Here is a 71,801-nt window from a genome sequence, read left to right on the forward strand (position 1 = left end):
AAGGGGTCCCGGGGGTGGGGCCTTAGCTGGGGGTCGGGCTGGTCTCTGCTGTTCGCTCGTTGCACTGGATCGAAGTCGGGGAGGCGGTGCTGGTCCCTCCTCCACACCCCGGCCACCTGAAGCCAGCACAGGGCCGGCTGGGGCAGGGCTGACGGGTTCACATGCAGGGTGGGATTTTCGTCCTGGTTGTTAAGAGCCTCCTCTGCAGTGGCTGCCCTCTGCTGGGCACCCTTCACAGTCTGTGCCCTTTGAGAGGTTCCACCCACATGTCTCTTTCCCAGGCTTCCTGGTCACTAACCCTCCAGTTCTGTTCCTCCAAGTCCCTGACCACCCAGCCAATGTGGTAGCAGCTGCCCGTGACTCAGTGTGGACCTGGACCTTTGGACGCCTCTCACTTGTACACAGACCAAACATACTGCTCGAAGTTCTGCCACCTGGAGAAGGTTCCGGAGTTCTGCCACCTGGAGAAGGTTCCTCGGCTGTGTCCGGGGCCACCTGAGTGGGGCTGCAGCTCTGTCTGCTTGTGGACGGTACCAGCAAATCATGCAGACACGTCTGTAAACCGGGTTCAGCTTTTGTCCCCCTCCATCAGCGGGTTGTAAGGAACGCCCCAGGGTGCCATTGGCAGAACCAAAGCGGCCATGCGGCCGAAGTCTGTGCGGAAGGGGGTCTGATCCCCTAACGCACCCCCTCGCCCACAAACCCCAGACCTGCCGGAGCGCGGCTCTGACGCAGCGTTCCTAGCCGGCGCCGGCTGCCTGTCCAGGATCTGCCCTATGGCCGGGTGGGTCAGGCAACACCTGACGTCTCATGGTGAGGTCTCCCCAGCAGGATCAGAAGCTATTTCTCAAAAGGAGACTAGTTACCTGCAGGAGAGGGGATGGACCTGCTCCCACATCCTACAGTGCTGCGCTGTGGTTCCCGGCTGGTGTTTGCCAGAGACCGCATGCAGCACCCCTACGGCTACGAACGCTCAGGGATGCTGGCTTATCCGCATCGTAGGATCATGACACAGCGCAGCCACTGCTGCGTCCTGGACCCGCTGCGCCCTTGTCTCTCGCTTCTGGTCCCGACACTGCAGCCTTGTAGGCAACTCTCTTGGCGGAGGAAAGCGGTGTCTTCAAACTGACGCTGTGAGGCGCGGCGGCAGCGTCTTCAAACTGACGCTGTGAGGCGCGGCGTCCCGTGTTCCACCTCGGAGGGAGCGTCCTGGAGCCTCCAGAGCCTCCACTGACATGGCCCTGAGGTTCTGTGGGGTTTACTGCCTATCTTCCTAAGGCATTTAGGGCTCTTCCCACTTCCCGGTCGGATCCAGTCAGCGTGACGCCGTCTGTGTGGTGGGCCAGTGTGATGCTCTGTGCGGGGGAACATCTCTGGTCCTGTCACGGCAGAGAGCAGAGAATGGATGCGGTCCTGGGGCAAGGCTGTGAATGGGCACCACCGGCCCTGCCAGGTAAAACGGCGCTCTGGTCATCCTTTCAAATTGTTGGGGAGAAAAAGACCTTACCAGGTCAACAGTGGCGTCCCAGGTGTGAGGGGCTGTCTGTCTGCTCCAGTAAAGGCACAGTGAAGACTGACGGGGCAGCAGGTGCGATGGACGGACCATCTGAGTGAGTTTCCAGAGGTGCACCGTCCTTCTTCAAGATCGGTCCAGCGTCTGCATGGGCTGTGCACGTGAATTAAGCGTGCTGGGGGGTGTCAGGCATCGTTGCTGCTGCTGCTTTCAAGCCTTCGATGAGGCACTAATTTCTGCAGCTCCTCCAGGGACATGGCGTTTCTTCTGGTTTCTGTCTGGATGGGAGAGGAAGTCCCAGGGTTTCCGTTCAGTCCCTCCCGCCATATTGAGGAAGGAGTAATGGAATCACTGTAATGACCCCCTGTCCACGGGTCGGAGAACTAATTTGGGGATTCTGCCTGTTGCCAAGTACATCTATCCCAACAGGCTGTGCCGGACCCGGGAAATAACCAAAGTGCGGCTCCATGGACAGCTCACCGCCGAGAGTCAGCCCTGAGCTGCTTCTCCACCAATCACCTGACCACTGGCAGTTCTCTCCTTGACTGACGGGCTGAGGTCATGTCCTGGGCTCCCAGAATTACTGTCAGTTCAGAGCCGGTGTTCAGAAGGCTGAGTGTTTAGTTCCTGTAGTTCAGTTACTCCAGCAAATGGTTGCAGGCCCCTTGGGAAAGGTTTGGGGCGTGTGTGCAGTGGGTTCTCGCAGGAGCTGCCTCAGGGACCTTGGGGCTGTGACCTGACCTCGGCCTAGGAACGGGTTCAAGACTAGTAAGGATGGTCCAGTGTCAGGTGATCTCAGAGTGACCCAGGGGTCCTCATGACAAGCTTCTGGGTCCCAATCTTTTCTAATCACTGCTGGACACTTAACAATAAACTTGGCAAGGCTGTGGACTCAACTGACGTCGCAATTCAGCCAGCTGCATAGGAGATTTTATGATTTAGGTTTACAGAAAAATTGTGAAGACACTACAGAGGGTTCCCATGGACCCCACACTCACTTTCCCTTACATCACATCTTACAGCAATGGGGTGCCTTTATTATAATTAATAAGCCAGTATGGATACACTGTTAGTAACCCAAGTCCACACTTTATTCAGACTCCCGAGTTTCCCTCGTGTTTCTCTCCTGCTCCGGGATCCCACCCAGGACACCTCATCACAGTTACACTGTCTCCTTAGGCTCCTCTTGGCTGTGACACTTTCTTAGGTTTTCCTTGTTTCGGTGACTTGCCAGTGTCGAGAACAGCTCAGGCGTTCTGTGGGATGCTCCTCAGGTGGGGTTTGTCTGATGTTCTTCTCATGATTAGACTGGGATCGAGTGCCTTTTTGGGAGGAGGAGCCCAGAAGTGAAGCGCCTTCTCGTGACATCACATTGGTCAACACGACGTGTCACAGCATGTGACACGTGGTGAGGGGTGTGGTCAGGTGGCTCAGTGGGCAGTGACTCCCCTACCTCCTGTCCACACTGTCCTCTGGGAGGGGTCCCTGGGCTGCCCACATCTCAGGACGGGGAGCTGGGCTCTACCTCAGGAGGGTATTTAGTCTTTTCCTTGTCCCAATTTATGTACGTGATCATTTTTGTATCAGTAGGACTTTATGGACATTTTATACTTCGCGTTAAAATCCAACACTGTATTCAGTCACTCATGTTTTTCCAGCTTTGCCCACTGGGAGCTCTTCGATGGCTCCTGTGTCCCTCTGCCGTGCCCCACCTGTGTGTGTGTGGTATGTGTGTGATGTGTGTGTGTGTGTGCCGTGAGCATCTCCTTACTCTCAGGCGCTACAAGACATTCTGTTTCAATTCCCAGCAGTATCAGCCCAATGGTCGCGAGGATGAAGAATTCTTCTCAGGCTGTTTTTCACACCAGGGCGCCTGAACTGAGGGTTAAGAAACCCTTGCCCGGGGTTTGCCCTCGGGGAGGAGGAAGCCCGTCCACCGTGCACGCGCGCAGGTGGCGGCGCAACGACGCGGCTGCGTCTGGATGAAGTCCCGCGAGCGGGGCGTGTTTACTGCGCGGTTACGCCCCGCCCTCCCGCCGAACCGCTTCTTGAAACCAACAGACGAGAAAGACGAAGGCGCCCCCCTGGGTGCATTTAAGGCGCGGGAAGGAGAAAGAGTGGCGGGAGGCGCGCGCATTACCCCATGGTGGGCAGGGGAGGGCGCGGGGCGGGAGGCTGCATTTTCCTCTTCACCTCGTTTGTTCCCATTGTTGCAGGAGCACGTGTTCTGCCACGTGGAGAATTGGACTCTACCCTCAACCCCAACCGCGAAGGCTGCCCTCACATGCACACCCTGGGCTCCATCCTCCCCCAGCCTGCGGGGCGGATCCGACACGCACACCTCACAGCCCGCCCTCTGCTCCCGGCTTCGCTTGGTACGGTGACGGTGACGGCCCCCAAGTGAGGAAACGCTGGGCTCTGGTTCCAGGACCCACAGTCTCTGGGTTTCCCACCCGTCTCTGTTTCTTCGTGGGGTGTCACCTTTTCCATCTCGACATCCAGGAAGGTCCTCAGTGCTTCTCTTCTCCTTCCTGCCTTGCCCCGAGGGCCCTGCTCCCTGGCCCTCTAGGACCACCCATTCCCGCCGCCTCCGCCTCTCTCCCCTCATGGTCTCCCCCTTCCTGCTCCTCCAGCGGCGTTTGGTACATTCGCAGTGTTGTACAACGACCACCACCATCCAGCTCCAAACCAGTGCTGGCATCCTGCAAAGAGGCGCCCTACCCGGTAAGCAGTCCTTCCCCTCCCCCAGCCCCTGGGGACCCCCGGTCCCTTTTCTGTCTGTGGATTTCTCATGTAAATGGACAATATGCGGACTGTTGTGTCTGGCTTCTTTCAGCATGATGCCCTCGAGGTTCATCCCCAATACAGCATGTGCCAGAATTCCCTCCCTTTTCACGGCTGAATAATATTCCCTTGTATGGATAGACCACAGTCTCTTGATTAATCTGTCCAATGATGGATACTTGGGCCAGAGGGAGCGTCTTAAAGCACAGCATTCGGCAAAGCCTCTCCTGGTTACAACCTTCCAGGGCAGGGCAAGACCCACAGGATCCTGTGTAGCCCCCCTTGGGGACCCCTGGGGACCCTCCTACACCCCGGGCCCAGTCCTCTTGGGCTCCACGCCCGCTGCCATCTTCCCGTCCCTGCAGCTCACATGCTCTGTGTCGCCTTGGTTTCCCACACGCTCCTCTGCCCTTCCCCCGACAGGGCTGTCCTCATCCTCTGAGTCCCCATCTGACTGTCACTTCAGGCGATGGCGCCCCCCTGCCCCAGCCACACTGTGCCCGCCACACGCACCGACTGTGGACCCTGTCGAAGCCCAGCCTCGTGGCCGACTTCCCCGCTCCCCTGCCTCCGCAGCCCTGAGCCCATCAGGGGGAGCGACAGCCCGGCGGGTCTTGGCATCCGCCCAGCGCGCTCTGCCAGGGTGCGTGGCACAGGGCGGGCGTCCACCGCGGGTTGTGTGTGTTCCTGGAGGGGGGTGTCCGGGAGCGCACGAGAGGCGTCAGGTAGCAGAGCTTCGTCACGGCCGCGCTGCGCCTACTTGGCGTCCGATCTAAGCTGGCATCTGGTATCAACCACTAAGCTTCTATCCAGTTGGCCTGTGCACACAATTGGTCTATACCCACCCCAGAGAATATGACATATTTTTATTTTAAAAAAATCAATAAATCATTTCTGGGGCTGTCAGCAGCAATTATGCGACTGCATTAACCCCCTGACTACCAAGAGGGTGATATCTTCATCCCTTAATCTGAAGTCCCTGGAGCGCAGGGCTGGGTAGCCCCTTTGGGTGGGAGCTGATTTACTCTCTGGATGACCCTCGAGGGCTGAGGCCCTTCTGCTCGGCGGGGTCCACCAGCCACTGTCTGTGTGAACCTGGTCCAGGCTGGACAGCCACCAGGGGCTGGTGGTCCCAAGACTCATCTGAAACCCCCAGATTCTTGCACCTGGGGATGAAGAGATGCTGCACAACCGAAGTCCACCAAAGCCTTGCTGCTGTGAGGGGCTGTGGTGGACCACAGGGGGTAGTTCAGCCTCCGTCAGCCCGGCCCCGCACCATCGCCACCTTCTCCAAAACATCTGGCTTCTTGGGGCCTGCTGAGTCCCCAGTCCTCCCATCCTGTGAGACTCTGCACAAGCCCCTCCTCCCTGGAGGCCTTCCAGAACAGCTCAGCCCCGGATTCCTTCTTGGCCCCAGCACCCTTGTGCTCTGGCGAGCGTGCTGCAGCTCAGGGCCCTTGCTCCTGGACGCTCGCTCTCAGCAGCAGCGAGGGTTTGGAGGGTTTTCTTTCAGCCACGCCTCCTCCCCAGGCCTGGCGGGGTGTCAGGGCCCCCGAGCCGACTAATGCCTGGGGGACGGTCTGAACATGTGGCCACCGCACCGTTAGCCGCCCTGGAGGGCAGAGTTATCACAGGAGCAGACCGTCCCCCTACCATGCGTCTTTGGCTTTGAAACACGGTAGATGTTTTGGCAACAGGTTTGCCTTCTTAATTATGTCTCTCAGGCTGGTATTTCAATCAGTTTGCGATCCCTGAGCATATGCCAGCTTCCAGAATACATCCATCTCTGAGGGTGGCTGGAGACTGCCCCTCCCACGGCTTAGCCCTTGTCCCTGTGGGCCTGGAGGAGGCCGGAGCCACGCCAGCCGGGTCCCCTGTCCCCGTCCTCCATCCCCCCGTGGTGCCTGGCCCTGCACAGAGCGCAGGGGGTGCCCCGCCCCTTGGTCTGGCGTTCAAGGCCCCACCGTCTGGCTCAGGTGGTCTCCGAGCTCCACACGTGACCGGCCTCCCCGCCGTCATGATGCCCCTGCAGTGCTCTTCTCAGCCACCCAACACCTGTCCGGTTCCCGTGCTTTGATTTCTTTTGATCTTTTTCCCCCGACATCCTCGGCCCCCCGAGGGCCCCTGAGAGCCCCTGGTGCCTGGAGCTGACCTGCGGTCCCCCTGGCAGACCTCCTGCTGGCCTGGACCGGGGGGCGGGCGATTGATCCATACACCACAGTCCCGGGGGAGGAAGCTGGGCTGAGTCTTCCCGGACCTTGCACGGAGTCCACTGTCCCACGTTCTGGGCAAGAACAGTTGACGAGAGTCTGAGTGGGGCCTGACCTGCTCCAGCCCGGGCGCCCGGCTCAGACATGGACGCTCCACCACGGTGGGGACGTCAGGAAATACTGTCCCCTGAGTTAGAAAAGCCTCTGCTCATTTAAATACATGGAACACAAATGCCAGTCAGGGGAGCACAGGATAAATGTGGGCGCATCCAGTCACCGCCCGAATTGACATGGGTCTGTTTTCACACGCACCTTTCAGGAAAATGCCTGGAGAGACCTGGAAGGTGTTCATCAAACCCAGAGCAGAAATACCTCTGGGGAAGACCTGAGGCTGGGAGACTCTCACGTTAAAATATTAAGCCTGTTTCACGTGTTATTTGTATATTTCAAAATAAGTACTCTTGAAACAAATACAACTTTAAAAGCAACACCTTAAAATAAAGTCCCGTTAGTTAACGCTGCTGTTTCCCTTTGCGCCCAGGGACCTGCACACCTGCACAGCGTGGAGGCCGGATGGGAGGGTGGCCCGGCCTCTCTGGCTGCTGGATTCCGTGCCCACCGACCCCAGCTGCACAGGTGCATTTATTCCTCTGTCCACTGCATACGGGGTGCCCGCCCCCTGTGTGCCAGGCTGTGGACTGCACGTTCGGCAGGCGTAGGGGGTGTAGGGGGGCGGGTCTGAGTGCCACATGGTGACACGCACCGGGCTGGGGTGCTGGAGCTGAGCGACGGGGCCGGGAGCATGCAGAGCTGGGGGAGGGGGAGGGTCTGGCGGCCTCGCCAGTTGCGGGCCAGGGCACCAGCTGCCTCTGCTGGCTGGGCCCAGCTCCTTCTCACCGCGCAGCGGAATCGTCTGCACAGGCACCAGCCGAGGTCTTGGCTGGGCGCAGAGCTGGTGGTGCCAGACCCAGCTCGGAGCCAGGAGCCCCTGGCAAGCCCCGCAGGACATATTGAGCCCCAAACACGCAGACGGCAGCCTGCGCAGATGGGCCTCTGCTTGCCAGAGGAAACGGTGGTGGAATGTGAGGCGCGGGGCGTCCAGCCCCCCGGCCGCCCTGCCCCTCCCCTGCCTCCTGGGGGGCTCTGGAGCAGCCTCAGAGACGCCCTGCAATGTCCTCTCCCCAGGGCGGCACTTTTGGGGGACCCTCTGCCTTCTCCCCACCCTCCCGTGCCTGTCATTTGTCCCTACATTTGAGCCCCTGAATCAAATCTCTTTTGCAATTTGTCAAATGCAGAGGAGCCGGCAGAAGGGAAAGGAAGTCATCTGATTCTATTATGTGGAAATTAGCCTGAAACAGAGGCTGTTCGCCTGTTAGAGCAATTTCTCTGCATTTGTTTCGGGAGAAAATTGCCTGTGCGTCCTCAGCTGGCCTGAGCCGGCTCCCCGCTCCCCAGGCTGGGTGGGGGGGACAGAGGCTGCAGCCATCAGCAGAGGTGGGAGCTCGGGAGGCTTCCCGCTGCTGCCCACGGAAGGGCCCGGGCCGGTGGGAAGGGACAGGCCCACCCAGCCCCCGTCTGCCACGGAGACTGTGCCACGGCTCTTGGATGGCCAGGAGCCGGGTTCCCTGCAGGATGGGCCCTGCCAGGCTCCCGTGTGGAGAGGTCTCAGGTGGGCGGAGGGAAGCTGTGCCCGAGAGGACCCTGGGGGGGACAGGAGTGCTGGAGGTGGGGCTGGAGGGGCAGGGACTCCAGAGGGAGGGTCCAGCTAGAGGCGCAGAGAGACTGTGTGTTTGGAAAAGGTCAGAAGTTGGGGTAAGGCCAGGATGTGGAGGCCCACGCGCATTCTATATCCTTCTGGCGGGGCAGGGGGGACAGCCCCCCACCCTGGGGCCCAGCAAGCCCGACGCTGCTGCAGGGGGCACGGGGTCTGGGGGAGACGGGCGAGGAGTGACGTGCTGCAGGCCGCCGCCCTGCCCTGGCCTCCTGCGGCCAGCCTCCAGGCAGGTGCTCTGCGTGTGCGCTGCCCGGGGCTCCTGCCCCAGGGCTGGGGAGGTGCTCCTCGGTCCCCGGTCACGGAGGGGACCGAGCTTCGGCCACGGGCCACCGAGTGGGTGCACTAACTCACGCTCAGGTCCCGCTGACCCCCAAGCCCACCACCCAAGGGATCTGAGCAAAGGCACGGGGTGCAGCTGGGCCATGGGGGGCACTGTCGAGAGTCGGGGCGGAGACTCAGGGCCAGAAGACCCAGGTGGAGTCAGAGACCACCGCCTGTACTTGGCCCTGTCCAAGGGGAGGGGTAGCCCTTCCACGCCACGGCCATATCCTTTTTGGTTTTGCCTGTACTGGACCTCAAGGAAACGGAATTATACGGCGTGGATCCTGTTTCTGGCTTCTTTCATTTAACGTAACATTTCTGAGATCCGCTCGTGTAGTCTCTTCTATTTTATTACTGAGTAGTGTTCCATTTGATTCCAGAATGCACTGGTGCTTTTTCCTGTTGATGCCCATTTGGGAGGTTTCCGGCGTTGACTATGACAAATAAATCTGCTGCCTGCTTGTGCAAGTATATTTGGGGACATAAGTTTTCATTTCTTTTGGGTCAACACCCAGGCGTGGAGTGGCCAGGCCACAGGGTAGGTGTGTGTTTAACTACGTAAGAGATCGCCAGACTCTTTTCCGAGTGGCTCACTGCGTTGCAGCCACACAGCAGAGTGTCAGGGTCTGGTTCCCCACAGGAACCCGAACATCTGGCCTTATTCATCCAGGGGGCAAAAGTCCTAACTCTTTGAGGTTTTAACGTACGTTTCTCTAATGAATGATCATATTGCAGAGCGTCCTTTCACGTGCTTACAGGCCATTTGTCTACTTTCTTCTGTGAAGCATCTGTTCACGTCTTTGCAGCTTTTGGTTAGATTTTCTGTTTTTCTTTCAGTTTTATTGAGATATGACTTAGACGTGGCACTGAGTGAGTTTGAGGAGTATAGGCTTAACATGTATCGTGAAATCATTGCCACGATAATTAGTTAACATCCATCTCCTCATATAGTTATAAAAATGTTTTTGCTCTGTGATGAGAGCTTTTAGGACGTATTCTCTTAGCAAGTTTCAAAGACACCACACGGCAGTGCTAACTGTGGTCACTGTGCTGGACACCTCACCCCCAGGACTTATTTATCTTATAACTGGAAATTTGTACCTTTGACTGCCTTCTGCTTGTCTTTTTATTTTTGCTTTGAAATAATAATTCTTTACACATTCTGGACATAAGATGTGTGTGTGTGTGTGTGTGTATAGACATCCACATTTTTTTTTCTCCCAGTCTGTGCCTTTTTGTTTTCTTTTCTTTTTCTTTCCTTCTTTTCTTTTCCTTCCTTTCCTTTCCTTTTTTTCCCTTTTTCTTAAGACCAAAGGAACTCTTCCGTTGTCTGAATGGGTGGTGGGGAGACACAATTTATACGCATGAAATTATCGGGAAGGGAGCAGGCAATGCAAACCAACATACAGGAAACGTTGTGTTCTGGGTGCTCAAAGCTTAGCGGGATCGTTGAGCGGAGCCCTTGGAGGAGCCGGGCTGGGGCTGGACTTTGAAGATCGTGCATCCGGTAGAGATTTGTCCAGCCGCAAGTGACGGAAACTCAGCAAAATGGTGTTTAAACAAATTGTTTTTTTTTTCCTTACGCAACAGCAAGATCTGGGTTCTTGGGGTGAGATCTTTTCTTTGCTTGTGATTGGAAGTGGCTGCTTGCTTAAGTCACTAGGGCCTTGTTACAGCAGAAAAATAAAGGAGGAAGCAGGAAGGAAAAGGTAAAGGTGAAGGTGAAGGGGCATACGCTTGAGTCCAGAAACACCTGGCCAGCAACTCCCAGTGGGCTTGCACTTTCCCAGGCATGGCCACAGCTGTGTTACATGGATTAGACATTTATTTCTTTTTTTCACTGAGGTTTAATTGACGTATTATGTTAGTTTCAAGTGTACCACGTAATAATTCGATAAACTTTTGGTTCTCTCAATGATGTCTTGAAGACATAAAGTTTTCAATTTTGATGAAATTCCATCTGTCGTTGTTTCTTTTCCATGCCAGCGTCTTCTATATCCTCTCCAAGGACACTTTGTTTCCCCCGATGTTGCAAAGCTTTTCTCCCCCAAGTCCTCTATACATCACCTAGTCTGTGATGTGTGATCCATCTTTATTAATTGTTGTATACGGCATGAGGAAGGGGTTTATTTCCCACACATTTATCCAGTTGTTGGGAAGACTTCCCTTTGTTCATTGAATTGCCTTGGACCCTTCGTCAAAAATCAGTGGGCCAGGGCTTCCCTGGTGGCGCAGTGGTTGAGAGTCCGCCTGCCGATGCAGGGGACGCGGGTTCGTGCCCCGGTCTGGGAGGATCCCACATGCCGCGGAGCGGCTGGGCCCGTGAGCCATGGCCGCTGAGCCTGCGCGTCCGGAGCCTGTGCTCCGCAATGGGAGAAGCCACAGCGGTGAGAGACCCGTGTACCGCAAAAACAAAACAAAACAAACAAACAAACAAAATCAGTGGGCCATCTATCTGTGGGCCTGGTTCTGGAGTCTGCCTGGCTCCATTATGCACATCCACCCCTTCACTGGTGCCTCCCTGTCTCGATTTCGGTGGCATTATCAGGTGGTGTGGGTCTAACTGTCTTTTCCAAGACGGGTTTTCTTTTTCCAGATCCTTGGCACTTCCAGATACGTTTTTAGAATCCATCTGTGAATGTCTATCAGAAAGCCTGCTGGGATTCTGATGAAGATCGCGCCGAGTCTGTGGATCCATTCGAGGGGACTGGACATCTCAGCCACACTACCCCTCCCCCACCCACACAGCTGTCCCTCCTCCTGGCAGGTTGCTTTGCTTTCGTCTCTCCCAGAGATGTTTCTGGGGTGGGTCTGGACCTGCTCATTTCAGAGTTAGTGCGGGCAGAGTGTCAGGCTCTCATCTGGAAGGGGAGGACCCCGGCCCAGGCGGGCTCTGGGCAGTGGACACTCGGCTTCTGTTCAGGGCCTGTGGGGCTCAGGCTCCTCCAGCTGGCCCATAGACTCCCATGACCTTCATCAGAACCCCAACAGGCTTTTTAAAAAATTTATTTATTTTTATTTTTGGCTGTGTTGGGTCTTCGTTTCTGTGCAAGGACTTTCTCTAGTTGTGGCAAGCGGGGGCCAGTCTTCATCGCGGTGCGCGGGCCTCTCACCGTCGTGGCCTCTCGCGTTGCGGAGCACAGGCTCCAGACGCGCAGGCTCAGTAGTTGTGGCTCACGGGCCTAGTTGCTCCGCGGCATGTGGGATCTTCCCAGACCAGGACTCGAACTCGTGTCCCCTGCATTAGCAGGCAGACTCTCAACCACTGCGCCACCAGGGAAGCCCCCCAACAGGCTTTTTGACAGAAGCTCGTAGATGATTCTAAAACTTACCTGGACGTGCTAAGGTTCTGGAAAAGGAAAAGCTCTTGGTGACACTGACACACACGTTTCCATGGGGGCTGCCCTCCTCCCACCCTTGGAACCTTCCAAGTTATCCCTTATTGGAGGAGGAAAGGGGAAGAAAGGGGTCTCACAGGACCCCACAGGACCCCAAACCTGGCATCCCTGAAAGGCGCCAGCACCCAACCCTGGTCTCTGCTTTTGCCCCCCGGGTTTGGTTACGTGTTGGCAAAGGCACTCAGAAAGTTGAGCAAAACCCAGTTCTCATCTGTTGTTATGGTTACAAGAAGGGGAAAATAATTTCCTGTGAGGTATCTTCTGATCACTGGTGTCGGATGCAGGAGCAGATTAGGGGAGCACCATGGTGATGTCCCCTAGCCTGCTGGGGACCGTGTGACATTCATTTTGACCTCATACATGGGGTTAAAGTCTGCCCGCTTCGTCGGGGAGATAGAATGAACCTCATTAACAAGCATCAGAGGATCGCTTTGCCGGTTTTATTGCGCTTGTAAAATTGCCTTTACCTCATTCTCTCCAAAATGCCAGATTACGACATCACAAGAGATCCAGGAGGCCGGGGAAGGGGGGTGGGGAGTGGACGCGGGCTGGAAGGGAGCCCAGCACCGAGCCCGGGCTGGCGGCAGGTGGTCTGCTTCCCGCAGGGGGCCAGCCCGCTTGCACCCGGACCTGCACCTGACCTGGCACGTGCTCTCCAGGGAGACTCCCACCTCCCCACTGACCACTGACCCTGCCCTGAATGGCAAGGGGTGGAGTGGAGATGGACAGCGGCGCCAGCGGCACATCAAGGGCTCCTGGTCGGGGAGCCAGGGGGCAGGGGCTGCGGCCCAGGAGGGGAGCAGTGGGCTGGGGTATTTCCTCGGCTGTCCAGGGGCACTGGTCACCGAATCGTCTTGGTCCCAGCTCGTAAGGCCGCCTGGACCTCGTGAGAAGAGAATCTCCTGCTTTGCTCTTTGGTGGGGCTGCCAGGGCTGGGGTCGGGGAAGGGGCCCGCTCATCCCAAGCTCGCAGGCTAGCTCTCCTCTTTTGACCCAGGGACCCAGTGGGACTCTGGCCCCCACTGCCCTTATTCTGCCAGCACTGGGCAAGGCCTCCTTTCTCCTCCTCGTAGGGTGTGGGGCATCAGCGACAGGGGAGCCCGGGCCACCTCCGAGGTGTGGGGCCTGAGCTGGAAGGATGCCGGTGCCCCGCTGAGGGGGCCACGGTGGGAGGGGGCAGCTCGGAGTCGTCTCGGGGGTGTTGAATCCGAGGCCCCCAGCCCCGCGGGGAGATGCGGAACAGGCCGCTGGGGTCCCGCCTCCCGCTTTCGGATGAGGTCTTGGCCCAGCCAGTGACAACAATGGCCTGACACAGCCAAGGTGACCTTGACCAGCTGACCGTGGTGGCTGCGTGTGGTGGGGAACGGGGCAGGAAGACACGGGTCTGGACTGGGGATGGATGGGAGCTTTGGGGAGAAGGACTCACCTCCAAGGGCAGAGACGTGACCGACTCCAGACGAGACTGGGGTTTGGGGGCGGGGCCGGGCTGAGACGGCATTTGGGCGTGTCAGTGTCCGGGCGGCACTCAACTCCGAGAGAGCGGGGTAGGGGTGCAGGCAGGGGGTTGAGGTCGCCAGCCTCACCTGGGGTGGGACAGAGAGCTGAGCCTGGGCAAAGAGCCTTGGACGGGAGACACTGACCAGGGCGGCGGGCAGAAGGAGGGGCACGCGTGCGCTGTGGGTGGGCAGACACCCGAGCGGCGTGCGGGGCGCGGCCAGCCCAGTGGGATTCTGCTCAGAAATCATCTCCAGCCTCATCGCGTCCTCAGCGTTTAGGGTGACCCTCAGAGAGGGGCCCTGACGCTGCGGGGGAACTGAGGGTGGCCGAGGGTCTGCAGGCTGCTCGGAACTCAAGGTCAGGTGCAGGCCGAGGGTGGGCGGGCTGCAGCCCTCAGGGCCCCCGCTCTCAGGCAAGGTCACCTCCCCCATGTGAGGCGGGACCCCGAGGCTTCGTCTGAAAGCCTCGGGGCCCCGCAGCCCCTCCCTGCCTGCCACCAGCTATGCTCTGAGTCGGGTGGGTGCTCTGCGCCCGGCTGCAGCAGGGTCTCCTTTCCAGTGTCAGCGATGGGGTCCCGCATGCCCGGGTTTTTCATAAATTGTCTGGAGAAATTACTGCAAGCACAGCTCATTCGCTTCCCTTTTCTGTCTTTCTTTTTCATCAGCTACCTATAGAGAGGAGCACGTTTTTAGTGTTAAAAATCACTGGGTGGCGTCTCTACCATAGCATCTGGGCTTACTCTCCTGTCCTAAACGACCAGAAAACTGGACACAGAAAACTGGACAGAAAATACGAAGCAACTGTTCGCAGACATTAGACAGTGGGGAGCTCGGGGCTGAGAACCCTGATAACAGGGGAGCAGGTGAGGCGAACAAGCCAATGCGCTGCTTCCTGCCTGGAGCCACCTCTGCGTGCAGGGGGTGGGGCGCACAGGGCCTGGTGGTCTTCACGAGTCGAGCAGACAGGGGTCAGAGTCTGGGGAGACTGAGGTGGCTAGAACTTGCAGGACAGAAGACCAGAGAAGAGGGAGGAAGACAGAAAAGGAGCCCCGGCATTCTGCCTTGGGGCTCCCCTGAGGAGTCATTGCCTGAATGCCCAGTGTCCCATCCATGGGGGTGAGACTCCAAGAGCGACTTACCAGGGGCTGCCAGGTGTATGATGTCCAGAGCTCACACCAGCCTGGACCCTTTCCCCCAGCCGGAGAGGAGAGAACTCACTGAATACATGGGCGTTCAGTAGGGACCCCGCGAGAGTCCTGCCTCAGCGGTCGGCTGCGCTCATCCTGGAGGAAGGCTGACCCTACGCCCGTCCCCAGAAGCATCCAAAGGGCCAGACTCATCTTCAGGTGCCGTCACTTCCTGCCGGAGCCAAGTCCACACTCTTCAAAGGGCTGTGTTGGGATTCCACCCTTGACATGTAACATCCAACAGCCAGTCCAAAACCACCGGAAAAGCAAAGACCCAGCGAGACGCGAACCACACACAGGAGAAAACTCAGTGCATAGAGGCAGACCCAGAAATGCCAGAGTGATGGAAAAGGCTACAAGGGTGTCAGTCCCCTTGAAAATATATTCATAGGCTCAAGGATTTAAAGGAAAACATGAATAGAATGAGGAGAGGAATGAGATTCCAAAATTCCAAATGGAAATCACGATACGGATGGAAAATACAATCCTAGAGTGAACATTTTCACGGGAAGGGATCGGACACCACAGAAAAACCAGCGGGCTCACATTAGTATTAAGAGCAGGAGTTGGCAGAACACGGCCTGCTTCTGCTCTTGTAAACAGTTTGGTGGGCGCACAGCCAGACCTGTTGTTAGGCGACAGCCACGGCTGCTTTCACGCTGCCGCATCGGAGCTGAGGAGTTGTGTTGGAGATCGTGTGGCCCAAAAAGGCTGAAATATTTGCTGTGTGGCCCTTTACAGAAGAAGTCGGCTGACCGTAGTCTCAAGTATTTACTTTGTGACCTATTCACACCACATATTATAGAGCAAAGATAATGCAGATATTAATTTTAAGCCAGTGGGTCAGAGGGAATCCTAATCAGTAGAACGTGAACTCCCGGGATGGGATGGGTAACCTGGGTTACACTTTGGGGGCGGTGGGAACTGGGGAGAGTCTTGCGGGGCCAGTGGCCGCTCCCTGCACTCCGAGCTGCGCCAGGCCCTGAGCCTCACTCACCCTGGGCCCTGAGCACTGGGTCTTCGTCCTGCTGGCTCTTAGGGCTGTCTCTTCCCACCAGAACATGAGCCCCCGCTGGCAGGGAAGTCCGCCTCCTTCTGTGCCCCAAGGCCGGCACGAGGCCCATCCTGACGGGATGCAGGGACGGGCGGGATGCAGGGACGGCTGAGAGCGGTCGAGTCACGTCCCAACACCCTGGCTTTGGACAGGAAACTTAGCTTTTCTTTTCAACGCGGAGTTTTCCTCCTCCTCCTTTCCTCAGTTTTTAGCTGACATCTATAATTTGGAAAGCCATAAAAATGAATATAGATGAAATATTAGAGGGCGACAGTATGAAAAAAGCATGAAGAGGCTCTCTCTGCTTTAACTAGGTCTTAAGACTGCTTTCATCTAGCGCCTGCCTCAGCCCAGTGAAATTGATTCATCGACCAAATTGGCCGTTTAAAATTCAAAAGCCTGTGTTCTCTAAGTGCGGCTCCCACCTCCCCAGATTTATGGGGCCACAGAGAGGCACCCGGGGTGTCTCTGGTTTCTTTTTTAAGGATGATCTACAGTGAGGCAACAGACCCCTTCTTCCCTAGAAGTCTGTGCTCACCCACCACCGCGGCCTGAAACGGGAGGGGCCGGCGCTGGCTCATGGGACCCCTGAGGGCACCTTCGCGGGTGCTGGCCGGGAGCCCCGTCTGCAGGTCTGCCTCCGCTCCCAGCTCTGGTCCTGTCTGAGGATCCCGCCCCCAGACGGATGAAGACCGAAGGTGAACCTACGGAAGGGAGCCAGGTGGGGAGGGTCCTGGGACCCTGGTCCGTGGGGAGCAGCTGGTGGGGCCTCAGGGAGGCTGAGGGCACCCAGCCTCCACCTCCAAACTCACCTGGGCAGGGACGCAGACCGCACTGGGCTGACCCAGAGGCTGAGCCAGGAGGTGACCCGGGGCAGGTGTGGGCTTCCCTGCGAAAGAATTTTATGACAATCAGAGCAAGGTGAGGGTGGAGCGTGTCCTTAAATGCAGGTCCACCCTCCTTCAGGGATGGGGAGGCCGATGGCTCAGGAGATGACGGCCACTCGAGGGTAGTTTGCTGCTCACAGATCCCACGAGGAGGGGCCGGGCCATACTCTGCAGGGCCACATTCAGGGGCACCAGGGCCTGTCGGGAGGCAGAGGGAGGGGGTGAACTGAGGACAGGGACCTTTACTGTGGTTTCCCCGGGAAGAAGGGGGTGAGGCTGGGAAGCAAGGTTCGGATTGGCTGGTTTGAACAATGTCGTCAGTGGGCTCTGGGGCGCAGGGCTGTCCCCAGGTACCTGGACCTGGGATAGTGGTCCAAAGAGGTGGGTTGGGGGTGTGGGCTCTGGACCGACTGGTTTGCATTTGAAAGACATACTCGAAGGGGTGGGGGTGGGCTGTTTACTATCGCTAGGAATTGAGTGGCCCTGGGAGGGGCGGTCCCTACAGGGTCATCAAGGCCCCGGATGTCAAAGCATCAGAACACAGAAAATACAAGACGTGGTTAGCACAGGGTCTGGGAGCCCCAGCGGCTGGGTCTCTCCTCCCGGCCCCCTTGGTGGGCAGGCAACGGCGGGCCATCCCTCGTCTGAGTTACACCGCAGAGACCTCCATCCCTGAGGTCACCTGGGCTCGGGATGCCCCGTGTATTAAGCCAGCTGCCCCTGCAGAAGTGTGCGGCCTGGAAGCAGGAGGCCTCTTCAGGCTGGAAGAGGGGGCTGGGAGGGGACACGGCTGAGGGCACTGGGAAGTGAGCGTGCTTCCAGAGCCCACATTCTAGAGCTCGGAGCACGTGGGGCTGTGGCCATTCACCAGTGAAGCCTCCGAGAGGGAGCGCAGGTTGCCAATAAAAAGCGGAGACAGATCTGGAAATGCTGCGGCCGGAAGCAGGGCTCAGTCTAGATCAGGATTCTCAGTTCAGTCTGAGACCAGGGCCTTCTTCTCGGTTGTGGGCAGCCTCTGCACAGGACAGCTATTCTCGGTGCAGAGCGAAGGGGCTGTCATTTAATTCTAGAAGCTATGCCTCTGCCCCACCTCCAGGACAGCAGAAGGTGGGCCTGGACCCAGCCAGACCCCTGACTGAGGCCACGGCCCGCAGCAGGCTGCACTGCGTCTCCCTTCCCCACTGAGGCGAGAGTCGGGGCCCCTGCAGCGCCTCAAGTCTCTGCTTTAGTTACTCTTATCTTATTCTGTAACTTTAATTGTATAATAAGTGACGCACTAAAAACCACCGTTAAATTTTAAGCCTTTGTAATAACACTGCTTTATTACACTTCGGTGGCTTTACAACTACGATACTTTATTATTCGTCCTGTGTTACTTTGTGGCGGCCCAGTGAGAGTTTTAATATCTGATTACGGAACCGGGTGATCATTAACTACGTCTGATACACAAGCTCGCTACAACCTGGTCTCCTGGAGCGTCCGTGTTAGCGGGAGTCGGAGACCTGCCTGCTTTCCAGGCTGCGGGGTGGGCAGTTCTGCTGCGGGATTATAGAGGACCGTGTAGGGTGATGGGGTGTCTTTATGTAACCAGATGAATCTCGCCGGGAAGGTCACAGAGAGCTGGACGCAGGACACATCCTGGGCTCACAGACGGCGGTCCTGAGGTCGCCGGCCCTGAGCAGCCCCACTGCCCGCAGGGCTGACAGGTCCACTGGCCTTCAAATCCGCTGGGGAGGGCTTCTCTGGGCCTCAGGTCCATACCCTGGGGTGTCCTTGTGGACCTGGGGACACCTGAAGGGTCCTGGGGACTCTGGTCTACGTGTCTCCTTTGCAGAAGCAGAATCCCCAACTGGGGAGGGGAAAACTTGCCAAGGTCACCCTGAAATTCAGTGGCAGACCCAGGAGGAGAACCCAGACCCCTCACCCCCAGCCCCCAGAGGACTGAGCAGCCAGGACTTAACTGGGCGATGACGGGGCAGTGGGTGGGAGACTGGGGTGCGGTGGGGGGCCAGGGCAGGCGGAGGAGCAACAAGAAGGGGCAGACAAGTGGGCTCACATAGAGCCTCTCCCGGGCCCCTGACCTCCAGACAGAGGCTCCTCTGGGGGACCCTGCAGAGGGGCCCTGCGTGAGGCTGTCCACCCCGTCAGCGTGTCCCTCCTGTAAGCCCAACTGGTCTCAGGAACTGGGCTGAGAGCTCCTTGGAGGCAGAGGGAAGGCCCTGGACCCCTAGAGAGAAGTGACCTAAATATGCTTGTCGCCAGGGCCAGGAAGGGGGTCCAGTCCCTTCGGCACAGCCTGCGAGGCCGGCCTCAGCGAAGCACCCCCCACTCTCCTGCCACATCTGTGCTCCCACCCCTGGGATTCCTCCCCATCCAGGCCTCCGCTCAGCCTGCCCACCCTCTGCTGCCTGTTCTCGAGCTGTGGTCTCCTAGAAATCCACGCAGGGGTGAACGGAAGGCCTGGGAGGGGCCCGGTCACCTCCCAACCCCTGGACCTCCCGCCGGTGCCTCATTTCTCTCTGATCCCCTGCTGGGCCTGGAACGCTCGATGTCCAGGTGATGGGCGGTCCCTGCCGGGAACGCTGCTCCTACAGGCTGCAGCTGTACCCGCTGGACGCCTTGGGGGATGTGTGTGCCCAGCACAGCCGCTGCCTGAGATGTGGAGGGCAGGGGCTCTGATCCCCTACCTGCTGGGGGCAGACCCAGGGCCCTGGCCTGCTCGGCACCTGCAGTCTGGAGGCCAGACAAGGCGGATGTGCTGGGGCATCTCCCCGGCCTGTCGCACCTGCAGACGAGTCCAACAGGGGAACCGCACACAGGTACCAACGTTCTGACCGATGGCAGGAAACTGCTCCGAACAAGCTGCCCGTATCCGTCTCCAGGGGAACAGGAATGGGATGTTCTGTCTATTTCAACATGCAGACAGCCTGCCCTGGGGCCTCTCGGGGAGCAATCTTCTCGCTGTGCAGACTCACTCCTTCCAATCCCATGATTCAGTAGCTTTGTTCAGGCCCCGCGAGGATTTGATCATCCTAGAAATTATATCGCTGGCTCGTCCCACTTGGAGGAAACTCAATTACCTGAACGTGGAGCAATCAGCCTCTCCTCCTGGCGGCCGCAGTGAGGCAGGAGCCCCTGAGCAGGAGCGGAATTGCAGGGTCACGGGTAGCTCTATGTGTAACTTTTGAGAAACTGCTGATTTCCACAGCAGCTGCACCGCTTCACATTCCCACCGACCACAGATGAGGGCTCCAATTTCACCACATCCCCACCGATACTTGTTGTTTTCTGGTTTTTGGTTTTTGCTCTCTGGTTTTTCCTTTTGACGACAGCCATCTTGGTGGGCATGAGGTCGTGTCTCACTGTGGTTTCAACTTGCATTTCCCTGTGATTAATGTGGTGAGCGTCTTTCCATGGCCTCACCGGCCGTTTAACCATCTTCCCTGGAGTCATGTCTATTCGAGCCCTTCACCCTTTTTTGCCTGGTTATTTATCCTTTCATTGTTGACGGTCACCCCCAGGAGTTTGTGAGACGAGGTGCCTTCCCCGCACCCCTGCTCTGTCCCCCGCATCCTGGGCGCCTTGGCGGGAGTCCAGGAAGTCCTCTCTTCCCCAGAATTCTGAGGTTTGTTTTCTCTGCAGAAAACGCGGGACTGGGCCCATCGGGGTGGCCACCTGCCAGGCCGGGTTTCCATCGCCACCTCCCGTGACCCCATGGCCGCCCACCCCAGGCGCTCATAGAGGCAGACAACACGAATCAACTTGCAAACACAGTGCAGTGTGGAGTAGCCGGGGGTGGGGGGGCCGGGGTGGGGGGGGTTGATGTGCCGATTCTCACTGCAATTGCTTTCAGATGTGCCTGTCCTCGCGCGGGGCCCTCTGCATATCTCGGGCCCATCTGGTCCCCTAGCTCAGCTTCACTAACGGCGGGAAGTTACCTGCCACCTCCTGACCGCCAGCAGCTCTTTCTGCCACAGGCGGTGTGGGCCTGATGCCCGGGGGGAGGCCCAGCTCCTCCCCGAGCCCCCTGGTTGCTGTCCCCAGGGCTGCAGAGGGGGAGAATCTTCCTTGGTTCTGCGCTGGGTCCAGTCTGGCAGGTGGCCTTTCTGTTCTGGGGGTTCTGGAGAAGGGGTGAGTGGTGGCCTGGGGAGGGCAGTGTCCAAGGGGCCCAGGGCAGCGGAGGCCCGGGGGAGACCGGTGGGTGCAGGCTGCTCTCGGCATCCCCTCTTTTGGCAGGCATCGCCTTGGCGAAGCCCAACCCTGTGCCCTCACCAGGGAACCACGCCCGCCGACCAGCTGTGGGCCCTTGGGGAGGGGGTGGGGACACCCACCCGGGGTCACAAAGTCAGGGAGGCAGAGCCTCCGGGCTCCAGCAGTCCCCTCGGCATGGCCCCTGACTCGTTGCTGGGACTGCCACACACGCCCCCTACTCTGCACGGGCACGACCCCGCAGTCCCGCTAGGCAGGCATTATACACCAGGAAGCCAGGGTACAGAGAGGCTGAGTAACCTGCCTGAAGTCACACAGCTGTTACCTGGGAGTCCAGAACTGGAGCCCATGCTGTGAGCGCTGTGCCCTGGCCTGAGTGCCGACCTCTGACCCAGGGAGGAAGCCCTTCAGGCTGGGACGGAGGGAGCGAGTCCAGGCATCGTCAGAACCCCTCCTGCCCCCAGACAAAACAAGACGCCTGTCTGAAGGTGCGCCCACACTTCTGCGCTCCACGGGCAGCACGAGGAAGGGTCTTGGACTCAATTCATTCATGTGTCCTCCCTGCCTCGCCTCTTTCACGCTGGAAGAGGCCAGTTAGGTCTCAGCTGCCAGGAGTTGGCAGGTCAGGCGGCCACTGGTCTGGCCCGACGTGTAGGGCCTTGGTAGCTGACTGGCCTGGACGGAAATGGGGGGGGGGGTCCTGCATGTCCCCGTGGGGCCAGCCTTGGCCTGCCCAAGGGTGTTGGGAGCTGGCATGGGGCACACCTCCTGGGGGCTATGAGGACATTATGAGTGAGGACCAGACGGCCTGGGTGACCTCCGGCTGCAAGAACTTCCACTGTGCAGTGGACACTTCCCAGAAAGCAGGGCTGCAGAGGGACAGGGTGGGGGACAGAGCGGTCACATGGCGGTGGTGTGTGTGTGAAGCCTGCGTCGTGCCCACATGAGCAGGGACCGAGCTCCTGGCCAGAGGCTGTGCCAGCACACCTGCCAACACCCCCCTCTCGCAGGGGCTGGAGTCAAGCACAGGGGCTGCGGGCCCCGGACCACCTGCAGACCTAGGCTCCCGGGGACGGGAGAGGGGCTGGGTGAGGCCCTGGGCCTCTGCTAAGGGCAGGGTCTGGCCGTCACCCGAAGGACTGTGCTTCAGAAAGGCTCTCTGACAACCCCACCTCACCCCTGGGTGGGGCACCAGGCTGCAGAAGAGGACTCCCCGGGCCGGGAGGGGAGGAGGGCTGAGCATCACCTGGCTTCCCTTTTCCTTTTCTCGGGCCATCTTCGTGCCTCTTTCTCTTCCTTTCATCCTCACCTCTCCTTCCCCCACTGTGGTTGGCAGCATTCTCAGGGGACCCCAAGCCCTGGTGTGCACATCCTGGAGGGACTTGGGAGGGACGAGATCTCACTCCCGAGGGAGGGTTACTGAATCCACAGGGAGATTGTCCGAGTCGGGGGGAAGGGGGCCTGTCCTACTCAGAAGGGCCTTCGCAGAGGGTGAGGAATCAGAGACGCCCTCCTGCAGTCGGGCAGGAAGGAAACCAACAGCCTTTGAGAGCAGCCCACGGGAGCTGCGCAGCAGGAACTGCAGGAGCCTCTGGGAGCCAAGAGCGTCCCCAGAAAATAGCCAGAAAGAAAACGAGGACCGCAGTCCTCCAGCTTCACCCAGCGAACTTGACTGCAGCTTTCCGAGCTCCTGAGCAGATGACCAGCCGCCCCACGGCTGGGCTCCTAACCTGCGGGAACTGTGAGATCATTCATTTGATGCATTTGTGTTTAAGCTGCTAAGTGATTTGTTACGCAGCATCGGGGACGAATGCACCCTATCAACCAGGGCAGGAGAGCCAGCATTCGGGGCCTGGGAGCTCACGAAAGTTTCAGCTGATGGAGTCTCCCCGTCTCGGTCACAGAGGGCACAGGCCTGGCCCAAGGAGGTCAACAGGGGTCACCCTGCTCCAGAGCCAGGCCCCACCCAGGTTGGGGGGGAGCTTGACTGGGAGACGTATGGCGGAGGTGTGGGCCTGGGACCCTGACTTGGCCACCCCCAGCTCCTGCTTCCTGCCAAGCCCGCCGGGCACAGAGAGGCAGAGCTGCTCATGGGCACATGTCCCAGCCCCAGGGCAGCCAGCCCAGTGGGCTGGGGGGAGAACCAGGGTCTCCACTAGGGGTGCGTGCACCCCACCAGGTGTGCCCCAAGAGGCCCTTGGTGACCCTACGAGGTCACCCAGACCTCCTGTCCTGCCTCTCCCATGTTCTCTGGATATGACACCAAAAGCACAGCAACAAAGGCAAAAATAAACAGGTGAGACCGTGTCAAAATAAAGTTTCTGACAGCAAAAGAAACCATGAACAAAATGCAAGGGCACTCTGTTAAACTGCGAAAATGTTTGGAAGCCATGCATCTGATAAGAGGTTAATATCCAAAGCATAAGGAACTCAGACAACCCAACAGCAAAGGCCAAACCACCCAGTCAAGAAACGGGCAGAGGACTTCAGCAGACACTGTCCCAGAGAAGATATTCAAACGGCCAGCAGGCACATGAGGATGTTCTCAACATCACTAACCACCAGGCAGATGCAAATCGAAACCATAATGAGATGTCACCTCACCTCACACCTGTTAGGGTGGCTGTTAACCAAAAAACAACAGGTAACAAGTGTTGGTGAGGGTGTGGAGAAAAGGGAGTCCTTGTGCACTGTTGGCGGGAATGTAAACGGGTGTAGCCGCTATGGAAAACAGTATGGAGGTTCCTCAAAAAATTAAGAATAAAACCACCGTATGATTCAGCAGTCCCACCTCTGGGTATATATCTGAAGAAAATGAAATCACAACCTTGAAGAGATACCTGCACCCCTATATTCATAGCAGCACTATTTACAATAGCCAAGACATGGGAACAACCTAAGTGCCCACTGACAGATAGATAAAGAAGATGTGCCATGTACATACAATGGAATATTATTCAGCCATAAAAAGGACATCTTGCCATTTGCACCAACATGGATAAATCTTGAGGGCATCAGGTTAAGTGACATAAGTCAGACAGAGAAAGACAAACACTGTGTGATCTCACTTCTGTGTGGAATCTAAAAACATTGAACTCACAGAAACAGAGAGTAGAGGGTGGTTGCCAGGAACTGGGGGCTGGGGGAAGTGGGGGGATGCTGGCCTAAGGATACAAACTTCTGGTTTTAAGATGGGTAAGTTCTGGGGATCTCATGTACAGCACGGTGACTACAGTTAATAGCGCTGTATTTTACACAAACATGTAGCTATGAAGAAAGGAAGGAAAGTCCTCCAGGGCACCTGGCAGGGCCCTCCGTCTCTTTGTTAAAGGAGGCCTGATGTTCCACGCCCCACGCAGACCTCCCCTCACTCATTTGTGTGACAGCCTCTCTGTGGGCTTCTCTGGTTTTCAGGTTTAGGATTACTTTTCCTGCCTCTGTGAACAATGTCATGAGCAGTAACACCCTTTCTCTTCTATCTCAATACGCCAGTGTCTTCAGTTCTGTGGAAGCAAGCCCAGGTAACGTGCTATGGGCTGAATTCTGTCCCCTCAAATTCATATGTTGGAGTCCTAACCCCCAGTACAGCTCAGAATGGGACTGCATTTGGAGACAGAGCTGATTAAGTTTCAGTAGAGACAGTAAGGTGGGCCCTAATCCAACACAACTGGTGTCCTTGAGAGGGGACTGGGACACAGATGCACACAGAGGATGTCCGTGTGAGGACCCAGGCAGAAGATGGCCGTCTGCAAGCCAAGCAGAGAGGCCTCAGGAGAAACCAGCCGTGCCGACGCCCACACTGGGGACTTCCAACCTCCAGGACCGGGGGACAATAAATGTCTGTGCACTTTGTGACAGCTGCCCGAGCAAACCAGTACAGACTGGGATTTGGGGTGAAAGAGCACAGATGGTTCTTTGCGCTGCTGTTACTAGAGGACTTTCCACACATGCTGTCAGATGTCCGTCTCCCTCCCGCGGGGCAGGACCTCGCTCTTGCTTTGCGTCCCCGTTAGGTCATTCCTGTTAGTTCTAAGCGGGAGCTCATTGGTACTTGATTTGCATTTCGCTGACTATTAACGGTTGTGAGCACTTTTCGTGTGCTCTTTGCCATTCGAATTTACTCTCCAGTGAATTCATACTCTTGGCCCATTTTTCTGTCGGATTGTTTGTGTATCTCACAGGTAACAGCCCTGGACTGTCATTTTCATTCTCGATAGCTTTTGTTTCTCTGAACTCATCCTCTGTCTGTTGACTTTGTTTTCGGTGTCAGTCCATAGATGTGCTCTTCACTGTTCTACAGTCCAGCATGTTCATAACTTATTTTAAGTACTTTGGGGTTTCCAGTCTTGCTTTGGTAAGGACACTTTACTGCTACCTTGTACACAGTCTCCCAGATTTTCCTGCAGTAACTTTTTCATTTTACTTTATTTTACATCTGAGTCTGTTATCCACTTGGAATTTACTTTTGGTTAAGAGGTAAGAGCGGCTGTACCTTTACACTCTTCCAGGAGGTACTAGCTGTTCTGGCCCCATTTATGAAATGATGCTTCCTTTCGGAGTAACCGAAACAAAGCTCTTGACCCAGGGTAGCTTCTCGGCCGTGCTGAGGCACTTCCTGATTTTCTAGCCTGCTCCGTGGTACGTGCATCTGTTCTTGCACCAATGCCTTCAGCTGTGCACAGAGGCCAGACAACGCCCTTTCTTCCATTTTGCATGCTTTTGTTGTCTACTGGAGCATTTATCCTTCTGCCTCTGTCAGCTCCTGCCACTTTGACGAAATGCCACAGGCAAGGGACTTAAAGAGCAGACATTTCTTTTTTAAAAAAATAGATCTTTATTGGAGTATAATTGCTTCACAACACTGTGTTAGTTTCTGTTGCACAACAAAGTGAATCAGCCATGTGCATACACGTCCCCATATCCCCTCCCTCTTGAGCCTCCCTCCCACCCTCCCTATCCCACCCCTCTAGGTCATCGCAAAGCACCGAGCTGATCTCCCTGTGCTATGCGGCTGCTTCCCACTAGCTATCTGTTTTACATTCGGTAGCGTATATATGTTGATGCTACTCTCACTACCCCAGCTTCCCCCTCCCACCCCATGTCCTCAAGTCCCTTCTCTATGTCTACTTCTTTATTCCTGCCCTGCAACTAGGTTCATTAGTACCATTTTTCTTTTTTAGATTCCATATATATGTGTTAGCATACGGTATTTGTTTTTCTCTTTCTGACTTACTTCACTCTGTATGACAGACTCTAGATCCGTCCACCTCACTACAAATAACTCAATTTCGTTTCTTTTTATGGCTGAGTAATATTCCATTGTATACATGTGCCACATCATCTTTATGCATACATCCGATGATGGACACTTAGGTTGTTTCCATCTCCTGGCTATTGTAAGTAGAGCTGCAATGAACATTTCGGTGCATGACTCTTTTTGAATTATGGTTTTCTCAGGGTATGTGCCCAGTAGTGGGACTGTCATATGGTAATTCTATTTTTAGTTTTTTAAGTAACATCCATACTGTTTTCCATAGTGGTTGTATCAATTTACATTCCCACCAACAGTGCAGCAGGGTTCCCTTTTCACTACACCCTTTCCAGCATTTATTGTTTCTAGATTTTTTGATAATGGCCATTCTGACTGGCGTGAGGTGATACCCCATTGTAGTTTTGATTTGCATTTCTCTAACAATTAGTGATGTTGAGCATCTTTTCATGTACCTCTTGGCCATCTGTATGTCTTCCTCGGTGAAATGTCTATTTAGGTCTTCCACCCATTTTTTAACTGGATTGTTTGTGTTATTTTTGAGCTCCATGAGCTGTTTGTATATTTTGGGGATTAATCTTTTGTCTGTTGTTTCATTTGTAAATATTTTCTCCCATTCTGAGGGTTGTCTTTTTGTCTTGTTTATGGTTTCCTTTGCTGTGCAAGAGCTTTTAAGTTTAATTAAGTTCCATGTGTTTATTTTTGTTTTTATTTCCGTTACTCTAGGAGGTGGGTCAAAAAAGATCTTGCTGTGGTTTATGTCAAAGAGTGTTTTTCCTAAGTTTTCCTCTGAGAGTTTTGTAGTGTCTGGTCTTACATTTAAGTCTTTAATCCATTTGGAGCTTATTTTTGTGTATGGTGTTAAGTAGTGTTCAAATTTCATTCTTTTACATGTAGCTGTCCAGTTTTCCCAGCACCACTTATTGAAGAGGCTGTCTTTTTTCCATTGTTGTTCTTGTCTCCTTTGTCATAAATTAGGTGCCCATATGTGTGTGGGTTTATCGCTGGGCATTCTGTCTTGTACCATTGATCTATATTTCTGTTTTTGTGCCAGTACCATACTGTCTTGATTACTGTAGATTTGTGGTATAGTTTGAAGTCAGGGAGTCTGATTCCTCCAACTCCTTTTTTCTTTGTCAAGATGAGAAGGCATTTATTTCTAAGTCCTGGAGGCTAGACATCTGAGATCAGGGTGCCACACGATCGAGTTCCAGTGAGGACCCCCTTCCTGGCTTGCAGATGGCAGCCACGTCCTCACATGGTGGAGAATGAGAGCTCTGGTCCCCTCCTCTTACCAGGGCACTAATCCTATCATGGGCTCCACCCTCGTGACCTCATCTAACACCAGTCACCTCCCAAAGGCCTCACCTCCTAATACTATTGCACTGGGGGTTTAGGGCTTCACATCTGAATTTAGGGGGACGGACACAAACTTTCAGTTTATAGCCCCTACCAGATAAACTTCAAAATAATTTTACCTAACTAAGGCAACACCAAAACCCCTAAAGCCCTGTTGGGAATATAATAAAATTGCATTAAATTTAATCATAAATTTTAGGTTGATTTTTTTTTAATCTTACGAGTTCTTATCCTGGAAAATGGTATGTCTGTTCTTAAACAAGATGTGATAGTTTTCTTCACACTGATTGTAGAGTCAGGGTCTTCTCTGGAAAGCAGAAACCACTCCAGGTCTCTCAGGCAGAGGGAATGTAACATCGGGAGTGGTTCCTTGGACTGGAAGAGGGGAGGAACCACTCAGGGCATGGTGAAGTGAACACCAAGAGGTCAATTCTGCCCCAGGCAGGGCTGGGACTGGAGGGACAATGGGAGGAGGTAGAGCTCTGACCACAGCAAGGGCTCCCCAGCCTCATCCGGGACCATGGAGGGAGGAGATTTCAGGTGGGAGCTGCAGCCACAGAGGAGACCACTGGAAACAGAGAGGGAGGGAGAGAAATACCCTTGCTCTTCCCTCCCCCCACCCTTCAATCTGGGCCAGCACCTGCCATTGACCAAACTACCTGGAAGCAGAGGGAGGGGACCTGGAATCCTGACAAGAGCAGGAGAGGAGCAGGAAGTGTCTGAACACAGCACACACACTCCCCTGTCTTCCTTGTTCCATTTTATCCCCAAGTAGTCATGGTTTTGTCACTATTGTGAATAGACTATTTTTTCTCCTCTTCACTTCTAGATGGCTTATTATTTGAAAAGAGAGGATATATTGATCTCATAATTAGATGACATTCTCTGACTCTATCATATTTTTCCTGTTAATTCTGATTTTTTAATACAATGTCTAGGATTGCAAAAACTCACAGTTTTTATCTCTTTCAACATTTATAGGACATGTTTCATTTTCTTGTCTAATCACATATGCTGGAACCTCTAATGCAATATCAAATAATAATAGTGGGCCTCCCTGAGGAAGTTCTGATTTTAATTGAAATAGTTTGGTGTTTCACAATTTAGATCTCATCTGTGTGAAACAGTCATGCTGTCCCTCAATGGCAGCCTGGCAGCTGTGAGGTCAGCTGGCCACACTCCTGTAGACCTGCCAGTAGGGAGCCAGTGTGCCCAGGTAGATCAGAGTTCTTTACACAGGCAGCAAAGGTTATATCAGCATGGTGTCAGCTCCCTATGTCCCTAATCCCACAGAATGACACCAAACCAGAGGGGCCAGGTGACAGCTGGCATGAGTGATGGGTTGCTCTGCCGTTGAGGAGCCCCTAAACTATGGTCAAACATTTATGTAGACTTACACAGAAGCCTGTGTGCCCCCAGAGGGACATCTCCTTGATCCAGGGGGGTCCACATGGCAGGACTCAGGTCAGACTGTGGCCAGACCTTGTCTACGTGGCCCCTGGCACATCTCCAGGGACCGTGGTGGAGCCATTCCCCTACAGTTTGCTGCTGGTTTTCTGGATTTCTTTATTTGAGTTAAATAGTTTTCTTGTAAGGTTATTTTACTCAGGATGTCTTCTTTTGTTTGTTTTTGTTTTTTTGTCAGACTGATAAGTTTTATCAAACACCATCTACTGGTGGGATTATAAGGTTGATTGATAAATTATGTAGCTAGAGTTCCTGGTACTGAACTATCCTTGTATGCCTGGAATAAAATGTAAAATAAATATTTTTCTCCATTCTATTTACTAATATTTTATTTATAATTTGTTTGCAAAGTGATTCAGGTTTTTAGTTATATTTTTCTGTTCTCTTTTAATTAGATAATTAAAGTTTCTCTGGCCACATGAATTAAATTGGGAAGTTTTCCATCTTTTCCCATGTGCCAGAATGTTCAAAATAACAGGGGAATTGGACTACTATCATAGATAAAGCTGCTTGGACCACTCTAGTCCTGGCGATTAAAAAAAAACCAGGGACTTCCCTGGTGTCACAGTGGTTGAGGGTCCGCCTGCCAGTGCAGGGAACACGGGTTCAATCCCTGGTCCGGGAGGATCCCACATGCCACGGAGCAACTAGGTCCGTGCGCCACAACTACTGAGCTCGCACGCCTAGAGCCCGTAAGCCACAACTACTGAGTTCGTGTGCCACAACTACTGAAGCCTGCATGCCTAGAGCCTACCCTCCACACAAGAGAAGCCACCGCAATGAGAAGACTGAGCACCACAATGAAGAGTGGCCCCTGCTCGCCACAACTAGAGAAAGCCCATGCGCAGCAACCAAGACCCAATGCAACCAAAACCAAAAATAAATAGAGAAATAAATTTGTAAAATAATAAAAAAATAGAAACAACTTTATTAAGATATAACCTAGATACCATATGACTCACTCATTGAAGGTGTATAAATCAATGTGTTTTAGTATATTCACAAGGTTGCACAACCATTATCATATTCTAATTTTAGAACATTTTCATTCTTCATAAAAGAAACTCGTTTCCCATTAGCAGTCACTCCCATTCCTCCCTACCTCACCCCTAACCCTAGGTAACCACTAGTCTACTCCCTGTCTTTATAGATTGGCCTATTTTGGACACTTCATTATAAATGCGATCATACAATATGTGGTCTTTTTACTCACTTTTTTCACTTAGAATAATGTTTTCAAGTTTCATTCTTGTAAACATCCTTGTAGCATGTATCCGTAGTTCATTCCTTTTTCATTGCCAAATAATATTCCATTGTACAGATTATAACACATTTAATTTATCAATTAGTGGATATTTGGCTTATTTCCATTTCTGGCTATTGTGAGTAATACTGCTATGAAAATTTGCATGTAAAAATTGTGAACATATATTTTCGTTTCTCTTGAGTATATACACTTAAGAATAGAATTACTGAATCATATGGTAAATCTATGTTTAGCATTTTCAGAATCTTCCAGATTTTGTTTTGCAAAGCAACTGCACACTTTTACATTCCCACCAGCAAATTATGAGAGTTCCAGTTTCTCCACATCCTCACCTACGCTTGTTATTATCTGTGTTTTTGATTCTAGCTGTCTCGTGAGTGTGAGGTGGAATCTCATTGTGGTTTTGATTTGCATTTCCTTAATGAGTAATGATATAGAGCAGCTTTTCTTGTGCTTATTGGCCATGGAGATGACATTCTCCATCTTTGGAGAAATGTCAGTTAAAATCCTTTGCTCGTTTTTAATTAGGCTATTTATCTTTTTATTATTGAATTGTAAGGGTTTTTTATGTATTATGAATACAAGTCCCTAATCAGATATATGATTTGCAAATATTTTCACCCATTCTGTGGGTTGTACTTTCACTTTCTTGATGGTATCCTTTGTAGCATAAAGGTTTTAAAAGCCAATTTTAAAAATTAAATTAATTAATTAATTAATTTTTAATTTTTTGGCCATGCTGAGCAGCATGCCGGATCTTAGTTCGCTGACCAGGGATCGAATCCATGCCCCCTGCAGTGGAAGCGCAAAGTTCTAACTGCTGGACTGCCAGGGAATTCCCAAGGTGGTACATTTTGGTATAATTCAGCTATTTTTCTTTGGCCACTTGAGCTTTTGGTGTCATCTCTAAGGAATCATTGCCTAATGCAAGGTCATGAAAACTTACTCTTATGTTTTCTCCTAAGAGTTGTGTAATTTCATCATTTACATTTTGGTCTATGATTCATTTTGAATTTTAATTTTGATGTATGGTAGGAATTAGTGGTCCAAGTTCATTCTTCTGTAAATGGACATATGGCTGTTCCAACGCCACTTATTCAAAAGATTATACTTTCCTCTACTTAATTGTCTTGGAAATCAATTTTTTGATTGAAATTTGTTGACTATAAATGTAAAGATTATTTTCTGAACTCTCAGTTTTATTCCATCGATCCATATATCTATCCTCATTCTAATAACATACTGTCTTTATACCTATAAGCTTGTAGTAAGTTTTGAAATCATAAAGTGTGAGTCCTCCAACTCTACTTATCTTCAAAACTTTTTACCTCTGATATTCTGGGTCCCTTGCCTTTATTTATGAACTTTAGGATTTCAATTATGTCAATTTCTGTAAAAATGTCAGCTGAGATTTTGATAGAAATTATGCTGAATCAGTAGATCAATTTTGGGAGTATTGCCATCTTAACAATATTAAGCCTTCTAATCCATGAGCTTTGAATGTCTTTTTATTTCTTTTGATTGTCTTCAATTTCTTTCAATAATGTAGTTTTCAGTGTGCAAGTCTTGCACTTCTTTTGTTAAATGAATTCCTAAACATTTTATTTTTTGATGCTACTATAAAAGGAATTGTTTTCTTAATTTTGTTTTTGGATTGTTCACTGTTAGTGTACAGATTAACAATTGATCTTTGTATATCAATCTTGTGTCCTGCAAACTTGCTGAACTTGTTTATTAACTATAGCAGCTTTTTGTGGGTTCCTTAGGATTTTTTTAAATACACATAGTACTGCAAATAAAGAGAATTTACTTTCTTTCTAATCTGAATGCCTTTTATTTCATTTTCTTGCCTAGTTGCCTTGGCTAGAACCTCTGGTACAATGTTGAATAAAAAGAGCAAGAGCGGACATCCTTGTCTTATTTCTGATCTTAGGAGGAAAGGCTTTCAATCTTTCACCATTAAGTATGAAGTTAGCTATGAGTTTCTTGAACTTGCTTTTTATCAAGTTAGGGAAATTCTCTTTTATTCTTAGAATGTTGAAATTTTTTTTTAATCACAAAAGAGTATTGATTTTGCTAAATACTTTTTCTGTATCTATTGAGATGATCATGTGAATTTTGCTCTTTATTCTCTTAATATGGTGCATTACATTAATTGATTTTTGTATGGTAAGTGAACCTTGCATTCCTGGGATAAATCCCATTTGGTAATGGTGTAAAATCCTTTTTATATGTTGCTGGATTTGGTGTGCTGTTATTTTGTTGATAATTTTACCATCTATATTAACAAGGGAATTCCCTAGGGATATTGATCTATAATTTTCTTGTGATGTCTTTGTCAAGTTTTTGTATCAGGTTAAAACTGGCCTCATATAATGAGTTGGGAAGTGTTTTCTCCTCTTCCATTTTTTGGAAGAGTTTATAAAGGATTCATATTCTTTGAACTTTTGGTAGAATTCACCAGTAAACCTACTGGACTTGGGCTTTTCTTTGTGGGAAATTTTTGATTTCTAATTCAATCTGTTGTTATAAGTCTGTTAAGATTTCTTCTTCATCTTAAGTTAGTTTTGGAAGTTTATCTCTTTCTAGAATTTTGTCCATTTCATCTAAGTTATAGGCTAGCACATGGTCTATTCTGAAGAATGGTTCATGTGTAATGAGAAGAATGTGTGTTCTACTGTTTCTGGGTAGAGTGTTGTACAGATGTCTTCTAGGTCTGTTGAGTTTATAGTGTTGTTAAGTCTTCTTTTCTTTATTGATATTCTGCCTATTCGTTCTACCCAATGTTGAAAGTGGGGTATTGATGTCTCCAACTTTTGCTGTTGAATTTTCTATTTCTCCATTTCTCCCTTCAGTTCTGCTCAGTTTTACTTCACATATTTTTGGAATCTGTTCCTAGTTGCATATGTGTTTAAAGTAGTTATATGTTCCCGATGGAATGACCCTTTTATCACTGTGAAATGGTCCTCTTTATCTCTGGTAATGTTTTTTTGTCTGTTTGTTTGTTTTAAAGTCTATTTTGTTTGATTATAGTACAGCCACGCCAGCACTTTTTTGATTATTTACACGTTACCTTTTCCATTCTTTCTTTCAACCTATTTGCATCTTTGAATATAAATGCGTCTCTTGTAGACAACATATAGTTGAATCTTGGTTTATTTTTTAGACAATCTGACGATCTCTGCCTTTTGATTGGATTGTTTAACTTATTCACATTTAAAGTTATTACTGATATGATTAGATTTGCATCTGCCATTTTGCTTTTTGTTTTCTATGTCTCTCTTTTTTTTTTTTTTTTTGTGGTACGTGGGCCTCTCACCGTTTGGCCTCTCCCATTACGGAGCACAGGCTCTGGACGCGCAGGCTCAGCGGTCATGGCTCACGGGCCCAGCCGCTCAACGGCATGTGGGATCCTCCCGGACCAGGGCACAAACCCACGTCCCCTGCATTGGCAGGCAGACTCTCAACAACTGTGCCACCAGGGAAGCCCTGTCTCATGTTATTTTTGTTCCTTGTTTCTTTACTGCTGTATTTTGTATAAAGTGGTTGTTTTCATGCAACATGAGGAATCATTAATTCTTTTAAAATTTAAAAATTACATATTTGAGTTATTTACCTTAATTTATCAGAATCTAGTTCAGATTTATTCTTAGTTCCAGGAAAATACAGCAACTTTACTCTTACATTGCTTCATGCCCTCCCCTTTTTTGTACTATTATTATATATCTTACACCCACATATATTGTAAACCCAACAATACATTGCTAAAATTATTACTTATATAGTCATGTCTTTTTTCTTCCAGTTTTATTGAGATATATTTGACACGCAGCACAATATAAGTTTAAGGTGTACAACATAATGATTTCATTTGCTTGAGTCATGAAATGATTAGCACAATAAATTTAGCATCATCTCACATAGACACAAAATTAAAGAAATGGAAAATTTTTTCTTGTGATGAAAACTCTTAAGGTTTACTCTTTAACGACTGTCATAATAACACGCAGCAGTGTTGGTTATCCTTATCACGCTGTACCTCACATCCCTAATACTTATTTACCTTATAACTGGAAGTTTGTACCTTTTGATATTCACCTCTGCCTCCGCTAACCATAAATCTGATCTCTTTTTCTATGAGTTTGTTCGTTTTTGAAGCATAATTGACCTACAACACTATGTTAGTTCCTGTTATACAACATAATGATTTGGTATTTCTGTACATTTCAGAAAGATTACTATGATAAAGTCTAGTTATGATCTGTCACCATACAAAGATATATCATAATTATTGACTATTTTCCCCACACTGTACCTTTCATACCTGTGCCTCATTTATTTTGCAACTAGTAGTTTGTCCCTCTTAATTTCCATCACCTATTTCTTTCCCCATTCAATCCCCTCCCCTCTGGCATCTACCTATTTGTTCTTTTTTGTCTATAACTCTATTTCTGTTTTGTTATGTTTTTCCACATATAAGTGAAATCATACAGTATTTATCTTTCTTTTTCTAACTTATTTCACTTAGCATAATACCCTCTAGGTCTACCCATGTTGTCGCAAATGGCAAGGTTTCACAATTTTTTTTGGTTGGATAATATTTCATTGTATATATACACTACGTCTTCTTTATCCATTCATCTGTCGATTGTCACTTAGGTTGCTTCCATATCTTGGCTGTTGAAAATAATGTTGCAATGAACATAGGGAGGCATATATCTTTTCAATTATTGTTTTTGTTTTCTTTAGATAAATGCACAGGAGTGGAATTTTTAATTTTTTGAGGAATTTCCATACTGTTCCCCACAATGACTGCACCAATTTCCATCTCCACCAACCTTGTTATTTGTTGTCTTTTTGATAATAGCCTTTCTGATAGTTGTGAGGTGGTATTTCATTGTGGTTTGATTTGAATTTCCCTGATGATTAGTGATGTTGATCATCTTTTCATGTGCCTGTTGACCATCTGTTTGTCTTCTTTGGAAAAATGTCTCTTCAGGTCCTCTGCCCATTTATTTTTTTGTCGTACGCGGGCCTCTCACTGCTGTGGCCTCTCCCGTTGCGGAGCACAGGCTCCGGACGCGTAGGCTCAGCGGCCATGGCTCACGGGCCCAGCCACTCTGCGGCATGTGGGATCTTCCCAGACCGGGGCATGAACCCATGTCCCCTGCATCGGCAGGCGGACTCTCAACCACTGTGCCACCAGGGAAGCCTTCTCTGTCCATTTTTAAATTGGGTTGTTTGTTTTTTGGTATTGAGTTGTATGGGTTCTTTGTATATTTTGGATATTAACCCCTTATTGAATATATTATTTGCAAATATCTTCTACCATTCAGTAGGTGGCCTTTTTTTTTTTTTAACGAAAGTGATACACTTTTAAAATATATATATTTATTTGGCTGTGTCAGGTCTTAGATGCGGCACGCAGGCTCTTCGTTGCAGTGCATGGGCTTCTCTCTAGTTGTGGTGTGCGGGCTTAGTTCCCCCACAGCATGTGGGGTCTTATTTCCCTGTCCAGGGATTGAACTGGTGTCCCCTGTATTGGAAGGCAGATTCTTAACCACCAGGGAAGTCTGGCCTGTTTGGCTTTTTTTTTTTTTTTTTTTGCAGTACGTGGGCCTCTCACTGTTGTGGCCTCTCCCGTTGAGGGCACAGGCTCCGGACGCACAGGTTCAGCGGCCATGGCTCACGGGCCCAGCCCCTCCGCGGCATGTGGGATCTTCCCAGACTGGGGCACGAACCCGTGTCCCCTGCATCGGCAGGCGGACTCTCAACCACTGCGCCACCAGGGAAGTCCCTGTTTGGCTTTTTAATAGTTTCCTTCACTGTGCAAAAATTTCTTAGTATGATGTAGTCCCGTTTGCTTATTTTTCTTAATTTTAATTTTTTGCCGCACTGCAGGGCATGTGAAACTTCCCCAAACAGGGATCGAACCCATGCCCCCTGCAGTGGAAGCATGGAGCCTTAACCACTGGGCCACCGGGGAAGTCCTCCCATTTGTTTATTTTTGCTTTTGTTTCCTTTACCTGAGGAGACATATTAAAAAAAAATTACTAAGACTGATGTCAAAGAGCATACTGCTGATGTTTTCTTCTAGAAGTTTTATGGTTTCTGGACTTACATTTAAGTCTTCAAACCATTTTGAGTTTATTTTTGTATATGTTGTGAGAAAGTAGTCCAGTTTGATTCTTTTGAAAGTTGCTGTCTCGTTTTTTCCAACACCATTTATTGAAGATGCAGTTTTTTCCCTATTGCAAATTCTTGTCTCCTTTGTTGTAGATTAATTGCCCATATAAGTGTGGGCTCATTTCTGGGCTCTCTGTTCTGTTCCATTGATCTATGTGTCTGTTTTTATGCAAATACAACACTGTTTTGATGACTGTCACTTTGTAGTATAGTTTGAAATCAGGGAGCATGGTATCTCCAGCTCTGTTCTTTTTTCTCAAGACTGTTTTGGCTAATCAGGGTCTTTATGTTTCCATACAAAGTTTAGAATTATTTGTTCTGGTTCTGTGAAAAATACCATTGGCATTTTGATAGGGATTGCATTGAGTCTGTAGATTACCTTGGATGGTACTGTTATTTTAATAATATTGATTCTTCCAATCTATGAACACTGTATGTCTTTCCATTTGTTTGTGTTTTCTTCAATATCTTTCATCAGTATCTTATAGTTTTCAGAGTACAAGTCTTTTACCTCCTTTATTAGATTTATTCCTAGGTATTTTATTCTTTTGAATGTGATTGTAAATGGGATTGTTTTCTTAATTTCTCTTTCTGATAGTTCATTGTTGGTGTATAGAAATGCAACAGATTTCTGTATATTAACACATTATTGACTGGGGTATTTTTGCAGAAACGAATGCCTGTGGCCAGCAATTTGTTATGTAAGTGAATATTGAAACACCTGCATTTGAGTAAATATCAACAACTTTTTTTGCATTTAATGTAGTTATTTGAAACTTTGTACATGTCTTACTAAAGCATTCTAATATTTCATTAGAGTGTGATAAGCAGTATAGCAGGCACCTCTGTGCGGGGGAAGAGAACATCTATTGCAAATATACCATGTTTCACTGTGTTTTCCGCTGGAAAAGCAGAATCTACACTTTCTGGCAGCATTTTTTTTAGTCCTGTGGGTATTATTTTCTCTAGAATATGTTCTTTTATTTTACTTGATAGTTGACAAGGTGGATCTTTGCAGGGGGCTCTTTTAGAAACACCACAAGAAGGACCAGGTGCGGGACTACAGGTACATTCACCAGGACGGTCAGTTACCCATTCTCTAGATACTGCTAACAAAAATTGCTTGTCTAAGTCATTTTATTCTGTGCATTAAGGGCTACAATAAATTTTAAACGCATTGAATAACCGCAATTACTCAAATAGAAACCCACTTTCTTATACCATTTTCGAGTTTTCCAGCAGATACTGAAGTTTACCAGCTATTGATTGGATCAATCAACTCCTTTCATATATTTATTATACTCTAATATACAAGGGGCCTTAGTTATCTTCCTTTCCTGTAGATGCTATGGACACATCATGAATAGTTGTTACCATAGCCTCTTGTCTTTCCATATAAGAAGAATCACTTCTCCCTTCCATAAGAATGTCATTTCTCCCCTCTGTAGATTTTTAGATTTCTCTTTTAATTGGTTTGGTAGACCATGATTTTCTCTTATAGTCCCACAAACTCTGGTTTTATTTTTCAATAATATTTCGGATGTGAACACACTGTTGTAATAATTGACTTAGTAAATACGGTGCCATGAACCAAGACAAGGTTGTAGGACTGATAATATTGTTTCTTGCAGTCTCTTTCCTTCACCCATCTAAATCTCAACGTTGCATATATATCCAGTTTCACTTTCGCTAACCATCCTGACCAAAATGCCATATTTTGTAAGTTTTCTGGGATTATAGTTTTTGAATCTGAGTCGTCCTCTCCGCTTTATCATTGCTTCCTCAAGTGATGGCTCTTGTTTGGGTATGTAGATCGATTAGAATTTTGGTAGAAAGTAATCCAAAAGAGGTTTAACTTTGGAAAATCTGTCTGCAGGAAGTGGAGTTTCTGAGTTATCGTTAAAGTGAAGAAATGTCATTATTTGTTTGAACCTTTTTCTCGTCATAATCTTTGGAAAGATAGGTATTTCAGGTAAGGGATCAGTTGACCAATATTCTTTCCAGTGTGACTTTCTTATTTGTCCCATCAAAATCATTAATCCAGGGACTTCCCTGGTGGCACAGTGGTTAAGAATCCGCCTGCCAATGCAGGGGACACGGGTTCGAGCTCTGGTACGGGAAGATCCCACATACCGCGGAGCAACTAAGCCTGCGAGCTGCACTGTTGAGCCCGCATGCCACAACTACTGAAGCCTGTACGCCTAGAGCCCACGCTCTGCAACAAGGGAAGCCACCGCAATGAGAAGCTCACACGCCGCAATGAAGAGTAGACCCCGCTCGACACAACTAGAGAAAGCCCATGCGCAGCAACGAAGACACAAAGCAGCCATAAATAAAGACATAAATTTATTTAAAAAATTATTAATCCAAGAAACTTCTTCATGTCACTATTGGTTACATCAGTCCATTTTAAAGCCTTATCACACTTTTTATATGACTTTTCATTCTGTTGGTGATACAAGTTTGTTTGAGAAGTGACCAACTCGAAAAAGATGTTACCAAAAATGAATTCTGTTATTTCACTCTTTGTGGGTTATTACCTTCTACAGTTGTACCTGACACATCTGTAAAGTCTTCTAATTTTCGTGAAATGTTGTCTTCCATCCACTCTTCTGTAGAAGCAAAGGAGCATTCCCCAGCACCATGAGTTTCATTTTCACTTTCCGTATCGGAGTCAATCATTAAGGTTTTCTGTCTTTTTGTTGGTCTAATAGTCACATCATCTGAATCAGAATTATATTCTGAAGAACTATCATCTTCCAAGACACTAGTATATATGTCACTCGGACAATCAGAGAAAGTATCTGCATAAAATTGCCCCCAAAATTCTTTACTCAAAATTTTACAATGCGTCATTTTTGAAAATTTTATGGTAATAAACTTGCATTTACAATATACACAAGGTTGGAATAAAAACCTAATGGAGCAAAATGTGAATGATAAAGACAATCATAAGCTGTATAATGAACCCTTGATCAATTTTTTTTTAAGACTTTTGTTTTTTAACGTGGACCATTTTTAAAGCCTTTATTGAATTTGCTACAGTATTGCTTCTGGCTTATGTTTTGGTTTTTTGGCCACAAGGCACGTGGGATCTTAGCTCCCCAACCAGGGATTGAACCCGAAACCCCTGCATTGGAAGGCGAAGTCTTTAACCACTGGACCACCAGGGAAGTTCCAATCAATTTTAAGCTCTAACAACTTTGCATGGCGATGTTAATTGTATCACTCTGTAAAAATGTGTTGATTCATCTCCAGTCAATAAATTGTTAATTTTGTATCCTGCAACTTTACCAAATTCACTGTTGAGCCATAGTAATTTTTTGGTGGCATGTTGAGGATTTTCTGTGTATAGTATCATATCATCTGCAAATAGTGACAGGATTACTTCTTCCTTTCCAGTTTGGATTCATTTTATTTCTATTTCTTCTCTTATTGCTGTGGCTAGGACTTCCAATACTATGTTGAATAAAAGTGGTGAGAGTGGGCATCCTCATCTTCTTCCTGATCTTAGAGGAAATGCTTTCAGCTTTTCACTGTTGAGTATGATGTTAGCTGTGGGCTTGTCGTATATGGCCTTTATTATGTCGTTTTCTCTATGTTCTCTCTATATCCACTTTGTTGAGAATTTTTACCATAAGTGTATGTTGAATTTTGTCAAAAGCTTTTTCAGCTTCTATTGAAATGATCATGTGATTTTTATATTATGTCTTTTAAAGAGGCTAAGAGAATGGAGAACAAGTATATATTTATAGATTTTGTTATGTTAACCTTTTTATTTATCTTTTTAAATTTGCTTCATTTCTTTGTTTGGATTTGAATTAATATTCTGCAATGCAGCTTTTCCCCAATACAGCTTTTTCCCACCACTTTTGTGTTGTTATTATCAAATATATTACATGTCTATGATTAGACCCCAAAATACAACTACAGACATATTGTGTTATGAAATTTCTTTTTAAGTAAGTCAAGAAAAAAGGAAAAATATGCAAGTATACAGTCTTTTGTTATTATCAAACTGATGCTTTTGTTTGTGTGGATTTGAATGACAGTCTTGTGTTACTTGATTTCAGTCTGAAGAACTTCTTTTGATATTTCTTAGAAAACATATTTGTTAACAGCTAACTACCTCAGTTTTTATTTGGGAATACCTTTATCTCACCTTCATATTTTTGTTGTTGTTGTTGTTGTGGTACGCGGGCCTCTCACTGTTGTGGCCTCTCCCGTTGTGGAGCACAGGCTCCGGACGCGCAGGCTCAGCAGCCATGGCTCACGGGCCCAGCCGCTCCGTGGCATGTGGGATCTTCCCATAGCGGGGCATGAACCCATGTCCCCTGCATTGGCAGATGGACTCTCAACCACTGCGTCACCAGGGAAGCCCCTCACCTTCATATTTTAAAGATAGGTTTGCTGGATATGAGACTTTTGGTTGGCAGATTTTTCTTTCAGCACTTTGATTAATCTGGCCTCCATAGTTTCTAAGTGAGCTGTTATTTTTATCAGGGTTCCTTTATATATGATGAATTAGTTTTCTCTTGCTGCTTTCATGATTTTATTTCCTTTGTCTTCAATGTTTTGGTTATGATGGATTTGGGTGTGTATCTCTTTGTGTTTATACTTGTAATATGGAGTTTCTTGGATATGAATTTAATGTTTTTCATCAGATTTGAGACGTTTTTGGCCATTGCTTCTTCAAGTACTTTTTCTGTCCTTTTCTGGCACTCCCATTATACATATATTGGTGTTCTTAATGGTGTTCCACATTCCACTGAGGCTCTGTTCATTTCTCTTCATTTTTTCCCTCTGATCTTCAAATTGCATGATCTCTATTGATTTACCAGTAAGTTCACTGATTCTTTCTTCTGCCAGCCCAAATATACTGTTAAGCCCCTCTAGTGATTTTTCATTCTACTTCTTGTACTTTTTAACTCAAGAATTTCCAGTGGCGTCCCAGTCGCAATAAACACACCTAATGCCTAGATCTTGGCTTCGAATACCATTCTAATACCAGCAGAAGGAACCAGAGATCCTTGGAGAAAGGCTGATTATAGGGTTGGGCAGGGCTTACACAAGAGGAGCCCGGAGTGTCCTGTAGTGCCAGGAAGTAAATGTGTGTTTAAAAACCCCACGATGATGGGTTTATGTCCAAGTTACACAGGAGCCCACTGAAAGAGCTTCTGATCGCCAAAGCCGGAAAAATTTAAGCACCAAAATAAAGCAGTATAAGATTATAACCCAAAGCATAAAATAAGTATCTATGAGTCCATACTGATATAAGTAACTGATTGAATAAATACATAAATGGAGAAGAAGAAACAAACGTTCTGTGTAAAAAATTCTAAATAACAATGTAAATAATTTGTTCTTCTCCCTCCTTAACATGGGCTGCTCTAGTGACTTCCTTCCAAAGAATAAAGTATTCAAAGTGTGAAAAAAAGTAAATTTTAAAGTGAAATAGGGGAGAACCCTGACAAGCGCTACCTCAGCTGGGTGATGAAGGTCAACGTTGACAGTGATAAGTCCTGCTGGCAGCATGTACCCTTCATACGATGTGATGAGGATCGTTCTTCATCTCCGTGGTCTTCCTCCCCCAAACCCACAGCTCCAGTCTAATCATGAGAAGAACATCAGACAAATTTCAAGTGAGGGTCATTCTATAAAATACCTCTAATTTTTCTCATGTTTGGGTTCCTACATCTATCCTCAAAGTCCTTTATCTGTTGTATCATAATTTCTTTCTCCTTATATGCTTGCTCTTTGCTCATACTTTTTATACTTCATCTTCCAGCCCACTGACTTGGGTCTAAAAGACGACCATGCTGTCCTTCAATCTGTCTACTGAAATTCTTCTTGTTAACTCCAGTAACAAGTGTGCACTGCCCTTGAAGCTACTTAAGTGTCTATTACTGTCATCGTTTTACTCTACTTTTCCTGTCTCCTCTCTATCAGCAACATGTGTTCTTTTGGGACACAAGAGACTGATTTTTGTCTCTTGCGGTTGCCCTCCTCCACCTGCCTTGTTTGGGGTATTTTCTTTCTTGGTTCCCTGAGTCTCAGAAGCAATTGTTGTGTTACCTACACACAGCAGTTCTGCAGGGGGTGGACTCTGCTGTGGCTGGTGGTGTAGAAATAGGTACGGTGCCAACCAAGTGGTCTCCTAAGCTGCTTCCATCTTTCAATCTCTTCCTACCATCCCAGGGCCACCTGGGAGGCAGGATCCATTTCAGGGGAGGTGGGTAGATAGATTTGAGAGTGGAGAGGACAAAGCTATGCTTCCAGAATATTCTTCCCACCATTTAACCTGGAAAGTCACATCAGACCTCTCTCAGACATGCCAACTCTATGCCCTTGAATGAGATAAAGAGACCAGGTTGTCCCCATGAGGACCAAAGCCAAAGCCACTTGTTTCTGGAACTTTCCAAAGGAAAGCACATCTCTGATTCCACCAAGGATGACGTGTTCTACTCATCAGTCAGTTAATGTTTTGTGAGTCACATATTCTGCAACAAAGTGACATAAAGAGATAGCTTTTCTCTCCCACAGCAGTGCCCTGCCAGGGACCATTGGAGCAGAGTAATGAGAATGGCTGAGGGAGAAACCCAGGGACACTTGGACCATCTCCCGGAACATGGTCTGAGCACCTCGATGGTGAGCCCATAATGTCAGGGAGAGATGGCTGGAGACTCAGGGAATAAACAATTGATCACAGTACTGTCGGATTTAAGAAGGACTGGTTTATTTCCTGGCTCCTTCCTTCATTTCTCCCTTCATCGACTCACCCTTGGCCCGTGATCCGTACGTAAGCGAGTCAGACATCTCTTTTATGAGTCAGATCTTTTCTACGAGCTGCGGACCCATGGACACATCTGACGATCTCCTCACCTGCACACCCAAGCACCCCAAATTGATGAGTTCAGCTCACATCCTCTACCCTGGACAGCACCTCTTCCTTTTGGGGGGAGCAGAAGAAAGAGATATGATGTGGAGGTTCCAGAAGCCTGGCCACCATCCCACCCCATGGCTATGCTGCGCCCATTGTGTACCGTTGTCTGGGAAAACTGAGCCCATTGGGGGGGCCACAGGGTGGGGTGGGGGAGACAGTGTGCGCTGCGGGTGCTGTGGACACATCCTCCCAGAGACGAGTGGAGGATGGCAGTGCAGAGGAGGCAAGCCCTGGGGCCCTGGGGCTGGGAAGGAGGGCAGTCGGAGACCCCAGAAGGGCCTGGGATCCCTGGGCTCTGAGCCCAGCAGTAACAGGGCTGCTTATTTGGTGGAACAGACATACTTCCACCAACCCTTTGCTTTGGACAGAAATAAGTCTACCTCCTCACTGGACAGGTTACTATTTTTTATTTCAATATGGGAATGTCTTTGGCAATAAGTCCTTGGATAGGGGCTCCCGTCTCCTCTTAGAGTTTGTCCAGTGAGCTTCCTGGGTGGGGGCAGGGTGGGGATAACGAGAGCCACAGGGTTTGGGGAGGGGCCCGCCAGTGGGTACCAGAGAATGGGTGCATGGCCATCCTGACTGGTCACTATGACCAAGTAGGTTTTGTTCCAGGAACGTAAGCATAAAATAGTGCCAGGAAATCTTGTGTAGTTCACTTCATCAGCAGATCACAAGAGAGAAGCTTAGGGTCATTTCAGAGGATGCAGACTGCATTTAACCCCACCCCCTTCATGATGGAAACTCTTGGGTAATTAGAGATACAAGGGCGCCCTTAACAGGTGAATGGCAACTGCTACAAAGACAGCAGACCCCAGGCTTCCATGAAAACTTCAGATGCAACCCACTGAGGTTGGGACCTGGGGAGCTGAGGTCTCTCACAGCTATTAACTCTGGCCCGTGTTACCAGACAGGAAGAAAAGTGGGGAGGAGGACTGGAAAGGAGACACGAGTCACCATTTATGTAGACAACGTCACTTCCTACATAAAGAAATTTCCTAAGAAACTTTACAGTTAGAACTAACAAGGTTTGATATAAGGAGATAAAAAATGGTTACCTAACAGCCATTACTAATTGAAAAGTGCAAAGAAGAAACGTGCCACCCACAATAGCAACAGACCTATTGATTAGCAGTAAAGAAAGATGTGCAACACCTCCAGTGAGAAAACAGTACAGCTTTACTGGAGGATAGCGGGGAAGGTTTAACTGTGGGAGAAACGTAGCCTGGGTAGGAAAACTCAGTTTTAAGTGTTCGGTTCTCTTGTAAAATAATCTATAAATTAAATGCAATTTCATCCTAGCAGCGTTCTTCATGGTACCCGTTCAAGTGAATTTCTGCTTCACGTGGAATACTGAAGGACCAGGTATAGTCAAGCCAAGTTTGAGGAAGGAGCAGCAAGGGACTTTTTCCTCCAAATGTCAAGGCTCTGGCCAAGGCTACCATAGACTGCATGAACAGACAGGTCCGTGGAACAGAGCAAAGCCCCAAACCAAACCTGTGCACACATGAAAACGGGATGCACCAGAGGTAGCTACAGATCAGCAGGCAGTCACTTGCCACCAGTAGAAAAGTAAAATAATTCAGATCATGATCTATTTCTGTACAGAGAATAAATTTCATATGGGTTAAGGTCCTACATTTGAAATGCCAAACTTTAGAACCTTGAGAAAAAACTATAGGAAAATGGCTTTATGACGTCAGGGACAGAAAAATTTCTTAAGCAAGACATGCAAACACAAATCATAAAATTGAAGTTTGACAAATTTGACTACCTTGTAATTAGTAGCTTCTGTACAACAAAAGCCACCATTAATAAAGTTAAAAAAAAAAAACAAGACACAGACCATGAGGAATTATTTTCTATAAACTGAACAGACAAATGATTATTATCCAGCATATATAAAGAGCTCACAGTAATCAATACAAAAAAAGAATCAATTAAAATAGGCCAAGGATATGACCACGCAATTAACAGAAGAGGTAACTGAACGGCCAATGACCATGAACAGAGGTACTTTCTCCCCAGGAACCAGGGAAATGCAAATTAAAGCAGCAGTTTTACAATCGTCCCATTAACAAAGGTTAAGGATCTAGCAGTAATAATGTTAGCAGTGAGCGAATGAGCTGTTGGACAAAGCTAGGGAGGGTGCACTGGCTCCACCCTTTGAAGAGAAATGTGTCCCCTCCTGGAGCCTGGCAGATCCCTCCCCCTGGCAAGTCCATCTCTCCTTCTGGGGACATTGTTGCATTTTGCACAAGAACCGGAAATGTGCATGTCGGGCGGCCCCTCTTACGACACGACCCGTCAGAACAGTGGAATGTGTCAGGTGGGGATGGACCACATGGCATTCTTAGGATGGAGGCCTCACAGACATGGGCCAACCTGGACACGGGAGGTAGTGTGAGAAAAGACAAGAGACGCAATTATACACCGGGTCCGATTTGTGTAAAGTCTTAAAACACACATATCTTTATTAAAAAACAACACGCTATATTGTAGTAAAGATATCAAGGCATGATTGGTAAGGCTGTCGAGGGGGAGAGAGGGAAATTGGGTGGGTGGTTGGTGCACAGGGCTCCCCTCGATTTTCATGTAACACTTCTCGAAACATTACGTGAAGCAAACGCGGCAGAATGCTAATGTTTGTTAAGTCTCGGTGGTGGGTACAAATTATCCTGTGTCATTTGCTCCGAGTGTTCAAACTATCCCATAATAAAACAATGGGACAAAGAATATAGATCAGGGAGGAGGGTGCAACTGAGAAGAAATAGGAGAAGACAAAAGATGCTAAGATAGCAGAATAGGATAATAGGATGGAAAGTGAGCCAGCAGAGCTCGGGGTGGAAATGAAAGAGGAAAAGAAACCACTTCAGAAATGCAAGCGAGGAGACTGCAGAATACAGCCTCAAGGACGCGTATTCATTCAACAAATAACTGAACACCTGCTGAGAGCCGGGCCCTGGGACTTGGAGTGGTCCCTCGCTTCAAGGAGCGAGGGGGGCCGTAAACAAGGAAAAAAGCAGCCAAGAGGGGCTATTTCAGAGCCTGCTGCGAAGGGCTGGGAGAAGGGCTGGTGGAGGGGCAGGGGCGAACGGTGGGCTTGCTCTGTGACGTGTCCCTGGGAGCCCGGGAGGAGGCTGGGACCCGGGGGCCAGCAGAGCCTGCATTCCAGGGTGGCGGAGAGGGTGCGAGAGCACACGGCTTTGGGGAAGACCAAGGAGCATAGTGGGGCATCCAGGGCGTGAGTCTGGGTCGGCCCCCAGCCGAGATGTGGACCCAGAGATCTCTTCAGAGTCAGAGCAGACAGTCTCTGCTTATGTGGGACTGGCTGAGGCAGCGGAGAGACTGGGGCGACCACCGACCTGCGGCTGAGTGAGGCAGGGGATGAGGCTCCCGGAGCTGAAAGGCCAGCTGGGACAGGGGAGCCTTGCGATGTCACATCCATGCGTCGACGTTACACCCGCGGGGTGGGACGAGAGGCAAGAGGACAGGGCAGGGGACACCCAGAGGAAGCAGAGGGCGTAGAGGTCAGCGTGCCTGGGGAGATGGTGGTGACATGGAAGCAGACGGGGCTGGGGGAGCCCACCAGACACACTGCTCCCCCTCTGGAATGGATGGACGGGGGTGGGGAGGAAAAATCATAAACGGAGCAGAAACACAGTCGGGCATGACGTGTCCCAGCCGGTCGTGAAGGCAGGGGCATCCAGGCAGCTGGAAGACAGGGTCTAGTACGGGAGGAGAAGGGCGCGGTGGCCCGGAGCCTGACGTGATAGAGCAGGGCCGCCCCCACACGCTGCCCGAACCTGGGCTCTCCGGGCGGCAGCAAGCAGGGCCTCCGCCTGCCGTGGGTCCGGAGCTGGAGAGGAAGCGCTGGCAGCCCTGCCCCCGCGGAGGGCAGTTCCCGGCCTCCTCTCGATACACAGGAGCCCGAGAGTGGAGGAGGGGGCATGCCGAGGGGACAGCTGCCTGCTCAGCCCCGCGGCTGCGGGAGGGAGGGGGACGGTCCCCGGAACGCGGCCAGCGCGGCTGCGCCGTGGGAACACTTAGGTGTGAAGATACCAGAGCCGGGTCCACGCGGCGTCCCCTGGATCTGACTGCTGCGTCCGATTCTGTAAGGAACGTCGGTCCCGCCGGGAGATGCGGGCTGAAGCAGTGGAGGGCGAGGCCATGGGAACGGGGTGGAACTCTCCTCGGTCGGATTTAGTTCTTGCAGAAATAAGAGCAAATCACATTGGTAAGAGGTGTCGGGACAAAGCACGGCAAACTCAGTGGTTTCAAGGAACGCCCGTTTCCCACCTCACAGATTTGCAGGCTGGGTGGCGGACTTGGCTCTCACTGGGTCTATCGAGGGTGTCGGCCTGGCCGCGTCCCTCTCCAGAAGGTCTGGGGATGGGGTGGGATCACCTCCAGGCTGTGCAGGTGTTGGCAGAGTTCAGTCCCCGGCGTTTGTAGGACCGAGGCCCCCGTGTCCTCGCTGGTGGTCAGGCAAGTGCTGCTCTTGGCTTCTAGAAGTTTCCGACACCCCTTGGCCTGGGGCCGCCTTGCGCCACCTTCAAAGCCAGCAACGCCGGTCAAGGCCTCACCCTCAGTCTCTCCTGTCCCGTCCGTGTGTGTCCGACTTCAGGGAAGGGCTCGTGTGTTTCCACCAGACGATGCAGGATGACGTCCATCTCGAGGTCCTCAGCTCAGCTGCAAGTCCCTGTCACCACGTGAAGTGGCCTCGTCACCCTTATTCAACCTGCTGCCAGTAGAGAAAAAAATAAACAAGTGCGGCAACATAGCCGCCCCTGGCGGATGTCAGTGGAGGGCTGTGGAGTCCCTGTGAGCTTCCTACAGCTTTTCCGTGGGTGCGAGTGCTGACGGGGGCGAAAAGGTGACCTAGACAGAGCAGTCGCGCTCACAGGCCAGAACGTCCTCAGGGTCTCCTCTTCTCCTGGATTTGGGGTTGGGGGGTTTGCACCCAGCCTACGTGTCGCTCAGATACAGAGGCAGCGGGCAACGATCTCAAATTTCCAAACATGCATCCGAGAAGGAGACTCCCTGAGATCGTAAGTTCCAGAGCTCAGAGGTACCTTCAGCCGGCACTGATGCTCCCCACGTCCACACAGAAAGGGCAAAACAGTCGTGCGGCCCGGTCATGGATGGACACGCAAGGGGTATAAATAGTTAGCAGAGCACTGAGGGGGCGGGGAACCGTAAGAACGCAGGACGGACAAACGTGTTTATTTCTCCATTTTTCACCACAGGAAGTTAAAAGTACAGTCAAAGTTTATAAATCAAGAAATGAAGGTCTAACTGTCACTGAAGGTTATGCAGTGGGTGGGCACCTTCTTCCCGTCCTGCTGAGCGGGGTGGGGGGGATTCACGGTCCGGGTTTTACTCACCTTTATACTCTCTCCCGACGGCAGGCCCTGCTGCCCATGAATCCTGCCCTCATGGTTTGTGAGTTCAGGCAGCGGCGCTGCCGGCTCAGGTGCCCCAGGTGCGCCCCACCCACCTCAGCTCCAGTCACACCCCTGGGCCCAGCACCCCCGACGCCCTGCCTGCTCCAGCCCAGGCTGCCGCCGCTGGCCTCCCTGCTCTGCCTGTGCCCCTCCTCCTGACCGCCAGCCTTGCCGCTTTTCGCTCCGGGGAGAGGGCATCAACTCATCCACCCCGACCGGGTTTTCACATCAGGCCCCGCAAAGCCCGCAGCGTTCTTGGCATCCTCTGGGCATTCGGGTGTGACCCTGCGTCAGAGCGCCGTTACCCCTCGGTCATGTGTGTCCCTTCCAGACAGTAAGCTCGGGGCGACCCCCAGGGCCCCGAGGCTCTCAGGGCAGGCGTCCCACCCCAGTGTGTTGACGGCCCGAGGGAGCAGCCAAGGGCCTCCAGCGTGAAGGCACGCGCTCAAAGTGGACAGCTCTTAACGCTGGAAGCGTGCCCCAGCCCTACGTCCCCTGCAGGCGCTGATTACAGGAGTACCTCAGGGGCTCGGCACGCAGGCGGCCTCCGAAGGCTAGGTCTTTGCTTTTCCAGAATCGTTCTCTGTGGACTGCCTCAGCGCATGTTAAGGGAAATCCATCAGCACACATTTCCTTTAATTTTCAGTCCCTATTAGCAATGTCGACAAAAGGATTCCCCAGGGCAAGGGCCAGACAGGGTTAATACCTCCTTGGTCTGAATCCTCTCCTCCGACTGGTGGGCAGGGGCCTGCCTGTCTACCTCTACGCCCCCTACCCCCCGCCTGGCGTTTAGATTATAGTGCAGTTCAATTTTAATCCACTCGCAACTCAATTCAATTCGGTTCAGTTTGTATGCGACTTCTGTTCCTTTCCCATCCATTTTCGGTTCAGTCTGAGTCGTTGTCGGTTTAACCCAGTTCATTTCCAAGTTCAGTTTCTATTTTGCTTAGCGTTTGTTCAGAGAGTGGCTCTTGTTCTCCGGTCCTGAGCTGGGTCCCCCGGGAAGATGAGCTGTGGGGTCTGGCAGGGCGAGGTGGGCGGTGGGTCTCACCCAGAGGTGTCCCGGGGGCAGCAGGGCGAGTGTAGAGGCCACGTGCCGTGTGTCCACGTGCGAGGCACCCGCCAACCGGGATGCCAAGTCCCCTCGGTTCCCCTAGCGCGTCGGTGCAGCCCCGTGAGAGTGGGCAGGTGTCCTGCGGGTCAAAGGTGTGTCTGAGCCGACAGGAAACACGACTGAACTTGTGGAATCACCTTCCTCACTGCAGTCCTTTGCTGGGTCTTCAATGCGCTACATGTGCCCTGAGCTTCTGAGGAAGGACAGATGTGGAAAGTTTTCCGGCAATTTTCTACTAGTTCCAGGCAAACCCAGCTGCTGAGGGCAGGTCCTGGGCCGGGGGCAGGACGGCTGGGTTCTCAGCCCAAGCTGACCGATGGTGGTTGTGTGCTGGGGCCCCAGCCTCAGTCTCCCGGGGTGGACGTGTGTGCCGACAGCCCGCTCCGGGGTCCCCAGCTCTACGGGCCCCGCAGGATCGCCGTGTCTCAGGCTCACCTGCAGCCGCTCCCAGCTCTCGGGACCAACCGAGACAGAGTCCCTGAGCCCAGCCTCTCCCACGGCGTGTGAGGGGCTTCGAGCTTGTACAGACGTAAGTCCTGTCTGGACCTCCACCAAGGGCGGACTTCGCTAGAGCTGTGTGCCGGTTGCCAGCCTGAAGGCCGAGTCCCGGCTAAGCTGCCACTCTCCCCGGGAAGATGCCGCTTCCGGCCCCTCCCGGGCGCCACCGGGAAGCAAGTCAAGCTGAGAAGCAAATTCTCACCTTCCTCTGCCCCTGAGACAACTGATTTCCATACTCCTTGCAAAACAGCCCCGAAGCTGAGACTCGAGTCTGTGGAACGGGAGTGGTTGGCCTGGGAGATTTGAGGACGCAAGTTCGATTCATCATTATTTATGAACCAGCAGGGAGGGGTTTATTATTCCGATTACTCACTAATCATTGCCCATAAATGCAGGAACTGACAAAACCCCGCAGAATCAATAACGCGGTAAGTTCCCTGTCTGGATCCCAGGCACCTAGCATTCTTGAGTAAACCTTGCGGTAATTTACAAAGGCTGTTGAATTTTATAGTAAGTGTTTTTCAAACCAAGCTGGATTCTAAACAATAATGACTTTTTAATGTGGCTCTGTGATTACATTGTCACGGTGAAATACGGGGTCTTTGACTGCATCCGAAATGAGCCTGGTGTGAGTTACTCGCAGGCGCAGACCCACGGGGCCCAGGTGAAGCAATCTTCATAAATTACCCTCCGATCCGGGTGGCCCGGCGGGCGAGGCCTGATGCCAGTGTCGGCAACTTAAACTTCAGCGGACGATTTGTAAACAAGCTCTTCCTTTTGCTCCCGAGTGGTAGCCACGGCCAGCGGCCTCTGCGTGGCGGGAGGCTGCACCTCCTTGGCCAGCCCGCCAGGCGTCGGCTGTGACCTTGTATGACACCGGTATGGCGTCCCAGCCCGCGAGGCTGCTATGTGGAAGCGAACGAAAGGTACCGAGCCAGCCTGGGGTGAGCCCCACGGCCAGGGCTCGGTGGCCGCTGCGCCAGGCAGAGCGCGTGGGACGGTTCCGCGGGAGGTGCTGACTCTCCAGCGCTCCGACGCGTCTCCCGCCCCCCCTCGCTGTGTGTCAGTGGCTCTGTGTCCTCCTGGGAAGGGCCCAGAGGCCCCGCTGCCCCTTGACCGGGGACCTGCCCACTCTGCTTCTGAGCCTCTGCGTGGCACCGAGCGGGACACAGAGATGGACAAGGCTTGGAGAGGGGCGCTTCCCTCCAAGACCTTCAGGACGCCTGGAGGGGCGGTGGGAGACGGATGGACGCACTGGAGGCGTCCCACCGGAACCCCCGCACCAGGACCAGCTCTCAGCGGCCTTCCCTGCTGCTCCAGCCTGGTGGGGGGGCTCCTCTGGGATGGGCCCCGGCTCATCCCTGTGTCCAGGGCCAAGCCTGGCTGTGTCAGGAGACTGGGGGTCCGGGAGAGTTTGTGGAAGACATGCACACCTGGGCTCCCAGGGCCACGAGGCACCACGGGAGGTGATGATTCCTGAAGCTTCTGCACAGCAGATTCTCCGGGAGAGTGGAAGGGCCCTTCCCCGCACTGTCCTGCCCGATAGGGACTGGGGTGCATCTCCTGGTCCTGTGTCTCCAGGGCTCAGGCCCGTTTCAAAAGCCCCAGGTTTTAAAAACTCTCTTCTAGCCCAGGGTTATCTTTTATGAGTTTATGTAAAGTCTGGGCTTCACAGCTAAACATATTGATTCCAGTGTTCCGTTGGGTGTAACTCCCCTGGGCCCCCAGCTCCCGCCTCCCCTGTGTCTTGGGGTGACTCCCAAGCTGCCTGCTCCTTCGGAGGTGCTGCTCCTTCGGAGGCTGTCTCTCGGAGTAGAGACGCCCCTGGTCTCAGTGACACCTCCCTCCCAGAGCTGTCCCCACAGGAAGTGGGAAGGAGGGTGCAGCAGTGCTGCGGGCTGTGCGGCGAGGGCTCGCCTTTGCTGAGGGCAGCCATGGAAGCGCTGGGAGTGGGGCCGCAGGGCTGTCGGCGTGCACGGCCTCCTGCTCTCCATGCTGTCCAAGGAGCTCCAAGGGGTCAGTGACCAGGCCCAGCCGCCCAGGATGGGGGTCCGGGGTCCCCGGACCCCCTGCCCCTCAGTGAGTCCGAGGCAAGCCCTGCAGTCTGTCGGTGAGACTTGCGGTGATGCTGGGGGGGGCGGGGCGGGGGGGGGGTCAAGGCAACAGCAGCCACAGCCCCTGGGAAGGGGTCGTCATCACCTGCTTTGTGGACGGGGCACGGAGGCCGAGAAAGGAAGAGACCGCTACCCACGGCTCCAGCACTGTAAGCGACAGTGGGTAAGCGCAGGGGTCTCCTGCTTCTCGCTCAGGTGGCTTCTTGCCTCACGTACAGCTGGTGGGAGGGCAGGGAAGGGGCCAGGACATCAGTAGTCAGCGGCATTGCCTCCTCCGTCCTCACAGCTCCTAATGCTCTTATTCCCATTTTACAGATTTGGAGACTGAGGCCCAGAGGTGCGCGTACCCGACTGGCTTGAGGCCGCACACCCGGGAGCTGGGATCCAAGCCCCCATCTGCCCCGAGGGGTGTAGGGCCGGCTCTCCCTTCACCGCCAGCCCCGCCCTGGACCCGTCTGCCTGCTGCTGTGGGAACGGGGTTAGTGAGGACGCCCCAACTTCACAGCGTTGCTGAGAAGAACACACAAGCTAATGAATCACGGACGGCTAAGCCTCCAGGAAGGGGAGGTTTTCAGTTTTTTCTCGGTGTTTAACAGAAGCATTTGTTTGCAGTCACAGGACCGTGTTCGAGAGGAAAAAGACCCTTCAATGAAGCAGCAGGCTCTCTAATGTCTCTTCTTTTAAACATAAAAACGAGGAAGGAGACGTCAGGAGCCAAGCGGCCTCCCGGCGAGACCGGAGACGCGGGACTGAATTTCCATTGCGAGGACCTTGGGTGATGGCGGTGATGAGCGGCCCCGCTGGGAACGCACCAGCCGCTCCGGGGAGGACGGCGCCAGGCGTGTCACGTTGAAATTAACAGATGAACTTGCAACCTACGTACCAATTCAGAACCTGATTGAACAAACCGCTCTTATTAAAGTCAATTGGCGAACATTCTATTATAAAAACAAATGAAACCCTCCCGTCTACCAGATAAATAATTTTCTCCTCACACCTAAACGGGAGACATTAACTTAACGGGTAATAATCTAAATTATGTATTAAACTCAATTACTTTTTATGACTGCTTTCCAATTAGGGTGCCCTGATTGACTCGCCTGCGTGGAGACTTCTCGCCGCCCTACCTGGTCTGCGGGCCGCTTCTGGCCTCGCACACGCTGCTCACCCGGCTTAATTGAGTGTGTCTCTCCCTCGCTCTGACCAGTCACGAGGTGCGGCCTTCTAATGGTGAATAAACAAAGGTGCCGGCATGATTACCAGCTAAATTGCCCGTCTGCAGAGTCACTCTCGGCAAACACTTCTAATGCAAAAATATCTCCCTGCCTTCCAGCTCTGAGCTCCCCTAATCAAGATGCATTCCCAAGGCGGGCTCTGGGGAAACCAGGCTCCACCCTGGTCTGGGTACCATGCTGCTGTCGTGACAAGCATCCGACCTGCTAGGAATTACCACCCGCATCCCCACCGTGCGCTGGCCGGTGGGGCCATCCATCAGAAGACACCCCTCCGTCACAGTTCCCCCTGTTCAGCTAAGAGCTCTCCTTCTAAGAATCTAAATTCCTCCGAGAACGGTCAGGTGTTTTCTTACCACAGTCCTTTTGGGCTGCTATAACCAAAGGCTGCAGACCGGGTGGCTTATGAATAAGAAATTTATTCGTCACCATTCTGGAAGTCTGAGATCACAACACCTGCAGATTCAGTATTTGGTGAGGACAGTTTCCTGGTTCATAGACAGCCGTCTCTCCCTGTGTCCTCACTGGTGGAAGAGGTGAGGGGGCTCTCTGGGGGTCTCTTTTATTAGGGCACTGATCCCATTCATGGGGGCTCCATCCACAGGACCTCATCACCTCCCAAGGCCCCACCTCCAAATACCACCACCTTGGGGGTGAGGTTTCAACATACGAATTTGGGGGATGCAAACATTCAGACCATTACAGGCTATATTTCTCAAACTCAAGTATCGATCAGCTTTTAAAGTTAAAAAAAATTTGCAGAGACCCCCCCACCAAGCACTAAAACACTGCTCTTTAGTGGATCACTTTGTGCCAATGTAATTGCGAACACAAGCACAGCCTGGCGCGCAGACAGACGCGGCTTGCAAGGGAATTGGACAGGCGTGCCGGAACCTTCGTCCACCAAGGATTCTCTGAGCAGCTGCTCTGAGCCAGGCACCGAGGAAACCAGAAAAAGTGGGGGCCGTGGAGCTGACGGGGTTGGGGTGGCGGTCCGGGTCAGGCAGTGAAGCCCGAGTCAGAGGGCTAAGCCCTGCACAGCCTGCTGGGGTGCCAGGTGCCCTGGGAGGTTGGGGGGCAGCCGAGGACTCAGGGAGGGGCTGCAGCTTTACACGAGGTGTGGGGGAAGCTGGTCCAGAGGGCGGCTTTGAAGAGGTGGCTCAAGGCGGCAAGCGTGCTGGTGCTGCAGAGCCTGGAGGGCTGCGGGGCGGGGGCGGGCAGCAGAGGCGATGGCGCCCCGTGTGGGTACCGCACAGCAGCCAGTGGGCTGGGCCACCTCGAGCTGGGTTTCCGCAGAGGCCTCAGAGCTGGCCTGCCAGCCCCCCCTCCCCTCCCCACCATACGCAGAATGCAAGGCTGGAGGGCACAGCTCCCAGAGAGCCCCCAGGGGATGAAGCGGGGCCTCCCCAGGAAGGCCGGGGACTGGGGCCCCCCAGACTGCTGGGAGCTTGGCTCCCGTTGGCTTGCCTGGGCCGTGCTTGTGCACCCAGGCGTGGGCGCAGCCTGGAGAGGCCAGGGGCCTGGTGGGGGCCTGCCTGGGTCACTGCAGGGTAGGGGTGGCACTGGGGGGCTTCATGGGTCAGGGAGCGGAGAAAAGCCCCCTGCACGCCCCCAGATAACACCCTGGAGAGCTGGCGGCCAAGTGGGCGTGGACGCACCACTCCCATGGGTGCTCTGCCAGCCCACCCCAGGGTGAGGGCGAAGGGGGGCTGCCGAGAGGGGAGGAGGGGCTGAGACAGGCTTAAAATGTCCCCTAAATCCTGCAGTGATGCAGGGCCCACATCCCAAGTAGGATGAGGCCCAGGGAGAGCATGCAGCCTGGCAGTGGCTGTCAGACTCGGGGGTTATCGGAGAAGAAGCCCCCTCCTGTGTGTGCTCACAGGAGAGGCCTCCACGAGCCTGCAGGGACCAGGACGGCATCAGCTGAGGCTGCCCTGCTCGCTGATGCCCCAGGCCTCCCACCACCTGAGGGGTGTGGGGACCCTCTCACCTTCCAGGTGAGGGGTGTCAGGTGAGGCTCTGCAGCTGCTTGCAGGGGCCCGAAGGGTGAGAGGCGGATGCGGCGGGGGCCTGGGCAGTTCTGGCAGGCCCCGAGAGACGTCCACGAGGATGAGGTGCGGCCCGGTGTTGAAGGACCAGGGAATCCAAACCTGGCAGGTGGGAGGAGTGTGAGTGCATGTGGGTGCGTGTGTGTGGTGTGTGAGCGTGTGTGCGGTGTGTGAGCGTGTGTGAGCGTGTGTGCCATGTGTGAGAGTGTCTGCAGTGTGTGAGTGCGTGTGCAGTGTGTGAGCATGTGTGCCGTGTGTGAGCGTGTGTGAGCGAGTGTGCCGTGTGTGAGCACGTGTGCAGTGTGTGAGCGTGTGTGTGAGAGTCTGTGCCGTGTGTGAGCGTGTGTGCCATGTGTGAGTGCGTGTGTGGTGTGTGAGCGTGTATGCGGTGTGTGAGCGCGTGTGCAATGTGTGAGCGTGTGTGTGAGCGTGTGTGCCGTGTGTGAGTGCGTGTGCGGTGTGTGAGCGTGTGTGCCACGTGTGAGCGTGTGTGTGAGAGTCTGTGCCGTGTGTGAGTGTGTGTGTGAGAGTCTGTGCCGTGTGTGTGGTGTGTGAGCGCGTGTGCCGTGTGTGAGCGTGTGTGAGCGCGTGTGCCGTGGGGGGCTGACTGGGATGGTTCTCAGCTCATCCTAATGCCGTGAGTGCCCAGGCCCCGGCCTGAGGCATCTGCTCACCTGGCACAGGTAGGTGGGAAGGAACGCGGCATTTAGCAGCAGCCAGATAGCGTCCGGGTCTGGTCTCCCCTCACTGCTGAGCAGCCTCAGTGGGGTAAGTATCGAGGTCCCACCATGAAGCTCCCCCGCCAGCGCCTCTGGCCACACCCGCTCCCTGGAGACCATGCAGGCCCCCAGAGGGGCTGGAAGGAGGTAGCCAGGGGACAGAGATGGGTATGATCCACGTTTCTGGCCCCCGAGCCCTCTGGAGTGCTGTCCCTGTGCTGGACCCCGACAGGCCACAGGTAAGGAAGAAGGTGGCTTCAGCCTCTGGAGATGAAGGAGCCACAGCCTGGAGTCAGGCCTGGCAGGAGAGGGCTCTGGGGTTGGAGGAGTCAAGGACTGCTGCTGAGAGGAGGTCTTCAAGCCACAGCTCAGTGGCACCTGAGAGGGCCAGCCGGAGCCTCCACCTGGGTCCGCATCCTGCATCCCCGGGCAGTCTCAGTGCCGGTGACAGACAGGAAATCACTGGCCCCAGGGCTGGGCACGCAGTCCCACCAGCCCCCACCCTGTCTTGCACAGGCCCTGGAGTTTGCTTTTTGTTTGTTTGATGAATTTCTCCGATATTCAAGAAAGAAATTAATTGTACTTATTCCTCCAAGCGGTCATTAGAAAAGCTTTTAATGAACACAGTAAAACCCAACTAATTATTGCAATGGCATTTTACTCTAAATAAAACTGGCAGGAACCACGAATAGGACGTGTATAATTCTCCTTAGTTTATTAAAACCCATTTATCACATTTTATCCTAGAAGAAACTGATCATATTAGTCTGTGATAATTTAACTAATATTTCCTCACTGCATCTAATATTTAAGGGGAGGTTACTGATATTAAAGTCATAATGCATTATATGGAGATGACCTTGCATTCTAATTACTTTTCTTGGTGAGGAATGGGGACTGGTATGATTCTGTCTGCATCTTCTATTTTATTATTTATTTATTTATTTTATTTATTTAAAAAATTTTTGGCTGTGTTGGGTCTTTGTTGCTGCATGTGGACTTTCTCTAGTTGCGGCAAGCGGGGTCTACTCTTCGTTGCGGTGCGTGGGCTTCTCATTGCAGTGGCTTCTCTTGTTGCGGAGCACGGGCTCTAGGGTGCACGGGCTTCAGTAGTTGTGGCACGTGGGCTCCGTAGTTGTGGTTCGCAGGCTCTAGAGCGCGGGCTCAGTAGTTGTGGAGCACAGGCTTAGTTGCTCCTCGGCATGTGGGATCTTCCCAGACCAGGGCTTGAACCTGTGTCCCCTGCGTTAGCAGGCGGATTCTCAACCACTGCGCCACCAGAGAAGACGCACTGTCTGCATCTTCTAGAACCAACGCACATGTAACAGCAGGCCTCTAATTAGGAAAAATCCCCTCCTGGTTTCAGTGGATTCTGTGTGGTGTCATTTTTCCTCCTGGGACGTGGGCTGGGGCCTTGGGGTTGGAGACTCCCCAGGTGGTCCCCATGCTTCAGAAATCCACCATTTCCAGCCGTTCCCTGAATGACCACATTGAACGCAAATTCGCACCCCTGGCGTCCTCCAAAGCACAGCAGACACACCTGAGTGTGAAGAAAATGTGTTGGCTTGTGTCTAACCCAGAAGCCACACTCCTTCCAAAACGGGTGTGAATTTTCACGTCTTGCTCTGGGAGCATTATTCCCGATCACGAAAGGCCACCAGGCCGAGGAGGTGGGACGTGGGGTCCCCTTCCGCCCTCAGATCCGCCCTCAGATCCGCCAAGCTCTGCGTCACCCGGCCCTGCTCGCCCTCCCTCGGGGACCACGCACGTCGGGCAAGGCGGGTGGCTCATGCTGGTATGACAGATAGTCCAGCTCCCATTGGCTGGAAACAGCCAGTTTGGTTCTGATTCCACACGTGGGCTGGGGTGGGGGGCGGTCTGTTCGCCAAGGCTCTTGGGGGGCCAGGCTGCAGGGTCCCCCATCTCTTGATGCTGCCCCCTGAGTGCGGGGCTCAGGGGTCCCATGTGGAGGAAAAGGTCCCACGCACCTCGGTCCTCCAGGGCTTCCACCCGGGGCGACCCGCCTTCCACTGTCCTGGTCAGGTCACATGGGCGCTGATTTCAGTGCCGCAGCGGGGTCCCCGAGCACGGCCCCCACCTCTCCCCGGGCACCATCTCCGGGCTTCCAGCTCTGGCCCAAGGGCCCCACGCCGGGCTCTCTGACCCCAGCAGGATCCCCAGAACCCCAGCTGCCACCCCCCATGCCCGTCCTCCTCCCAGGCCCCCAGGGCTTCATTCCTATGTGGCCCACAGCCCTCTGGCCCCAGGTGCCTTCACTGCCTTGAGCTACCCGACCCTCCTGGGGCCCCCACCCTCCCTCGCGGCCGCGGGAAGGACCCACGACGGAGGAGCCCACTGCCCAGGTCACCAAGGACGTTTGCGCCGGGCTGGCGGCCTCTGTGGAGTCACGCTGGCCTGACCCCGTGCGCCCCGAGCACTGCTCAGCGTCCCACCCGCTCAGGGCACGTCACCCACCGTCTGCTGAGACGCCCCCATTCTTGTCCCCGGGGCCCGTCCACCTATACCTCCACCTCCACCTTGACGGCGAGGCTGGCGTCACCCTCACCCAGGCCGGAGCTGAGGCACAGAGGACAGGCCCCTGCTGCCTCTGGAGGCCCCCGGCCGTCCCCCACCAACCCCTTCTCTCTTCACCCTGGGCTCGGCGAGCTCTCACGGTGCCGTCTTCAAAAGGGCAAAGGGAGACGCAGACGTGGCCCTGCCCTTCCCAACCAGCTTGCCCTCAGGCCCCCGGCCCTCCCCACCTCCCCTGCCCGCATCCTTGCTGACAGTTTCTCCAAGGTTCCCGCCGAGTCTCAGGAGGCCCAGGTCTCCCCTTGATCTTCACCCACCCTCGGGTCTTCCCCTGACCGCCCCCCCCCACCCCAGACTTCCTGGCTCACCCGGCAGTTCCCCCCGCTCTACTCAAGCCCCGGGGTCATCCTGGGCCCCCATCTCCGCTTCTTCCCCAGACACGTCGCCGTCCCGGGCTCCAGGGGCCCGCCCGTCCCCGCCCTTTTTTCTCGCGTTTCCTTCTATTTTGAGCTCCAGACCTGTGCACTCAGCGGCCGATTCCTTTTCATTGTCACGGTCATTTGTTTGAATTGTACGGGTCACACAGGGACACGTGTCTGGGGACCGTGCGAGCGCGAGGCCGCATCCCGAGTACAAAGCAGGCTCGCTTCCCTTGCCCCCCCAGGGCGGGGAGGCGCCCAGACCATTCTCTATATGCACGTGCGCGTGTGTACATACAAGGTAAAACACACACTTGCGTCTGGCGGTCCTGCCGCTGCACAAATGGAACCAGACATATTTCACTGCTTGTCTTCAACTCCCTTTTTCATATTTAGCAGGACGTCTCAGGGAGCCTCTGGGTTGGCATTCACGGCCCCACCTTGTTTTATTTTATTTATTTTTTGGTGGCTGCAGAGTTTTGGGTCCTGTGGACAATGTTTCCGTGTAATACGCTCTCCTCTGCTGATGAGAATTGAGCTGCTTCTCTTTCCTTCTCTTTCTAATTATTTGTTTTCCATCACCAGGCACTGCCCACGACTTTTCACTGTCCTGTGTGTCCTTCCCTCCCTGGAGCAGAGATCTCAGCGGGTGGGCTGGGCCCAGGGGGACACACGGACGTTTCTGATGGATAGTGTCCCAAACTGCTTCCTGAGGTGGCTGTAAAAAGTATTCCCCACTGGTTGCACAGGAGGCGGCCTGTTTCTCTTACACATTTGTCATCGTTAGAAAGTATCAATCCTTTACCTTTTCCCCCAATTTTATGGGTGAAAAACAGTATCTCATGGTTGCTTTCACTGGCTGACCCCTGGTTACCAGTGAAATCAAGCATTATTTATCTTCGTGTGCGCGCGCGCGCGTCTTTGTATCTATTTCTTTAATCTGCAGACTCTACCTGTGTTCATGACTTAGAAATGTACTTGTATTTTGTCCCCCTGGGCAGCCTGTTGCAGACGTGTCCACATCCCCCGCCCTCCCCCTAGTGAGATGCCCCTCAGGTCCTCACTGCTGGTAGGTGCACGGGTCTGTTTTTGGACTAATTTGTGCCTTGTCTGCAAGCCCAGGGTTCGTTGTTCTTTTTCAAAATTGGGTTTGCTCCGCCCAAGCATTTTCTTTTCCAGGTGGATTTCTGTAGCTCCATCAAATTCCATAAAAGGTGTGATTGCAGTGTGATGCGGGTTCCACTCTGTGAATAGATGGCTGGGCATCACGGGCATTTTACAGCGTCGGTTTTCTCATTTAGGAACGGGATTTCTCTCCCACTTACTCAGATTTTCTTTTGTTTCTACCAGGAAAGTTCATCTTTTCTTTGCATAGGTTTGTCTGCATTTCTGTTAGTTCTTTTTCCCCAAGATGTTTTCCAGTTTTTCTGGCTGTTGCAAATGGAGACAGATGGCTTCTTTTAAACAGTTATTCCTGGTGTATATAGAAAGCTGTGGCTTTTCAGACGTTGATCTTGCCTCTATCTTACTAAACCCTCTTATTATTTTTTGTTGTTTCCCCCCCCTGGATTTGCTATCCTCGATTACACTGTTAGTAAATCACAATTTGTGCCTCTTCCTTTCTGGCCCTCGGCACTCTCCAAGGTTGGGCCTGCAGTGCGGAACACAAGTGTGAGGGCTGACAGCCTCATCTCGTCCCAGATTTCACCGGAGCCTTTGCTGCTTCACCGAGCATGAGACTTCCTCTGTTCCCACCACTCGAAGAATTCTCAGCCTGAGAGTATGTGAGGTTGTAAAAACGCTTCTTCCACGTGCATTAAGTTGAGCCTATGTTCTTTCTGCTTTCGTGAATTATAACGAATCATATTAGTAGATTTCAAATGTTGAATGTCTTGGAAGCACCGGAAGGGCCTCCTGCAGCTTCCAGCCCCTCAGAGCTGGTCCTGCGTCCCTGAGCACTGCCCACCTCTGCTACCCCAGAACCTCAGCTCTGGCAGACAGACGGACAGCATTCCAGGGGGCGTGCAAGGGAGGAGCAAGGGGCTGCTAGGCCAGGGTTGGTTCGTATCATTTCCACACGCACGTTTATACTTTTATATCACATGCACACATCTGCAAACGGTCACTGATTGATTGATTTTATTTATTTATTTTGGCTGCGTTGGGTCTTTGTTGCTGTGCGCGGGCTTTCTCTAGTTGCAGCAAGCGGGGGCAACTCTTCATTGCGGTGCGTGGGCTTTGTAGCGGAGCACGGGCTCTAGGCGTGTGGGCTTCAGTAGTTGTGGTACACGGGCTCAGTAGTTGTGGCTCTTGGGCTCTAGAGCGCAGGCTCAGTAGTGTGGCGCACGGGCTTAGTTGCTCCACGGCATGTGGGATCTTCCCAGACCGGGGTTCGAACCCGTGTCCCCTGCATTGGCAGACGAATTCCTAACCACTGCGCCACCAGGGAAGCTCCCCTTGATGTATTTTAAAGTTTACGTAAATGGTAAGGGTGTGAAATCCTTGCAACTTGCCTTTTCACTCCACGTCAAGTTTTTGAAATGTATTCCTGTTGATGGATGTAAACCCCGTGAGGTTCAAAAGAGACCCAGTGTTTCTTTTGACTGTGGTAGAACATTCCATGGTGGGAATAAGGCATGGTTGATTGGTCCCTCTCCACTAAAGAACTCCCAGGTCCTTTGCAGCTTTCCCTTACAAACAGCCCTCCCACCGATGGCCTCATGTCTGTCTGCAGGCGCTGGTGAGTGGAGGTTCTCTACTGCAGGTAGCATTTCGGGCTCGTGGGGTGTGTACCTTCAGCTTTCCGTGAATTCCTACGTGCGACGCTTTAACCGTGCCTGGCTGGCGTGTTCTAAGTGCTAAGTGCCAAACATCATCGTTATTATTAAGTATTGACAACTTACTGTCCGAAGCGTCTGTATCAATTTACACGCCCGCCAGCAATGGCTGGAGCTCCCATTTCCACGAATTCATGGCAACACTCGGTGGTGTCAGACTTATTCATTTTTTACACTCTGTGGGTGAAAAATGGCTTCTTGTTGTTTTAATTTGTGTTTCTTGGTGTTAGCAGTGACGTCGAGCATCTTTTCGCGTATTTATTGCGTATTGTTTTCTCTCATATTTATAGTTTCCTGTCGTGCGCTCATTTTTCTGTTGGGTTACTTGTCTTTTCCTTATTGATTTTCAGCAATTATTTATGTACCTGGGTAGCGATACTTTATCGGTTATGTGGGTTGCAAATACATCCTCCCAGACTGAGGCTTGTATTTCTTGCCTTATTGATGGTGTCTTTTGCTGAACAGAATTATAAATGTTAATGTGTCTGATACACCAAACTTCCCCTTAGGTTTTGTGCTATTGGTATAAAATTTTATGGCAGTTTTGCATATTCACATGGAGGTTTTTACCCACCTGACGTGAAGCATCCTTTTCTCTGTCGTGCTGGGTCCATGGCTCTAGCCCACCGTGGGGAAGGAGGTCCCCTCTATCACACATCGAGTTCACGTACACAGTAGGTCTTGTCCCAGCTGTCTCTCCAGTTTCATTATTTTTGAAACAGGTAACTTTATAAAATAAGTCTTGTTCTCTGAGGTGAGTCTCTGCCCTTTATCTTCAGGTATGTCTTGGCCATTTTTGACCCATTGTTCTTATGTATTGATTTTGTAAATCAGCTTGAAAAACCCATTTTGGATATAGACTGGAAACACAGGGAATTTTCACCATTTTTGAGTCTTCCCGTTCACGAATATGGTGCATCTCTCACTTTTTAGGTCTTTCACACTTTCAACAACGTCCAGCCAACAAAATTCCTATTAGAAAGGTTTTGCACACGCACCCCTAGAAATCTTGTGTTTTGGGACAGTTAATGGCATCTTACAATACTAAGTTATCTAATCTTTGCAAGTAACTTTTATGTTGAATTTCTATTCTGCAACTCATTGAATTCCCTGATTAACTTTAATAGCTGTCTGTAGATTACTTTGATCGTTCTCTTTTGAAACAGTCTGCAAATGGTGACAGTTTCGGGCTTTTCCGCCTTTCTAGACTGTTTTTCTTGCCACAGGGTGTTTCTAGGTGTTCAACCACAATGAGGCATAAAAGTGGGTCTGATGTGAAAGGGCAGCGGCGCTGAATTTCACCATCGCGGCTAACCTTCTCTGTGGGATGTGATCATCTCTAGCAGGACAGGGAAACTCTCTCGTGTTCTTAGATTGCTAAGATGTTTTTGTCCCCCTAGAATCATGAATTAGTGTCTGTCTTCTCTAATGTTTGTCTCGGAAGTATTTTTTCTTTTCTTTTTTTAAAGTTGAGGTATAGTTCATTTACAATATTATATATGTTTTAGGTGTGTAACATAGTAATTCACAATTTTTAAAGGTTATACTCCATTTATAGTTTTTATAAAATATTGGCTGTATTCCCTGTGTGATACAATATATCCTTGTAGCTTATTTATTTTACACATAATAGTTTGTGCCTCTTACTCCCCTCCCCCTATCTTGCCCCCTCCCCTTCTCTTTCCCAAGTTTGTTCTGTATATCTGTGAGTCTGTTTCTTTCCTGTTATATTCACTAGTTTGTTTTATATTTTTGATTCCACATATAAGTGAGATATCTTACAGTATCCACATATAAGTGATATGTTACAGTATTTATCTTATTTTACTAGGCATAATACTTTCCAAGTCCATCCATGTTGTTGCAAATGGCAGTCTCATTCTTTTTTACGGCTGAGTAATATTCCATTGTATATATGTACCACATCTTCTTTATCCATTTATCTATCAGTGGACACTTAGGTTGCTTCCATGTCTTGGCTATTATAAATGCTGCTTCTATGAACACTGAGGTGCATGTATCTATTTGAATTACTGTTTCCTTTTTCTTCAGATATATACCAAGGAGTGAAATTGCTGGGTCATGTGATAATTCTATTTTTAATTTTTTGAGGCACCTCCACAGTTTTCCACAGTAGCTGCACCAATTTACATTCCCACCAACAGTGTAGGAGGGCTCCTTTTTCTCCACAACCTTGCCAACACTTGTTATTTATTGTCGTTTTGATGATAGCCATCTGACAGGTGTGAGGTGAAATCTCACTGTGGTTTTGATTTGCAGTTCCCTGATGTTGAGTGTCTCTTCGTGTGCCTGTTGGCCATATGTATGTCTTCTTTGGAAAAATATCTATTCAGGTCTTTTGCCCATTTTTAAATTGGGTTGTTTGTTTTTGATATTGAGTTGTTTATATTTTTTTGATGTTAACCCCTTATCTGTCATATCGTTTGCAGATATTTTCTCCCACTCAGTAGGTTGTCTTTTCATTTTGTCTACGGTTTCCTTTGCTGTGCAAAAGCTTTTTAAAATGACGTCCCATTTGTTTATTTTTGCTTCTGTTTCCCTTGCCTTAGGCGACAGATCAAACAAATATTTCTGCGCTTTATGTCAAAGGCTCTTCCACCTGTGTTTTCTTCTAGGAGTTTTATGGTTTCCTGTCTCACTTTAGGTCTTTAATTCATTTTGAGTTTATTTCTGTGTATGGTGTTAAAGAATGTTCTTATTTCATTCTTTTACATGTAGCTGTCCAGTCAGTGGTATTGTTATACCTCCATTATTAGTTATCTGTGATATTCTTCTTCTTAGGCAACGCTGTCTAGGTTTCCCTACGTGGTTTTTCACTCACTCTAGCCTCATGCATTCCATTCCGTCTTCCTGGGTTCACTTTTCTTTTAGCCAAAATTCACCTCTTGGTAGCACATTCTGTGAGGGTCTTCAGTGAAACAACCTCTCAGGGATTTTTGGTTTTATACTCTCTCTTGAACACTGTTCATCTGGGTATAGAATTCTAGATCAACGATATACTATTACACCACCTGTTATTAGTGGAATACACTAATCCACTGTGTGTGGGTGTGATGGTCACAAGTGTGAAGTTTGCTCTCAATCTAATTACAGTTTTTTTATCACTAATAAGTCCTTTCTTTCCAAGTACTTTTAATGTTTATCTTTTTCTTCACTATTTTACAATTTGATAGTATTTCTTTTTAAAACAGCAATGCTGAGGGGCAGTTGACAGGCAATTAAACTGTATATATTGAAAATATAAAATTGGATACATTTGACATTTATGAAACTGTAACTACAGTTAAGACAGTGAACATATCTATCACCCCCGAAAACTTCCTGTGCCCTTTGTAATCCATCCTCCCTAATTCCCTCCCACTGAGAGGCTTTCAGTCAATATGGTTTGCATTTTCTATGATTTCTATATAAAGGGGAGCATAGAACGTATCCTCATTTTCCCCCCTGCAAAGTTATTTTCAGATTCACTCTTGTTGTTGCCAGTATTAACAGTATCATTCCTTTTCATGGCTGAATAGTTTCAATTGCACAAATATACACGATTCCTTTACGCACTCACCACTTGATGAACATTTGGATTGTCTCCCGTTTGGGGCTATTAAACTAAAAGTCTATGAACACTGGCGCACACGTCTTCATATAAGCAAATATTTTCTTTCTCTGGGAGTGGAATGGCCGAGTCCTACAGCAGCAGGTACATGTTTATCCAATGAACTGCGACTGTTTTCCAAAGTGGCTGCGCTGTCTTGTTTTCCCACTGGCAGTGCACAGGGGTTCCAGCTGTTCCACATCCTCACGTGGATGGTCAGAGTTTTTCATTTAGATATTCCAGTAGGTGAGTCGTGGTACCTCTTTGTGGTTTTCATTTGCATCTCTTTGATGACTAACGGTGTAATTCTCATGCTCTTCTTTGCCATCCACCGTTCTACTGAAGCATCTGTCCCAATTTTTGTCCTTCTTTTCATTGGGTACTTGGTTTCCTTTTTGTAGAGGTCTGAGAGCTTTTATATGTTCTGGATAGAAGTCCTTTACGGGTGTGTAATTTGAAGGTATGGTCTCCCAGTCTGCTGCTTGTCCTTTCATCCTCTCCACAGTGTACTTTGAAGAGCAAAAGTTCCTAGTTTTGATGAAGCGCATTCAATCGATTTGTTCTTATGTGGACTGTGCTTTGATGTCATGTCTAAAAACCCTCCGTCTGATCCAAGTTTACAAAGATCTCCTGACCTGTTTTCTCCTGGAAGTTTTATAATTTAAGGTCTATGATCCATTTTGAATTAAATTTTCAAATTAACCTGAGTTTGGGATCAAAGTTTTTTTTTTTTAATCCAGCATCATTTGTTGAAAAGACCATTATTGCTCCATTGAATTATCTTTGTACTTTTGTCAAAAGTCAATTGACTGTATATATGGGAACTCTGTATTGTACTCTATCTTTATGCAAACACCATACTGTTTTGATTAATGTAACTTTATAATTAGTCTTAAAATCAGGTAGAGTAAGGCCTCCAACTTAATTCTTTTTTCAAAGTTGTTTCAACTATTCTAGGTCCTTTCCACTTCCATATAAATTTTAGATTCTATTTGTCAGTTCCTACAGGAAAAGCCTACTAGAATTTTGATTGAGATTCCATTGATCAACCTGGGGAGAATTCACATCTTAACAACTTCGAGTCTTCTTATCCACGAATATGGTATACAACTCCATTTAGTTAGATCTTGTTTAATTTCAGCAATGTTTGTGGTTTTCAGTGCAGAAGTCTCACATGTCTTTTGTCAAATTTATGCCTAAGCTTTCCATATTTGTTTTTTGTTTGTTTTTGGGTTTTTTTTTGTGGTGGTTGTTTTCTGTTTTATTTTATTTTTTCTTAATTTTTATTGGAGTATAATGCTTTACAATGTTGTGTTAGTTTCTGCTGTACAGCAAAGTGAAGTATTCCGTATTTGTTGGTGGTGCTTTACAGGTTATGGTTTTTAAGATTCCATGTTCCGATTGCTTGTTGTGAGTGTGTAAATATACAATTGGTTTCTGGACATCAATCTTGAACCCTGACACTTTGCTAACTCTTTGTTAGTCTAGAGCTTTTATTTTGTGGACTTCATGGAATTTTTTTCTACAGAAAGTTTTATTTCTTTCTAATCAGCATGCTTTTTCTTCTTGCCTTATTTTGCTAGATAGAAACTCCAGTAAAATGTTGAGTAAAAGTGATGAAATAATTAAAGATGAAAGCAGGCATCTTTACCTTGTTTTCAATCTTAGGAAGATATAGGTTTTGGGTAGATGGCCTTTATCAGATGCAGAAATTTCATTTTATTCCTAGTTTTTGAGGACTTTTATCACAAATTAATATTGAATTTTAAGTGCTTCTCCTACTGAGATGACGATAGGTTTTTCCTCTTTAGTACATTAATATGGTAAAGTTCATTGACTGATTTTTGACATTAAGTCAACTTTGCTTTCCTGGGATGAATCTCACTTTGTCGTGATATAACATCACATGTGCATACATATATTTGCTAAAACTTTGGTGAGAACTTTTGCATCTTTGTTTGTGAGGAATATTGTTTGCTGGTATCATTCCTTGTGATGCGTTTGATTAAATATCACAATAAGACTGGCTTCATCAAATGATAAGGGAAGGGGTCCTGCCTCTTCTATTATCTGGAAGAGTTAGTGTAGAATTGATGTTATTTCTTCCTTAAATACTGGTAAACTTCACCCTTGAAACTATGTGGGCCTGTAGTTTTCATTGTTGTAAGGGCTTTAATGACAAACTCAATTTCTTTATCAGATACAGGACTATTCACATTAGCTATTTTTTCTCAATTTTGGTAGTTTATGTCTTTGAAGGAGTTTTCCACTTCATCTATGTTGTCAATTTTATTGGCCAAATGTTTTTCATAATGTTCAGTTTTTTCCTCATAGTAACTAGAATATTAGGTGAGATCCACTCTCTCATTCCTGATATTGGTCATTGTTTTGCCTTCTCTCTTTTTTCTTGTTCGGTTGGGACAGAAGTTTATCAGTTTTTGATCTTTTAAGACAGTCAGCTTTTATTGGTTTTCTCTATAGTTTCCCCCTTTTTCCTTCATTGATTTCTGCTCTTTATTTTCATTTTTATGCTTACTTAGGATTACTTTGTTCTTTTTCTGGTTTTTTAAGTTGAAAGCTTTGGTCATTAATTTGAAATCCTTCCTTTTGGTTATAACGTAGGTTCTTGGTGCTAAAATTTTCCTCTAGGCACTATATTAGCTGCACCCCCAAATTTTGACCTGTCAGGTTTTCATTTTCACTCAGTTCAAAAGACTTTCCAATTTCCATTTTGATTTCTTCTTTGAACCATGGGTTACTTAGAAGCATGTGCTGTTCAGTCAAATATTTGGGATTTTCCAAGTATCTTTCAATTATTGATTTTTAATTTAATTCTATTTGGATCAAGATCATGACTTGTATAATTTGAATCCTTTTACATGTATTGTGACTTGTTTTATGACTTGAAATGTGGTCAGTCTGGGTAAATGTTCTGTGTGCACTTGAAAAGGTTGTGTATTCTGCTAGTGTTGGGTGGAGGGGTCTATGGATATCCGTTAGTTGGGGTGGTTGAAGCATTCGTTGTTCAAGTCTTCTGTAGCTTCACTGATTTCCTATATACCCCGTTATACGCAGGCCCTGATCAATACATCGCTGGAGGCTCTGGGGGAAGTCTGCAGAATCTGGAGCCCCGTCTCTTTGCAGCTCCCCTTCCCATATATTTCTCTCCCCTCAGATCCTCTGCTCTGCAAATTCTAGTCACCTGTCCTCCCTGAGTTCTCAGCTGTGTCTCCTCAACTCAGGGAGCCCCTGCGCTCTGTGCCGAAGCCTAGGTACCACCTACAGGTGGTAAGCTGGGGAACCATAGGAATCATTTCGTTTGTTTCCTATCTCTTAGAAGTCCCTCTCTTGCGCTGCCTGTTTTCAACGCTTCAAAACTATTGTTTTGTATTTTACCTTATTTTAGTTGCTTAAAATTGGAGGGTAAGTTCAGTTCCTGTTACTCCATTAGAGCTGGGACCGAAATCTGCACTGCATGGTATTTACATTGTATTGAAATGCTGTGTATTGGTTTTCAATTTTAAAAATCAGGAAAGAGAAAAAGCATGGAAGATTTCATTATAATTACAGAACTGACCTGAATGCCGCCAACCTCAGCAAAATAAAAGTGGGGGCGTGGCTGGCAGGTCTCAGGAGCTGAGCTGACAGTGGGACCTGGTGGTGACTAGTATAGGGACATTCCATTTTTTCCATCCTGCATAGTAGGGAATAACATTTTTCAGTCCAAAATTAATGAATCAGGAGATAGACACTTGGGCTGCTTATATAGAATTTCCTTGGAAAACTAAAAAAAAAAAAAAAAGAAAGATAATAAACAAGAAAGGAGCTTCCATATTTTGGGGGTGACCCCTAAGGTGGGTCTGTGTCCTCCTCACCACTTTTATTCCAGGGGCACAGCACCTGAAAGATGGAGGGAGTGAAAGAATGGGGGCTGGACAGACAGAAGGTGGGTTTTAGGGAGTGCAGAGGAAGTGACCCCCGTTACCCCCAGAGCCCCTCCAAGTTCTGCTCCCAGAGGCCCTCCTACACTGTCCTGGACCTCTTGCTTACTCATCTGACTGCTTCCTGATGGTTATTCTTCACGGGCTACCTGCAGTGCCTTGATGGGAGGCCCAGGCAGGCCAGCAATCACAGCATCTTGGTGTTGGCCCTACAGGGCGGGAGACACTGTTGGGTCCAACACTTTGGTTTTCCATCTGGGAACAGTGAAATTCAGAGCCAAAACTTGGCCAAGGTCACATGCAAAGGAGTAGTAGAACCTCCCAGAGCCCCAGTTCAAGATTTCCTCCAAAACTTTGTCCCCACCCCAGAAGGAAGGACACTGACCTGCCAATGAGATTAATGATTGGACAGGGTGGGCATGGTCTGATGTTATTTTTATCCTGGAATGTGACTATGTCCTAAGAGACCCCCCCCCACCGCCGCCGCCATCCTTGCTCATGTGTAAAGTAAAGCCAGGTCCTGTGGCATGATGGAAAATTCCAGCTAGTTATAGCATCAATGCCAGAAAAGCAAAAAAAAAAACTCCAAAGAACTCCAAAAGTTAGTTAAATCCAAGTTACCTCGGGGAATTGAGGCATAAAGTACTCCTTTGGGGGTTTGTTGAGAGGGTGGAAGGGTGGACAGGAACGGGGGATGGGTAAATGGGTGGATGGATGGAAAGATGGATGGATGGGTGGATAGATGGATGGATGAGTGTGTGGGTGGTTGGATGGATGGATGGGTGGATAGATGGATGGATGGGTGGATAGATGGATGGATGAGTGTGTGGGTGGTTGGATGGATGGATGGGTGGATAGATGGATGGATGGGTGGATAGATGGATGGATGAGTGTGTGGGTGGCTGGAATAATGGATGGGTGGATAGATGGATGGATGGGTGGATAGATGGATGGATGAGTGTGTGGGTGGTTGGATGGATAGGTGGATAAATGGATGAATGGATGGGTAGGTGGATGGATAGATGGGTGGGTGGGCAGAAGGCTGGGAGGACTCCCCAGCTGTGACTGCCCGGGGGACCCCATGTACCGCACAATGGTGGCAGGCCAGGGTGGGTCTGGACTTTTAAAGCGCCAGGGTACTGCCTATTTCCTAGGTTACTGCTGGGTTCCACGTCGCTGAGCGGGGAGGGGACATCATCCCTGGAAGCAGCTTTGGGAGCCCGCCTGGCATCAGAATGGGTGTCAGAGGGGACAGAAGGACAGCAGCTTCCTGAGGACTGGGCAGGGAGGGGGAGGGGCAGCAGGGAAGGGAAGGGGCCCTGAGAAAGGCATGTGACACGCAGGCCTGTGAGAGGTTCAGACCTGCAAGAAGGAGCAGAACGAAAGGCAGGGGCAGGAACAGCAGAGGGGAGCTCAGGGGCTGGAGAGGAGGCTGACCTGCCGGGCCCCTGAGCCACAGCCCAGGACTTTCCGGAAGAGCCAGAGTCTCTGGTGAACATGGGCTTCCTGGAGGTCGAGGGCTTCTGCGGGAGTGACGTCAGACCCCACAGGATAGCTGAGGTCCTGCAGGACCATCGGTCCACTCTTCTGTTCACCCATCATTCACTCACTCACTCATTCATTCACTCACCCATTCATTCACTCACTCATTCATTCACCCACTCATTCATTCACCCATTCATTCACTCACCCATTCATTCATTCATTCACTCACTCATTCATTCACTCAGTCATTCATTCACCCATTCATTCACTCACCCATTCATGCACTCACCCATTCATTCACTCACTCACTCACTCATTCATTCACCCACTCATTCATTCACCCACTCACTCATTATTCCTCCCTCCATCCATGCACAACGAGGAAAGGTGCTGTTTCCTGTCCAGTTGTCACTGCCACACGTGGCTCTGTTTCACCCTGGCCACAGTTTTAAAGGGCAGGACCATTGCCCACCATTTCACGA

Source organism: Stenella coeruleoalba (genome assembly GCF_951394435.1).
Source record: "Stenella coeruleoalba genome assembly, chromosome: 2".
NCBI lineage: Eukaryota > Metazoa > Chordata > Mammalia > Artiodactyla > Delphinidae > Stenella > Stenella coeruleoalba.